The 72,089-nt window shown below is 35.1% G+C and overlaps 2 protein-coding genes across 4 annotated transcripts; both read left to right on the top strand.

Moving 5' to 3' along the window:
- The first annotated feature begins 35,952 nt into the window (after nucleotides 1-35,952).
- Nucleotides 35,953-43,204, top strand: LOC142632302 (uncharacterized). Its single transcript, XM_075806739.1, has 9 exons — nucleotides 35,953-35,982; nucleotides 37,741-37,826; nucleotides 38,490-39,226; nucleotides 39,565-39,663; nucleotides 39,777-39,891; nucleotides 41,189-41,419; nucleotides 41,510-41,634; nucleotides 42,123-42,398; nucleotides 42,942-43,204. The coding sequence occupies exons 3-9, from the start codon at nucleotides 38,584-38,586 to the stop codon at nucleotides 42,980-42,982; spliced, it is 1,530 nt and encodes a 509-aa protein (XP_075662854.1). The 5' UTR covers nucleotides 35,953-35,982; nucleotides 37,741-37,826; nucleotides 38,490-38,583; the 3' UTR covers nucleotides 42,983-43,204.
- A 6,737-nt stretch (nucleotides 43,205-49,941) lies between these two features.
- Nucleotides 49,942-67,211, top strand: LOC142633147 (uncharacterized). Of its 3 annotated transcripts, none has more exons than XM_075807416.1 (9): nucleotides 49,942-50,360; nucleotides 55,278-55,360; nucleotides 60,346-60,821; nucleotides 63,898-64,449; nucleotides 65,054-65,177; nucleotides 65,703-65,963; nucleotides 66,058-66,182; nucleotides 66,722-66,795; nucleotides 66,879-67,211. In XM_075807416.1, the coding sequence occupies exons 1-9, from the start codon at nucleotides 50,334-50,336 to the stop codon at nucleotides 67,029-67,031; spliced, it is 1,875 nt and encodes a 624-aa protein (XP_075663531.1). In that variant the 5' UTR covers nucleotides 49,942-50,333; the 3' UTR covers nucleotides 67,032-67,211. The 3 variants fall into 3 exon arrangements, with proteins under 3 accessions (XP_075663531.1, XP_075663532.1, XP_075663533.1); XM_075807417.1 differs by having other exon boundaries at nucleotides 50,186-50,360; nucleotides 63,907-64,449; XM_075807418.1 differs by lacking the exons at nucleotides 49,942-50,360; nucleotides 55,278-55,360 and adding an exon at nucleotides 60,031-60,152.
- Nucleotides 67,212-72,089: the final 4,878 nt, after the last annotated feature.

Raw genomic sequence — 72,089 nt, 5'->3', positions numbered from 1 at the left:
TTGTTGAGGTTTTTTTTTTGGCTTGTATATTTTGTTTTAGATTCTAGATCTATAAATTTTTTTTATGATCACTAAAATGAGGAAAATGCTAGAGCTACAAGCTTTTTTTATTATTATAAATTACAGATGGGATAAGTGGTTACTGCTAAGTAAAAAAATGATGAGTGGTGGGCCCATATGCAAACCAATAAGAATTTGCTACCAAAATAGTTTGTAAAAATGTTGTAAAAACATTTGTGTGTATAACATTACTCTTAAAAGAATCAATGATATTGTTTAAGGGAAACAAAATGTAATTTTATAGAAAAAAAATTGCTAAAATTAGTACACACACATTTATATAATAATATATTTTTTTTAAAACTCCCCCCCCCCCCCAAGTCTAATGGTGGCTCCAATCCCTTAGTCAAATAACTAATCATTAAGAGTGAGTATTGTGAGAACAGAGAACATACATATAATTTTTGCGAGTGCTCTCTTAAATAGACTATTTTCTCTAGGGACACCATCTACAGTGCCCAATAATTTGGAGCATGGAATACCTGCTTGCAAGATCCTGCAAGTAGGTATTCCATTCTAGTTTCTACAAAGGTATGTGTCTTCATCCTAATCAACACTATATTAAGAATAGACCTCTGTCTTTGCATTCAAATACAAAATTATTCTCTCTTGCTTAAATAGATTTTTTATAATTTTTTTTTTTTTTTTGTAATTATCAAAATAGGAGATACAAATTGAAATAACTGGGTATTTAAATTCATATGTTTCAAGGAGTTAGCTATACCTATTTGATCATAAACCAATTTTTAATTAATTTTGGTCCCTCATTAGTGTGTGCAAGTTACTCTAAGTGAAACTTGAGGTGAAAGCCTAAATCAAAGTGAATCTTTGACTTCGTGGATTAGAGTTCAAGGTTGCCTCACTTAAGAGGACTCTTTGTCGAAATGCAAGCAATAATGAAAGATAAGAAATTAAATTGACTACAATTCGGGACAAAATGAGAATTGGCCCATTTCACCAAAACTTTCCAGCAAAATGTATGGTTTTGAAATCCGGACCGGACCGTACGGTCTGACTCGGTTAACTATGAACCCCTCTTTTTTGTGGTTCTTTTATCCCCAAGAACCTCTCTATGCAAAAGCATGGACTCGTGCGAACCGCGGTTGAACTGCACGGTTGTTAAAACCGTGAATGGTTCTCACGGTTCCTTTTTTTCAGCAAATACCAACTGAAATTAAAGATTTGGCCGGCATGCACTTTGGACTTTTTTCAGATTTGGAATCAAAAGATTTATGAGGGAAAAAGAAAACAAACTGAGAAAAAGAAGATGACAAAGTAAGGGTTGTGCGAAGTTGAAGCAACAAGCTAGCAACCCATCACAGATCGCCAGTCACGGCCTTCATCTTCATCTTTATCTTCATCTTCATCTTCTGCTTCTATTTCTTCTTCTTATTTTTTTTTCTTCTGCTCTTTCTTCTTTCCGTCTCCACTGCTGTGGTTTCCGTTTCTCACCTTCTCTCTGCTGGTGTTTGTGTTGATTCTTTTGATTTCTTTTTTATGTTTCCAAAGCCCTTCACGTGACTTGCATTGGGAAAGAAGAAAAATTTTGATTTTTGAATTAAAGATGGCAAAATATTTCAGCCATTAGATTGATTATTTTGAATTCTTTTTTATGTTTCCAAAGCCCCGTGACTTGCATTGGGAAAGAAGATTACTTTTGATTTTTGAATTAAAGATGGCAAAATGTTTCAGCCATTAGATTTTTGCAGCTGAGCCCGTGATGTAATTATTGATAGATTGATATGTAACAAATAAAATATTATAAGTACTTTTAATTAATATTTATAATTTTTTTTAAAAGAGAAAATCTAATGTTACAAAAAATTTCACAATTTTTTTGTCACAATCATGATGTAACAAAATTTGAATGGTAGAGGAAAAATAGTGAGTCAACAGATACAATTAAGTATATAATAATTATTAAATAATTATTTTAATTTAAAATTACTAATATGTTTGGTAACTGTTTTTTCTCCTTATTTTATGTTTTCAAAAACAATTTTCTATTTTTGAGACTGAAAAACTTGTTTGGCAACTCAAAATGGGCAAAAAACAAAAATTGTTTTCAAAACTCAATTTGTGAAGGAAACTGAAAACATGCAAAAAGCTGTTTTCAGTTTCTAATTTTCAAAAGTTAATGAAAACACACATTTAATTTAATGAATCTATCTTATTTAATGAGTTAACATTAAAGTTCAAATTCTAATAAAACATATTTTAGTATTTTCTATTATTTTCTTAAAAAAACTATCTTTTTAATTTTAACTAACCAAACATGTTTTTGATTTCAAAAATACAAGAAAATTGTTTTTTCTTTATATTTCCAAAAACAAGTTTTTGAAAATAGAAAACAAAAACTGTTACCAAACATACTCTAAGTGTCCTTCTAATTCCTATATTATTACAATATTACTATCACGAGTTTAACTAATCAACATATAAATAAATAAATATTATATCAATGTATGCTTAGGAAATGATATTTCTTATTTTTGTTTCGTGAAAGTTATGATATGAAAAAATAGATTTGAAAGATAGATTTCTATATTTAATTTAATTTTTCTATTTATACTAATTTAATATATTTATTTATATTTAAATAATTATTAAATTAATTATTTCGTCAACACGGTTCGACTCCGGTTCACCCTTGGTACGACCTTAAAAACTTTGAACCTCTCCCTTTTACGATTCAATGAACGGTCCGGGTCTGAAAACCAAAATTCCCCTGTTTTAAACTCGATTTTTAGAAAATTGAGTTATGTGAAATCAAACTAAAAAAAAAAAAAAAAAATACATGGAACTCGAGTTCCATGTAAAATTTCTCATATTACTCAATTTTCATCAAATCGAATTTTTCATTGAAACTCGATTTTCTAAAAATCAAGTTTCAAAATAGGGGCATTTTGCTTGACAGTTTCAAAACAAGGGCATTTTTCTACATCTTTTGGGCAAAAGGGGTAAATTGATTAAAGTGAACTGTTTTGAAGTAGTCTAGATTGAAGTGCATTGATTCGAAGTAAATTGATTCAAAGTAATCATAAGCCATTATTGTAGCATCAAATGATTGAAAGCAAAAATAAGCCTAGATCAAACACATACTAACAACTAAATATTGCATTAATATAAATTGATTAAACATGATCACTAGTTATATTGGGATCACTTCCAAGCATAAATTCTTCATATATCCTAAGAAACTAAGTAAAAATGCTCTTGGAATTGTTCTCAATAATTTATCTCGTGTGTTCGCGGTGTCTTTTCTTGTAAAATGAGTCTTCATTTATACTTGAGGTTGAAGTGGCTACCGGCTACTTCCTATTTTGCTTTGCACATGTCGCTCCCTTGTTGAATCTCAATGCCATTGGTTGAGCAACCAATTGGTCTTGGTAACCTTTTATATCTCCCTCAAGCAACTACTCCCATATTGATTGTGTTGCACGTGTCATTGCCTTGTTTGTGTTCCTGTATCTACTCAAACCGATTTGAAGTAGGTCAAAACAATGCTATTTCTCATCATTCCAAGCAATTTTCTATCTTGCCTCGATTTCCAAAAAATGCAATTTGCCACATAATTCTTTCTTTTTCTACCTTGTCTATCTCTCAGTATGCCATGTGTTCATGCTTTAAATCATTAATTTTCACCCTAACAATTTTAGATTACTAGTAGCTGGTACTATATCACAGTCAATATAGTATGGTATTTGTAAAAATGCTCCTCTCTCATATGCGAGAGGATTTTAACCAATCGGATTCAATCCATAATAAATGTGATTTACCATCAACTATGAGTCTATGACTCTTGTCTCCGTATGCAGGGGCGGCTTGATGTATTTGGTGGCTTAAGGAAAAAATTGATTATTTTATTTTAGGTGCAAAATTTCTACTAATTAATATGAACTATGTAGAATTTTTTCTTTTTTTAGAAATTTTATAGATAGAAAAAGTTTGACAAAATTTTTCATACTTGTTGATGTGGCAGATTGATAGTGGTAAGTAAAAAAACGGTGTTAGTGGTAGACTTAGATGAGAACTAGTAAAAATTTGCAAACTCAACTCTTATTATTATTATTATTTATCTTTTTTTTTAGAAGTGCAACATTCACAATATCTTTTACAACAAATCCTAGGTTTTAAGTTGCTTTTTGTTTTCTATTTGAAAATATCACTATAATTATTTTTTTGTCATCAATAACAATCTACTACTTAACATTAGTTGTAAAAGTGTTGTGAAAAATATTGTGGACGTTGCATTTTTCTCTTATTTTTATTTTTTTTTATCTGGTAAAAAAAATATTATTTTATTTATTGATTATAAATAACCCCTTTTTTTTTTTGGATAGGAAACACACTGAAACTATTATTATAACAACATCACAATACAGATACGTCCTGGACAAAAGCTTGCTGAATACAGCAAGGAACCTCTTCAATCCATATTACATCATTGACAAGGTGTTAAGCTTGTCTTGCTAAAATATGAGCTGGCTTATTGCCAATCCTACTTACATGATTGAAAGTAAGAACACCTATTTCAGCACCTAATGCATGTATGCCTTCCACAATAGCATCAACATAAGTGGGTGACATTGTAAACCGCTTAAGAGCATTAGAAATTGTCAAAGAATCACCTTCCAACACTACACCTTGCAGCCCCAAATGTCGTGCTAGCAGCAAACCAGCTTCATAAGCTTTAGCTTCAATTTCAAGTGACCCCAAAGAAGCTGAAATTCTTCTGCACAAAGCTGCCTTCAATCTGCGTGCACTATCTCTTAGTACAACACCTATACCTGCTTGCTTCATTGATGAAAAAAGAGCCCCATCTACATTGATTTTGAATAAACCCGGTGGAGGAGGCAACCAGACCGAGAGCAAGGGTTGCTGGTGCGCATCAGGTAGGGGATGAACCGGATCTGATGTATCATGATGGCATGAATTTATTGCAGACTAGTACACCTGAAGATAATTTGCTGTCCAAAGAGCAATGGTCGAACCTGGTTTGCCTTCACCACCATAGAGAATTTGATTTCTGTTACACCAAAGAGCCCAAGCCGTAGTTACAAGCTGTGAACATTTATCCTCTGTACCAGCATTAGTCATCATAACAAACCATAGCAAGTCCATGAAGGAATCAAAATGAACATTTGAAGGCAGTAGCTGTAATTTTGAAGCAACCCATGTCTCTTGCGCTTTCGGACAGCCCCAAAAAATGTGACCATTCGTCTCAACTTCATCATGACAGCAAATACACTTGTCTTCTGCTATCACATTTCACTTCCTTAACTTGACTTTGGTTAGTAGAGTGTCTCGACAAGCACGCCAACAAAAATGTCGCACCTTATGAGGAATGGGCAAAAACCAAATCTTCTTCCAAAACTTCCTCATTGAACTACCATCAGAAGTAGTTTCACTAGAAGAACGTACAAGCAAATTAAGTGCTAGTTGATAAGCACTTTTAACAGTGAAAGTTCCAGTTGAGGTTGCAGCCCAAACCATTTTATCCGCTGGAAGGGTAGCACTCAAGGGAATACTCTTAATCAATTCGGCTTCATGAGGCAGAAATAGAGTGTCAAGCACTTCAGTCTTGCTGTTCCAGTGTCAATCAAATCAGCAACATTCATATCAGAACTCAAAAACAACCTTGGTGAAACTACTTTATAAGATGATACCCTAGGCAGCCACTTATCTCTCCAAATCTTGATATTTGCTCCATTACCAACTCTCCATCGCATACCTTCAATGACTAAGCTTTGGGCAGAGATTAAACTCCTCCATGGATAAGAAGGGTTGTGGCCAAGCGAAGCATGAAGAAAATTACTTGTTGGGAAATATTTGGCTTTAAGTACCCTATAAACAAGAGACTCGTTGCCCATTTGAAGATGCCACCCTTACTTTGCGAGCAAAGCCTTATTAAACAATTTCAAATTCCTAAAACCCAATCCACCATTACACTTAGGCTCACACATTTTTTGCCAACTAAGCCATGCAATTTTCTTCTCTTCCTTTCTTTGACCCCACCAAAAATTCCTAATCATTCCCATCATTTCCTCACAAAGTGAATCCGGAAGTTTGAAACAACTCATAGTGTAAGTCGGAATTGCTTGAGCCACGGCTTTTATCAATACTTCTTTTCCCGCCTTGGACAACAATTTTTCTTTCCAACCCGCGAACACTTTCCCCAATTTCTCCTTAATGGCATTGAAAGTAAGTCTCTTATTTTTACCCACCAAAGAAGGTAGGCCAAGATACTTCTCATGTTGCTTTATGATTTGGGCCCCAAACCGATGTTTTATCTCCTCTTGAACTTCCCTTGAAGTGTTACTACTGAAAAACAAAGATGTTTTTGCACGATTTAAACTTTGACTGGAAGCTTTTTCATACACAGCAAGCAATCCTTATAGTTCATCACACTCCTTTAATGTTGCCTTGCAAAAAATCAAGCTATCATCTGCAAAAAACAAATGAGATAATTTTGGACCAGCCCTACAAATTTTCACACCCTCCATTTGACCCCTCTCCACTACTGATTGAATTAAAGCAGACAAACCTTCTGCATACAAGAGGAAGAGGTAAGGTGACAAAGGGTCTCCTTGACAGATTCCCCTAGATGGAGTGATATGCCCTCGCAGAGTCCCATTGATTTTAATTGAATAAGATACAGTAGAAACACATCTCATGATCAAATCCCTAATCTGGACAGCAAAACCCAATTTCTCCATAACTTTTTCAAGCCAAACCCACTCCACCCTATCATAGGCCTTACTCATGTCTAATTTAAGAGTCATTTCCCCAATCTTACCCCCTTTTCTTTGGCTAATATGATGCATAGTTTCAAAAGCCACCAACACATTATTAGTAATCAGTCTCCCATGGACAAAAGCACTCTGTGTATCACTAATAATCGAAGGTAAAAAAAAATTTCAGCCCATTTGCAATAGCTTTTGAAGCAATTTTATAAACAACAATACATAAGCTAATAGGCCGATAATCTGTTATCTTCTTTGGCTCTTTAATTTTTGGAACAAGAGTAATATGAGTGTCATTAAAATTAGGTGGAGAAATACCAAGGTTTAAAAAATCAATTACCGTTTTGGTGACCACCACGCCATAAGTGCCCTAAAAATGTTGAAAAAACAGAGTAGGCATCCCATCAGGACCCGGTGCCTTAAGTGGATACATCTGCTTCAAAGCTGTATGCACTTCACTTCCCACAAAAGGCCGAAGCAGCCATTCATTCATTTCATGAGTCACCTTTGGGGGCCTTTGTTTTTACTTGGGGCCTTAGGCGACTGCCTTTCTTGCTCTAACATTCAGCCGGCATTGTCCGTATGCTAATATGTAACTTATGCAACACAAGAAAGTTTAATATAACTCACTCAAAAAAATAAAGAAAGTTTATTATAAGATAATTTTTCAACTTTTTTTTTAGATAAGTATGAAATTTCATAATTATAGTAGTTATTAATGCACATTTATTATAATTGTGTGTGTTTATAGAATTATAAAGTCTACTGTTTAGAGAAAATATGATGAATCAAGATTTTAATAAGGGGGTTTAAATATAAAATAAAATTTAAATTCAATTTTAAAATATATATTAGAATAATAACATGTAAAATTGTGGGTTCCAGTTAGCTCAATAGGTAAATTTTTTGATAGTTCAATAAGAGATTTATTAGGATTTAATCATCGTCTACACCGAAAACCGATTAGCGTAAAAAAAATGTACAATTCTTATATGGCACAATATTATACATCTAACTCATTTATGACAAACAAAATCCGCCCAACCAAACCCAATTACCACACCTAATACAAAAAACTTTTATTAAAATTTTAGCTTGTTATCAAACCAAAGACAAAGAACAACACACTTTCACAGTTTCACAAAGAACAACTTACAAGGCGAAGCGCTCATCATCATGGCATAATGATTGCATGAAAGAAGAGCTAGCAAACATAAGATAATACAACGAAAGTAAAGCAAGAAAGTGCTTGAAAATGAACAGAGAAATTGATAAACCCATAACGTTGTACTGAATTTTGTTTTGCATTCCTAGAATTTAAGCACACATGGAAGCTGGAAAGTTGAGATGGCACATTATTTTAATAAAAAATATGCTTTATCGTGAGAGACCTTCGATTGCAATGTTTCTTACTATCATCATTGTAGTTGGGAAAATGAATATATTCCATAATTTCATGTCAAGCTCACAATAGTTTAGACCGTGACTATATGGAATTAGGCAGAGATGTATATCGTTTGGGAGTAGCTTATTTAGCTTTTTTATAAAAAAAATTTACTGTAAGCGTACTAAAATATACCCATAATTTTGTACTAAATTTTGTTAAGCACTCTTAGAATTTAAGCACACTTGTAGGCTGGGAGTCAAGATGGAACATTATTTTAATCAGAAATATGCTTTATCATGAGAGAACTGCAATTGCAATGTTTCTTACTATCATCATTGTAGTTGGGAAAATGAACATGTTCCATAATTTTATGTCAAGCTCACAGTAATTTAGACTGACTATATGGAATTAGACAGAGATGCATATCCGTTTAGGAGTAGTTTTTTATTAGCTTTAATGAAAACTTTTTTATGAAAGTGTGCTAAAATATACTTGTACTTAAAAAAAATGAAAAAATAAGAAAAAAAAAATAAGTTTTAAAAATTTGTACTCTCTGGAAGTTTTAAAAAACTGTACTTAAAAGCTAAAAATAATAAAGAGTAGGTTATAAGCTAATCCCAAACACACATTCAATGCCATGTCAAGAACGACTCTAACAAATACTATATTAGATTAGAATAATGTGAAAAAGAAAACTCACTTTGCTCTCTGTTGCTAGTGGATTTGGAGTCAACTCAGTCAAGCTAAACCCAAACCTTAAAATGACCGAAATGCCCCTTAAACTTAAAAAATGACCGATATACTTCCTAAAACTTAAAAATGACCGAAATACCCCTAAAACCTAAAAATGACCAAAATACCCCCTAAAACTAAAAAAAAGACATAAATACCCTCTAAACCTAAAAAATGACCGAAATACCCTCGAAACCAAAAACAATATTACCAAAATATCCCCTAAAACTAAAAAAATACCGAAATACCCTCAAAACCTAAAAATGACTGAAATATCCCTGAAACCTACAAAATGACCCAAAGACATGGTTTTAAAAACCAGACGGGAGGCAAAATTGGATTTGCCTCCAGCTCCTGGTTTTTATCGGTTTTTGGCCGGTTTTGGGCATTTTTACCGGACTAGACTAGTACTCGATTCCCGGTCAGATTGGCTAGTCTAGTCCGGTTTTTAAAACCCCCTCAAGCAACTACTCTCAATGCCATTTGTTGTGCAACCAATTGGTCTTGGTAACCTTTTATAACTTTCTCAAGCAACTACTCCATTATTGATTGTGTTGCATGTGTCATTGCCTTGTCTGTGTGTTCTTGTAATTACTGAAACTACTTTAAAGTTAGTCAAAACAATGTCATTTATCATCATTCCAAGCAATTTTCTATCTTGTCCTGATTTCCAAAAAATGCAATTTGCCACATAATTCTTCTTTTTTTTTACTGTGTGCCTTTGTGCTAAAACCCCCTTCCCTCTCCCTTGTGTGTGTGTGTTTGTTTCTCAAAAAAAAGAATGGGTAATTGTCCCACATTGCTTAAGAGAGTGTGTTATGTGCCATGTGTTAATGCTTTAAATCATTATTTTTCATGCTAACAATATCAGATTACTAGTAGTTGGTACTATATCACAGTCAATATAGTATGGTATTTGTAATAATGCTCTCTCATATGTAAGAGGATTTTAATCCATAGGATTCAATCCATGATAAACGTGATTTACCATCAACTAAGACTCGTCTCCATATATTGATTGGTAACTTATGCAATGCGTAAGAAAGTTTAATATAAGATAATTTTTTCAACTCTTTTTTCTTCTTTTACATAAATATGAAATTTCATAATTATAGTAGTTATTAATAGACATTTATTATAATTATGTGTGTTTATGGAATTAGATAGTCTACCATTTAAAGAAAATATGATGTACCCAGATTCTAATAGGTGGTTTAAATATAAAATAAAATTTAAATTCAATTCTAAAATATATACTAGAATAATAACATGTAAAATTGTGAGAAATAGTTAGCTAAGTAGGTAAAATCTTTGATAGTTTGAAAGTTGAATAAGAGATTTAAGGTTCAATCTTCGCCTATACCAAAAACTGATTGGTGTAAAAAAACAAAAAATAACATATAAAATTTTTATGTGGCACCATATTATACATCTAACTCATTTATGACAAAATTCAAAACCAAACCCAATTACCACACCTAATACACAATAATTTAACTTCACTAATAGTTTCACCACAAGACCATCTCAAGCCAAAGCTAAGAAAATATCACAAAAACACAAGGGCAAGGAAGGAAAAAGCACAACGTTGACATATTACATAGATTTTGGTGCAGACAACGGTTCCATCCAGTACAATGATGTTGCCAAGCTAAATCTCTAAAAGAAAGGAAAGTAAAAGGCAAATATAGTAACGCTAACAACACATACCAAGATTTATTTTTTGGTGCACACAATAGTTCCATCTAGTACAATGATGCTGCAGGTGCTGCCCACCTAAATCTCTAAAAGAAAGGAAAGAAAAAAGCAAATATAATAATGCTGACAACACATACCAAGATTTATTTGTTTGGGCAACATCTAGCTTGTTTGAATTTAACATCAAGATCCCCTCCCAGACAATTATCTTCCTATTTGGTGTTGAACTGCATAGTGAAGATAAATAAACCATTTATACTTCCTTGCGATCACAATTTGCCCAATAATAACTCCAATTATGAAACCACAACCATATCCGATCACGACTACTTTCCAGCCGAATTCAAATAGCAACTTTGAGTCTTGATTTAAAGGAGGGTGCAATGAGTCCTCGAAATTTCCACATTTCTTCAGCAAAGGACTTCCACACAATCCAGGATTACCATTAAAAGACTTGTCCTGAAAGGTATCAAATTGGTTCCCATGCGGTATAGGCCCTATTAGATGATTGTTAGACATTGAAAAATGCAAGGAATGTGAGCTGTGTTAGTTGTGGAGGGATCTCTCCAGACAACTTGTTTTAAGAAAGGTCCAATGCTTCTAGCACTGTCAGCTTCTCCAAGGATGAGGGTATAGAACCAGTGAGTAAGTTGTTGGGAAGGTTGAGCAACTGGATACCTTTCAAATTCCCCACGAGTTCTGGAATTTCTCCTTCAAATTTATTGCTTGAAAGATCCATGGCTATGAAAATATATGAGATTCTCTTGTATGCCATCTCTATGCCTCTGTTTGTGAATGTCATTGAATAAGTGTATTGATCTGTCCATGTATATCCAGGTACATTAAAGCTCGTGTTCGCTTGCATGTACATTTGACGATGCTTACCAATGATTTGCATGGCTTTCCAAATTCGGAAGTACTCAAATGGTAACTTACCAGTGATGTTATTGTAAGTAAAGTCAACGATATGCAAGTTTGGAAATACAAAATTATTTTCGGGTTTGTACCTTGAAGTTGATTATATCGTAATATAAGAACCCCTAATTCTGGAAGAACCCCCAACCAGGAGGGAAAAGAATCATTTATCTGATTGTTTCCGAGAACAAAGAGTTTCCAACAGAGTACAATTCACCAATAGTTTCCGAGAACAAATGAATATGTTCCATAATTTCATGTCAAGCTCACAATAGTTTAGACTGACTATATGGAATTAGGTAGAGATGCATATCCATTTAGGAGTAGTTTATTTAGTTTTAATAAACACTTTTTGCTAAAAGTGTGTTAAAATATACTTGTACCTAAAAAAAAGTAAAAAAAAAATATTAAGTTTTAAAAAATTGTACTTTTTTGAAGTTTTAAAAAACTATACTTAAAAGCTAAAAATACGAAAGAGTAGTTTATAAGCTAATCCCAAACACACACATTCAATGCCATGTCAATAACGACTCTAGCAAATACCATATTAGATTAGAATAATGCGGAAAAGAAAACTCACTTTGCTCTATGTTGCTAGTCGATTTGGAGTCAACTCAGTCAAGTTAATGGTGTAAACATCAAGTAGACTAATGTTAATTCCCTTTTATAATACTTTTTGGTTTTTTGCTACATGTATTATTGTCTTTCCATATTAATGCCACCTAATATAATGCAAAGGATAAAAATTTTAAGAACCGTTCTTTTTAATCATAGTGGGTTTATTTTAGTTTTTTTTTTTTATAAGTATATTAGGTTTCCAATAAAATTCTTACAAATAATTGTATTGAATTTAACTATAGCCAAAAAAAAATTACAATTTATACTTTATTAGTCAATACAATCATGTATATAAATTTAATTAGAATAAAATTCAAATAAATAACTGTATTGAATTTAGCTATACCAAAAAAAAATTACAATTTATACAATCATGTATTTGAATTTAATTATTAAAAAACTTAATATATTAATTCTAAGAAATTGTACTAAGTACTTTTTTCTTAATGCAAGCATGAATGCCATATTTTATTTATAAAAAATAAAATAAAAAAAAAAACTTTAGTGGGTTAAAATTCTTTGAGCACCTGATATTATCCCTCTTTCCATACAGAATATGTCATTCAGCTCCTCACAAAAAAAAAAACGCGGATTGTGGGGCACAAAAATTCTCCTTAATTTTGGATAATAAAAAAAATGTTTGATATATAATAAATTCAATTTTTTTAAAATTATTAAAGTGACAATTTTTTTTTGTTTGGATCAAGTGACACATTGTGATAAGTGTATAATAAAAATGACAATGGCAATATTGTATTAATCATAATATATCATCTCAATATTTTAAAAAAACAAGTATTGTAATAGACCCAATATATAATGGAATTAACTATAACTTAAGAATAATCAGTCAATTGTTTGGTTATATTTTTATTACAAAAGATAATTGTTCTTTATGAATGATTATTATTTAAAAGGAAGAATAACTAATCCTTAAAAATAAAAAATAAAAATAAAAAAAGAGTGTAATTGTATAAAGCTTTCCTTGAATTGCAACAAGGCGAAGCTCTCATCATCATGGCATAATGGTTGCACAAAAGAAGAGCTATCAAACATAAGATTATACAACGAAAGTAGAACAAGAAAGTGCATGAGCATGAATAGAGAAATTGATAAACCCATAATGTTGTATTGAATTTTGTTTTGCACTCTTAGAATTTAATAAGCACACCTGGAGACTGGAAGTCATCAAGATGGAACATTATTTTACTTAAAAATATGCTTTATCGTGAGAGACCCGCCATTGCAATGTTTTCTTACTATCATTATTGTAGTTTTTTTTTTTTTTTGAGTAAATATCATTATTGTAGTTGGAAAAATGAATATGTTCCATTATTTAATGTCAAAAGCCACAATAGTTGAGACCTTGACTATTGCTAATTCGGAGTTAGGCAGAGATGCATATCCGATTCGGAGTCAACTTAGTCAAGTTAATGGTGTAACATCACGAATTACTAATGTTAATTCCCTTTTATAATATTTTTTGGTTTTTGCTACATGTATTATTGCCTTCCCATATTAATGCCACCTAATATAAATGCAAGGATAAAAACTTTAAGAACCATTCTTTTTAATCATATTTAGTTTTAATATATATATATTATAATTGTGGGGGTCAAAAGAAAACACCAAAATGATAATGATGGAAAAAATGACTTGCACAATTAATTTTTAAAAAGATGGGAAAATATTTCACAATAAGAGATCTAAACAACAAATTGAAGGAACGAAAGGATCAAAATAGGCTTTTATATATACAGAAACAATGTTCCCGAGGTACAACGGGTAGGATCAAGGACTAAAAACCCATAGAAATATGAAATATCTCTCTATTTTCACTTTCTCTCTCTTGTTCTTCTCTAAGCCTTTTTTTAAAATTTTCTGAATCCCATTCCCTATTGCACCTCTCCTCCTTTTATAACCATTTTTCCCTTTCCCTCTCTCCCCAATTTGCTTGTTCCCAGTTGGATTTGAGGGATACTTGTCTGATCACCCTGTAGACAACTAAATTCTTAGTTCGAAATAAATCAAACAAGTAAAATAGTTTCACAAATACGAATTTGTATTGATGAATGTATGGTACAATTCTCTGTAATTACAAAAGAGTGATCCTCTTATTCGATCTCCTTGAAAGCTTTGTTAATTGGAATTATGGTAATATAATTTTGATTCGAACATCGAATATACTTCAATTCGGCTGAAGAATGGATTGACGATATTTGAAATGAAATTACAATGAATCTCTGGCTATGAGCTTGTTAGAAATTCTTTGTTCTTTGTATTCTTCGCGTTCTTGATACGTTCTTCGTGTTCTTGGCGTTCTTCGTCTTCGAAGGTTTGTGGTGGAAGTTCTTCAGTGCTTTAAAGGCTTGAATCCGTAGAGCTTCGTTGATTTGTTATTTGTTGAGGTTTCTAGAGGCTTTCGAGTTTGATTCCAATGAACTTTGAGATCTAGGTTGACAGCTTGGATGGTTTTTGCTTCGAATATTCTTCAGTTTTGAAGTTGAAGTTCTTGGAGGCTTCGGGGCTTGATTCCAGCAGAGCTTCTGTACTTCTGAGTGCTTCTGAATCCTCTTCAATGCTACTTATGCTCTAGATGGCCTTTTTTTTATCTCCCCCCAAAATGTCTTAGGAAGGTTTCTATTTATAGGAGTTTGGGGGTGGATGAGCGACACGTGGCAGAATCTGATTGGTGACACATGTCACAGCCCGATTGGTCCGCTTATGTCATCACTTACACATGATGATGCGTTTTATGCCTCTATTTCAATGACACTTGGCAAATTTCTATTGGTTTCTGAATAGTGATAGCAAAACCTAACAACAGTACGTGGCACTTTGTAATTGGTTGTATTTTATGGACTTGGTAATATGATGTGTCAGCTTGTGATAGGTCGAGAATTTTCCCTCTCTACAAATGCACCCGAAAGACTCGTTCATGCACACAGTTTTGGAGTGTGGTGAGTGAATGAGTCTTGAAAAATGGATTTTTATACTTGACTCTTCTAGTGAAATAGTTGAAGGTGGTGGAACTTTTAATAAGATGAAGTAATTTCAAAAGAGTAGAGCCACCCATATAAAAGGCTTTAATGAGACCGAGAAGGGGTCTGCGAGTATTTGAATGTACTTGCGTGACCGAGTTTTCTCAGCAAAGGTTAAGTCGAAGTAATTTCAAAAGAGTGTTTCATGGTACTTAGAGTGGGTTGGTAAAGCTGAAGGTTATTTGCAAGAAGTTAGATGTACTTGCAAGATTGAATCATTTCAACAGAGGTTAAGCTGAAGTAATTTCAGAGGAGTATTTTGGATCGTTGGTGGTGATCAGAAGGTGTAGAAGATGGAGAAGAAGTGAGAATGTTGGCTGGGTACAGCATGCAGAGCTATGGAGCTAGCCTCCCATTTTTAAGAACTTCTGGTGAAGTTATATCTGAAGGATATACTTCGGATCACGGAGAGAACATGTGGGAGAGTGGTTGAATGTGCATGTGTTATTGTATCACTCAGGTTAAGTTGAGGCAATTTCAGAAGTTTATGGATTCTGGGTGTCTGATGTTAGTGGTGAAAAAGATAGAAATGAAAATCAAGTGAATGAGTGAAACATATGAAACCATGGTGTTGGCCCTATATGTTGGGGACTCTCTGGTGTAGATGTTTCTGGGAAGTACACCTTGGGATGTGGGACTGACTGCATGCTGAATGAGGTCCGACAGCAAGTCATTGAATGCGCATGTGTAACTGGACCATGCTAACGGACATTAAGTTGAAGTAATTTCATAAGTATATTTTCTGAAATTCTTCAAGCTGATCTTAAGTTGGAGTAATTCCAGAAAGTGTGTTTTGAGGTACCAGCAACGATGACCTTTGGGCCCCATGCTAGTGAAAACATGGAATGAGGCTTTGGCGACCATTTACCGACACCAAAGGCTGATTTCTGATGAGCTGGTACCTTAGAGGTCATCGTAAGTGTTGGATGGGAGACAATTTTAGGATACTCCAACACCTTTCACCACCTTCACCTAATGCCACTTGTTCGAAAAGCACAAAAAAATGAAAGGTGGAGCTAACTTGTGATCCTGGTTTTAGAAACCAGCCAAGTTGCTGTTTGTTCTGAACCGCTGCTTCTGATGGGAGACCAAGTAGTTGGAGAGAGACTACGGGAGCCCTGATCTTAGGAATAGATGTCTCTGCTGGACTTAGATTTCCTGGCCAACCAAGTCCAAGGAAGCATGGAACGACGATACACACCTTGTTACGAGTAACTTTACGGACAAATGTGGTCGTTAAGTGGGGAAACAAAATTTGTTTGGATCCTAAAACAGTGATGATGTTGTGAGAAGGGTTTCTACTGAACCATGAGGGGGTTGATTTCCAACTGATTATGAAGCAATTTTGGTTGCTAGGTGTTAAGAATGATGAGGCCATAGTAAGAAATGGTTGTGAGAAGGAGGAATTGAAAATTCGAAAGAAGCAAATCTTCATTTCATGATTCAGTGTGTTTTTCTTAATGAGTTTTTTATGAATCTGACCCTTCTATTTATAGCGGAGAGATGAAGAACGATAGTTGTGTAGTTGAGAATGGCGGATGAGACTTTTTGGTGAGAACGGTGGACGAGAACGGTAGGCACCGAATGAGAATGGTAGGTTGGAGACTGGTAGGCACTGAACGGGAATGGTAGGCCGGAGTAGTAACCCAATGCAATTTCAAGTTCAAGACACACTTGTGAGAATTCATCTGTTCTTTGAAAGGGAAGCCTTGATGAAGTCTGGAGGATAATCTTGAGGGAATCCAGACCAAATGGATGGATCTCAAATTTTGATCTTGAGAGCTTAAATTTTGTACACCGCTAGTACTTTGGAGAAGTGGGTCAGATTGGTAATTTCTAAGTCCAAAACAAATACGCAGATTTCAAAATCAGAATCTTTGTGAAAACTTGATAGGACAAGCTTTGCTCGGACATCTTGATTCTCGGTCAAAGTTTACATCAAAGCCAACAGTTGTAGAATCGCACTATTTGAGCAATTTTGGATTCTCAAATGAATAAATAGACCCCAAAATTGGAATGTATGCGAAAAATCGAGCAAGACAGGTCATTCTCGAAAATTTTGACTTTTGGTCAAGATTCATGCAAAAGTCAACTTTCTAGAAATTGGACCGTTGTGCAATTTCCAAGTCTCGGTTGAAGAAACAGATCCCAAAATTGGAAAGTATGTAAAAAACTGAGTGGAACAGGCCCATTTTGAAAATTTTGACTTTTTGGTCAAAGTCAAAAGTCCAATTGGTCAAAGCATTTTCTTTCTTTCTTTCTTTCTTTTTTTTTTTTTACAGGCGGTCCGGATCCGGGTCAAATTTCCAGGTCAGTCCAAGTCAAACCGGTTAATGGAGGATGACATCATTAATGACGTCATCGGGACGCATGTAAGTGCATGAAGATGCTGAGGGCGTGTTGACACGTGGCGCGTGTAGACGCGTGAGAGATTGCCAACGCGTGTGAGCCTGTAGCGGAAGGCAGCCACCGCCGGATCTTTTGGCGGCATGTGGACGATTATTTGACCCTTAAATTTTCAGGTTTTGTAGTCCTAAGGTCGTATAAGACACCTATGGGGTCAGTTTTGTGAAATCGTGAATAGATTTACACAGTTTTGAGGGACTAAGCCGCTGGTCATCGCGAGCTTTTGGCGGCGTGTGGTTGCGCGTGGTTGATCTTTTGGACCTAAAATTTTCAGTTTTTGTAGATTGAAGGTCGATAGCTCTAATTGTGGCATCAGTTTTGTAAAAGTTTTCTCAGATTTGTGCAGATTTGAACGAGAAACCTGCAGGTCATTGAGAATTTGTGGTTGTGCGTGGCAGCGCATGGCTGGGCATCTGGGCCTGGAAGTTTTAGGTTTGGTGGATCGAAGGCCGTAGAAGACTCCTGTGGGTTGATTTTTGTGACACCTTGTTAGAGGTTTGAGAAATTAGAAAGAGGAAACGACAGACATTGTTGGACTTGTTGCCATTTTCTTGTTTGTTGGAAGTCCTTAGAAGATTTCTGTAGGTTGATTTTTGTGACATCTTGTCAGAGGTTTTAGAAATTCGGAAGAGGAGACGGCAAACATGGTTGGACTTGTTGCCATCTTAGTCTTCTCTGTTCTGACAGTGTTTAAAATCTCGAGTTTTCAATGTCGGTAACACAATCAGTTTGAACAGTAAATAATGCTGGAGATACAAATAATTTTACAAACTGCTAATGTGGTGGGTAGTTGTTGGTATATAAACAAAAGTGATATTAATGGTAGGCTTAGATACAAACCAACAAGAGGTTGATCACATCAAAAAAAATGTTGTAAAATAATTTGTGGCGGTAGCATTACTCTTGAACAATATGCAGATTAGAACTTCATCGCAAGTCTAATGCAATAAATTCTTTCTGACAACGTGATCTTCTAGGGGCAGTTAGCACAGTATTCTTTGAGAGTACGGTACTTTGCCTTTCCACAGCTCTCTGATAGTTTCCCAAGACTCCTATATAAAGCCACCCAGGGCATGCACTAAGTTTTGTACAATATGCTTTCAATGGGTAACGTAATATAAGTGTAGAGAAACTATCTTTTTACTTCTTTTTATTTATTTATTTATTTATTATTTAATTGTTATTATTATTTATTTTTATTATTTTATTTTATTTTTTCACTCTTTTTTTTTAATTAATTTTTTTTCTCTACTATTTTTTTTTATAGGTATTATGATGCTCTTTTTCAAGGATTCGAAGATTGGTCAAGAACTAGCCTTGTTCATTTGTAAGGAGAAAGACGACAAAGATGCAAAGGCTACAACTTTGATTGTTCGTCTGCCCATAATTGGAAGATATTCAGATAGATGGGGCCATAACTCTTATCCTCTCAATTTGTCGAAATGGTCACAGGTTGTTCCCTCTGATGGCGGCTCTAACTTGGAGACAATTACCCTTCTTGCTTCGCATCACAAAAATGTTGCCAAATCAAAGCCGTACAACACTTTGGGACGAGAGATAATTGCAAAACGTGCCAATTGGGATTCTTCCTTTAGCACGAATGGAGGGTTTTCCTACTTCTCCCTTTATTGGGATTGGCTAGAAGATGTGCTTGGTCGGTGTAAACACCTCCTTGATGCGGTCCACCTTTACAATGCTGTCTTTGCCTCCCTGTTTACATATGATTATGATGAGAATCTCATGAAGGCGTTGTGTGAGTGTTGGAGTCCGTCGACCAATACCCTCCATACCTCAGTTGGGGAAATTTCTATCACACCATGGGATCTTTCCATTCTTGGCGGACTTCCTTGCATAGGTGCATTTTATGATGAAGTGGTGCCCAATGCGCAAGAGCTAGATGGAACCAATGACCAAGGACGACCCTATCTACCGCACAGCTGTCGTTACCTTTTCATGGCGTATCATCACCTTCAAAACCGGATGAAGAGGCAAGGGAAAGTGAGTGTTCGTGATTGGATTACTTTTTGGTACAGAGGAAACAGCAAGTACCCAGCTCCTAGAAAACCAGCGAGATGAGCAACCATTCCCAAGTGTAGTCAGAATCCCTTTGGCGAGATAAACGAGCATGGACCATGGTCTGATAAAGAACACGGAGTCTTTGTAGATCTTCAAATTGAGGGTGACTTAAAGGAGGAGACTTACTTATCGGCACTTCTTTTCTGTTGGCTGTGCACATTTGTTTTTCCTAGCAAGGATCCAAATAGCATCCGTCCCGGCACCTTCAAGATTGCTAGTTCCATGGCCAATGGTCGTTCATTTGACCTTGCTCCCCTAGTATTGGCTAGCATTTATTGTGGACTTAACACCATTTCTTCCTCTCCTACTCCGAGCAAGTCTGGAGCTAGTTTTGCTATTCATTATGTTTACGCCTGGGTAGGTCATTTTTTCAGAAGCAACCGCATCACCCATGCCAAACTATCCAATCCTTTGATGACTAAATACTCCGGTGTAGGTTATGCTTCTCTGTTCAGTGAATTGTCCGCACGAAAGCATATACGAACTGCCACTGACTTCTTTTGGCACGAGACTGCTTTCAATAAAAGCTATGACCAGACATTCATCGACAATGATCATTTATTCATTCAGAAGTTTGACTACTTTATGAGCCTTCGCTCGGGGTACTTGTCACTTCGATGTGAAGACCAACACATTGTAGAAGCATATAGTCCTCACAGATTCAGTCGGCTCTTTGGATTTCATCAAGACATTCCAAGTGACTTAAAGGAAGAAATTCATACAGGCTCTTTAAAAGATCTATACCAATTCTACCAATCTTTCACTTGCTGCAACACAGATTCCAAGGTACTCATTTTGGCTTTTGCGTCAAACTTTGGAAGCCGAGTCAAACATAGCTACAAACAATGGTGGGAAGGAGTATGTAGAACTGATTTTACCAGAGGAACAAATTTTCTAGCTGAAATTGCCTCTTCCTCTATTAAATCACTGACATCCAACAAACCTCAAAAGGGAAAGAGGGATCTACAAGACTCATACATTCCACAACCCTTGTCAGAGTTTGCACAAAGTCAAAGCATCAAAGGTTCGCTTGCTGTACCAATTAGGGATGCCATTGAAATTTCTTAAAAGGAAGTGTGTGACGACTTCAACCCCAATTGGAAACATTTAGAGAGTCCAATGAAAGGTGTTGATGCGGAGACTTCTAATGATCATGCACATCTTCTTACAAATAGTGAGTCTTCTACCTCAAAGCCATCTACGAAGAGTTCGGATCTCAAGAGGCGTAAGTTTGCTGATGCTGGCACGTTGTCCAAATTTTCGATTGAGACAGAAATGACACCTCTCTCATCCTTGCAACCGATCAACCCTCCAGAAGTTTCTATATTTCAGGCCAAGGTGCATATTTCTTCCGTGCGTAGGAAAGGGGCTTCTATGCTGGGAGATGTTCTTTTAAACAGGCTTTCGAATCTTTCTATAGACAATATCCTCCCACAAGCTGAAGTACATGAAATTTATAGTGAGGTTGAAAGTCTTGGAGTGGACCCTCAATACTTGCGCGAAAATGTTGACAAATATTACGAGGGTGTTGCAGACTATTTGAAGATGAAAGAATCTTTGAACACACGACCAAGTCCTGTTATCTTAATTTGACGTGAGGCTGAAGTTGAATTCCTCCTTGCTGAAGCATTGCATGAGAAAGCATCTTTGAAGACCGAGCTTGATACTGTTATATTAAGGATGGCTAACTTGCAAACCGAGCTTGGCCAATTAGAACAATCATTGTCTCAAATTGAAACTCATCAAGTTGAACAAGACGATGTTGTGCAAGCTTTAGAAGAACAATTTAGAGAAGTCAAATCCGCTCCCGTTCTTGAAGACCAGGATATGGAGGCTTTAGAGAAGATACGATCCTTGCTGGAAGATATTCGTTCTAGTTTGAAAGACTTGAAATGGATGTCATAATCTTTTGTGTTTTAATTCCCTTCATAGGTGTCATCATGCTTTCCCTTGTACTATTTTCCTTTTGTTAATCAATAAAGAACACTTATTCTCTACTTCTTCTTTTTTTTTTTTTTTCATGTTTTGATAATAAAAATATTTTTTTTTTTTTAGTGCGTGACTGAACTTAGCAAAAGATACTAAGTTGCCTACGTACCCTCGAGAGGGATCAAGTCATTACGTAGTTCAATATTTTTTTTATGATTTTTTGTTGTTGTTTCTTTTTACAAAAAGGGAGGGCTCACGTGTGTAATCCTCACCCTACACCCTACGGCATTTCATGGGTACCAATTGCGCAATAGTGGGTATCACCTCTAATCGAACTCGAGACCTTGGCCTCAAGGGCGACATGGGCATCCAACCACTACGCCACACTCGCAAATGGTGACATAGAGTGGGACTAATTTCTCCTTATTTGTACACTTTCAAAGATAATGGGAAGACATCATGTACCCTTGTAGTGCTGCAGTGGGCAGTTTAAACTCTTACTGAGGAGCAGTTCTCGATTTTCAAGCATAGAAGTGTTTAAGGAACTTCCCATTGATGGGGCCGATCCTTACACCCTCCTGATCAATCAACTTGTAAGCTTCATTGGTGTAGACTTCTTGCACAATATAAGGTCCGTCCCATTTTGAGGTGAACTTATTGCTTGTACGATGAGTCGTGATGATAGGTCTTCGAACGACGAGGACTAAGTCACCAACTTGGAATGATCATGGTTTAACTCTTTTATTGAATGCGCTTGACAGACGAGTTTGATAGCACTCAAGGCGTTGTTGGGCCTCGAGCCTTTTCTCATCCAGTGCCTCTAGCTCTTGTAATCTAAGCTTGGCATTTTCCTCTTTAGTTAACCCTTCTTGAACGGCGATTCGTAGTGATAGGATCTGGCGTTCTAAGGAAAGGATAGCTTCCACTCCATAAACGAGAGAATATGAGGTCGCTTGAGTAGGCGTTTGAAATGTTGTTCGATATGCCCATAATGCTTCTCCGATTTTTTCATGCCAGTCTCGCTTAGTTTTGGATACCACTTTCTTTAACAAACTGCCAAGAGTTTTGTTAAAGGCTTCGGCTAATCCATTCACTGGGGCATTGTACATAGAAGAATTGTACTGTTTAAATGCAAATTTCTCGCATAGCTCCATCATCAGCCTATTCTAAAATGGTTTGCCATTATCAGTTATGATATACCGAGGGACACCATACCGATAGATCAAGTGAGTTTGGATAAAATTGATCACCGTTTCTTTCTTCACTTCCCTAAGAGGCACAACTTCTGCCCATTTTGGGAAGTAATCAGTTGCAGCCAAGATGTACAAATGGCCACCGGATGATTTTGGTAATGGTCCCATTGCGTCAAGCCCCCATGCATCAAAATGCCAAGAAGCTACAGTTGGGTGCAAAGGTTTTGGTGGCTGATGGATGAAGTTTGCATGATATTGACAAGCTTCGCACTTCTTAGCATACTCCATCAAATCTTGCACCATTGTCGGCCAATAGTAACCTATTCGCTTGATCCTGTAGTGTAACTTAGGACCTGATTGGTGTGCACCGCATATTCCAGAATGAGCCTCCTCTAAGGCTTGTTTAGCCTCTTCCTCTCCTAAGCAACGGAGAAACAAACCATCAAATGAACGGCGGAAGAGAGTTTCTTTATAGTAAATGAATCGAGCAGCCCTTCGTCGAACTTCAGTCTTGTGGTGTACATCATCCGGGAGTCTTCCATGTTGAAGGTACTCAATGATCGCTTGTCGCCAATCTTCCTTTTCGACAAGGCACATAGAAATGATGTTGGCTTGCTCTTCTTCTTCTTCTTCTTCTTCTTCTTCTTCTTCAACCACGAGAGGTACCACCCACTTTTGGGATATAGCAGCTTTGGCTGTCTCTTCTTAGGATAATGCTAAGGCGGTAGCCAAATTAGCTAAAGCATCAGCCTATCTATTCTCCTTCCTTGGTATATGCTCCAATGTAATTGCCTCAAAATTTGCGAGCAACTTCTTCGCATATTTGCAATAAGGGACAAGGTTTTCTTTCTTGACATCATACTACTCCAAGATTTGGTTGATAATTAATTTGGAATCCCCAAAGATCTCGAGTTGCAATATGCCGATCCCAATGGCCATTTGTAGACCAATGATCAATGCTTGATATTCGGCTACATTGTTAGAGCAAAGTTCACTTAATGAGAATGAGTATAGAAGTATTTTTCGTTGTGGAGAAACAAACACTACACCTGACCCTGCTCCTTCTTGACGTGTAGTCCCATCAAAAAACATCATCCATGGTGGCATTACTTCAATGTAAAACACGTCTTCGTCCGGGAAATCATCAGAGAACTCCCAATCAGATGAAACTGGGTGATCAGCTAAGAAATCTACCAATACTTGTCCTTTGATAGCTTTTTGCGGAACATATGCAAGATCGTATTGTTGCAACAAGACTGCCCATCGATCTATACGACCCGAAACCACTGGCCTGGAGAGGACATATTTAATCGGGTCCGCCTTTACTATCAAACGGACCGTATGCGCTTGCATGTAGTGCTCCATTTTGTCTATGGCAAAGAAAAGAGTGAGGCACATCTTTTCAATAGAAGAATAATTTAATTCAGCTCCATTGAGAGTTCGGCTTAGATAATAAAGGGCTCTTTCTTTCCCCTCTTTATTTTCTTATGCCATAAAAGCACCTAGAGACCTTTCTTTTGCCGCGATGTATAACACCAAAGGCTTTCCTGGGATAGGAGCACCTAAAACTGGAGGATTAAGCAAGTATCTTTTGATGCACGCAAAAGCATTTCTACAAGCCTCATCCAATTCAAAGTGTGCAATCCTTCTTCATCAATCTATTGAAAGGTTGACATCGACCTGCCAAGTTTGAGATAAATCGTCGTATGTAAGCTAGTTTTCCTTGCAAGCCTCTAAGTTCTTGCAGGTTCTTGGGCTCTGGCATTTTCTAGATAGCTTCAAGTTTGGACTGGTCAATTTCAATGCCGCGGTGCCTTACAATGAAACCAAGAAATTTCCCAGATGTTACGCTGATAGCGCATTTGCGAGGGTTCATTTTAAGTTGATACTTTCTTAAGCAGTTGAACACGGATCGCAAATCTACCAAATGGTCTTCCCTTCTTCTTTTTTTTGACCACCAGATCATCGACATAACACTCCACGTACTTATGAAGTACATTATCAAAGATCTTTTGCATGGCCCGTTGATAAGTAGCACCAGCATTCTTTAATCCAAAAGGCATTATTTTGTAACAGTAAATGTCTTTAGGGGTACGAAAAGCTGTAAACTCTTCATCCTTAGGATTCATTCGAATTTGGTTATAACCTGAAGAACCATCCATGAAAGATAAGGCTTCATGACCAGTAGTGGCGTCAACCATGACCTCAGTGATGGGTAACAGAAAATCATCCTTGGGACATGCATTGTTCAGATCACGGAAGTCAACGCACACCCGAATTTGTCCATTCTTGTGGTGTGATAATGGCACATAACGGAGGAGTGGAGGGTTATTGGAAGGCATTGAAATTTCCGCTCTCATTGGATTACTAATAGATTCACTAGGCTGATCATTCCCATATCCTGGATCTTCCTTTGGGGAAAGAATATCCTTCCTAGTGATGAATTTAACATGCTCCTTTTCACCCTGCTTGCTTTTCATGGACGGGATTTCAACTGGGAGAACTTCATTAGGAATGTCATCTTCTAGATAAAACTTCGCGTCAGCAAAGTGAGCTTCAATCTCAGAAAAAGGCTTCAAGTCGGCATCGACTTTCTTTATTCCACTTTGAAGATACTTGAAACATTGGTGCAAAGTTGACAGCACTATTCCATTCCCATGGATCCACGGACGTCCTAACAACATGTTGTAGGTTGTCTTGGCATCAATGACATGGAACAAAACGTTGCTTGTCAATTCTCCAATAATTAATTCCAAGTGTATCATGCCGATTGCACGTTGTCCTCCTTGGTTAAGACCTTGTATAACCAAGCGACTGTGCGATAATTCCTCCATAGCAAGACCAAGCCGTCTCATTGTCATTTTCGGTAGTATATTAATAGCTGAACCTCCATCAATGAGAATGCACAATCTTTTGTTCACGAGCATAACCAAAGACATAAAGTGGACGATTGTGAGGCTTAAAGCCTAACAATAGATCCTCGTCAGTGAAAGTTAAATCTGGAGAGCACGCGCAACATTCCTGTGTTTGTTGAAGTGTATTGGTATAAGGGGTGTAAATCTTTGGCTCTTCAAGAGCTTGGGTGATCCCTTCTTTTGGTGAGGTGGAGGATTGCGATGGATCAACTTCATCAACCTGAGATTTGAGTTGCTCTAAAGATGACAAAGTCTCATTTGAACTACCATGGTCAACACCCTTTTTTTTGTCATTAACTTCGAAACAAGAGACAGTGTGAACAGTCTCCGCTGACTTGTTTTGAAAGAATTTTATGGGGAAGAATTCTTCCAATGTGACGAGACTTCGAAATTTTTGGGCTTGTGCCGAATCATCATACATTCTTGTTCTCAATCTTTCTTGCCTTTTATCATTCTTTCTTTTTGACTGAGGTTGAATTTGGTTTTGTGCTCTTCTGGACTCTTGGGCAATCAAATGAAGAGGGAATGCTCGTCTCTTCTTCCATCTCCTGCGAGTAACCATCTTTCAACCCTCTTCCTCATTCACTGTTGACTTTTTATCAGCATTTGAGTTATAATCAGATGCTTTTTGTGAGAGCTGAACTTGAACAGGTTCCAAAGAACCAAATCGGATGAGCGTGGTATTTGGCCCCTGCTTAGTAGTTGGAGACATGCAACTAGGTAACCCGCAAGCAATTGTTGCAAGGTTTGACTGAGCACCATCACTAACATCAAAGTCGATTTTCCTTTCCTTGGCTAGCTTCATGATGAGTTCTTTAAGAACAAAGCATTTTTGGATCGAATGACTTATAAGGCAATGATACTTACAATAGTTCGGGTCATCAACTTTTCCTATCTCTTCCGGTCGTTTGCATTCTGGCAATTCAATTAATTTCAACTTGAGCAGTTGTTCTAGCATTTCAGGCATATCGGCGTCTAGGAAAGGATACACCTTTTGTTCCCATTCCTTGAGTGATGAGCGACGCGTCTCGCGTCGTTGGCCTCCCTCAGTCCTCTTCTCATTAGCCTTCACATTTCCTGTTGAAATTTTGACTGGAGCAGGGTTGATATTCATGGAGTCTTTGACATTACTTTTCATATTCCTGTCATTTTTCTTTATTTCCCGTCTTTCTTTCCTTTCTTCAAGTACGGGAGATTTCGCATTTCCATGGCTAGAGATACTCAATTCCATATCATGCGCACGAGTTGCCAATTCTTCGAATGTTCGGGGCTTTATCCCTTGCAGGATGTACAGAAGTCCCCAATGCATGTCTTGGATGCACATTTCTACCGCAGATATTTCAGACAGTCTATCCTTACAGTCTAGACTCAAAGAACGCCACCGATCGATATAGTTAACAACGGGCTCGTCTTTCTACTGCTTAGTATTGGTAAGCTCCATCATGCTTACCGTGGGCGTGTGTTGTAGAACCGGTTAATGAACTCCCTTTCTAGCTGTACCCAACTATCGATTGACTTGGGTTCTAAGTTTGTATACCAATCAAAGGCATTCCCTTTTAGTGAACGAACAAACTGCTTTACAAAGAGGCCTCCTTGAGTCCCTACGTTCTCACAGGTTTCTACAAAGTGAGCAACGTGTTGCTTAGGGTTTCCTTTGCCATCAAATTGCAAGAACTTGGGGGGTTGATACCCATTTGGCATTCTCATATTGTCAATGCGCTTCGTATAGGGCTTTGAATATATTGTGCTCGTTTGGTATTCGTTATAATGTCTTGCAATTGTTAGACAGATATCGAGGCCATTAAGGTGGAATGTCCTTGTTGAGAAGGGCCTTCACCCCCTTTTTTCTTATCATCCCTAGCATTTACTCTGTTCAAGGTAAAGCCGGGTGGGTGCTCAAGGTCAAGGTTTGATTCACCCGAATCTTGTACCTCCAGTTTGTTCATCAGGGTTGCAATTTGGACATCCTTATCTTCAAGTGCTTTTATAAGAAAGGTGACCCTTTGTTCCATTTCAGCCATCTTTTCTTCCATGGTAGAGGTGTTGGTCATCATCACTGGCATGACCTCTAGATATGATGGAGAAAATGATGAGACAGGATGAGTCAAAGGTATTTTATTCCTTAAGTTTCTCATCACGGGTGAAGAGTTGATAGAAAAGGTCTTTGTTGGGGATGATTCATTATTGATCTCAAAATCTTTTGAGACAGATGAATCCTTAGTGGTAGCTTTCCTATTTGCAAGAAAGTCCAGAGAGATGGTATTATGAAGCTTGCTTTCTTTGGTTGGTTGGGGTTACAGTTGATCAAGAGCTTTGGATCGACTACCAGTGATTGGGCCGACATAATCATCCGCAACGGAAGCATCAATCACTGATTTTTGAGCATTCTTGTTAGAGGCCATTGAAGTTGGTAGCTAATCGAATTTCTTTTCTTTTGAAGGAGAAAGAGATGAGAGGCAGAGAGGTCCCACTGGGCGTGCCAGCATTTGTAGACGACTAAATTCTTAATTTGAAATAAATCAAACAAGTAAAATAGTTTCACAAATACAAATTTGTATTGATGAATGTATGGTACAATTCTCTGTAATTACAAAAGAGTGATCCTCTTATTCGATCTCCTTGAAAGATTTGTTAATTGGAATTGTGGTAATATAATTTTGATTCGAACACCGAATATACTTCAATTTGGCTGAAGAATGGATCAACAATATTTGAAACGAAATTACAATGAATCTCTGGCTACGAGCTTGTTAGAAATTCTTTGTTCTTTGTATTCTTCGCGTTCTTGATACGTTCTTCGTGTGGATCGACAATATTTGAAACGAAATTACAATGAATCTCTGGCTACGAGCTTGTTAGAAATTCTTTGTTCTTTGTATTCTTCGCGTTCTTGATACGTTCTTCGTGTTCTTGGCATTCTTCGTCTTCGAAGGTTTGTGGTGGAAGTTCTTCGGTGCGTTAGAGGCTTGAATCCGTAGAGCTTCATTGATTTGTGGTTTGTTGAGGTTTCTGGAGGCTTTCGAGCTTGATTCCAGTGAATTTTGAGATCTAGGTTGACAGCTTGGATGGTTTTTGCCTCCAATATTCTTCGGTTTTAAAGTTGAAGTTCTTGAAGGCTTCGGGGCTTGATTCCTACAGAGCTTCTGTACTTCTGAGTGCTTTTGAATCCTCTTCAATGCTGCTTATGCTCTAGATGTCCCTTTTTTATCTCCCCCCAAAATGTCTTAGGAAGGCTTCTATTTATAGGAGTTTGGGGGTGGATGAGCGACACGTGACAGAGTCTGATTGGTGACACATGTCACAGCCCGATTAGTTCGCTTATGTCATCGCTTACACATGATGATGCGTTTTATGCCTCTATTTCAATGACACTTGGCAAATTTCTATTGGTTTCTGAATAGTGATAGCAAAACCTAACAGCAGTACGTGGCGCTTTGTAATTAGTTGTATTTTATGAACTTGGTAGTATGATGTGTCAGCTTGTGATAGGTCGGGAATTTTCCCTCTCTACACACCCCTCTGTTATGCCACTCTTTGATCATGAAATAGGACTTTTGGGGGTGTTTCTACTGTTTAGGCCAATCAATCAGCATTTAATGTGGCAGAGATTAGGTTTAGAATCTCATTAATGCAAAGGTGACTGCTTCAGTGGTCCTTATCCCCTCCTTGCACTTCTCGGGGTGAGTTTGATGGAAGGCGGCATCTTGGTTCAAAGGGGAATTAGTCATATTTGTGGTTCTTTTATCATTCATCATAGGGAAGGTTCAGCACATCACCTCGGCAACGGACCTCAATATCCATATCTTTGGGCTGGGCCTATCTTTCTAAAATGATCTTATTGGGCTTTGGGTTCTCAGTCTGAGCTCACACTCATCCCCCCACAATAACAAATAACTGTATTGAATTTAACTACACCTAATTTTTTATTTTTTTTTTACAATTTATACTTTATTAGTCAATACAATCATGTATTTAGATATAATTAGAAACTTTTTTTTTAGAAACAAACTAACTGTTAAACACACACACACACACCTAATTATATACTCTCTCACCAAGCTCAATTAGGCCCATTCAATTGTTTGGTTATGTTTTTATTACACAAGATAATTATTCTTTATGAATGATTATTCTTTAAAATGAAGAATAACTAATCCTTAGAAAAAGGAGTGTAATTGTTATTCCTTAATTTATACAAATTTAAGTTCCAGAAAAAAAGCTCCTATTCGAATTATAATTTTTTTTTGTAACTCATTTATTCTCTCTATAGTCTTTCTTGGCCTTGTTCTTAATTGATGAAATTTCTTGTCTTAATTTTTTTGTTGTTCCTTCCACTTCCAATACCACAACAAAGAGACCCTAAATTTTATTTTATTTTTGGCTGTCAAGAGAAACCCAATTCTAGATCAATAGTTTCATTTTACATTAATTATTTATTTCTATTAATTATCATTTTAAACTAATACAAAAAGGATAAAATGCCCAACTCAATCTATTGCGAACATAAGTTTAGAGCCAGTTTGTTTGTTTTTTTTAGTTTGATATTCTCAAATACAAAAACTCAAGTTTGTTTTTCGTTTATATCTATTTTGCTGTCCTTGTTGTGAAATTTTAAAATACTCGCAAGTGTATGAACTGTACCGAAGTATAGTTTGACAAGAACGAGGTCGAACCCACAGTGACTTGTATGAATGTAGGAAAATTAATCAAATCTTAACCGAATTAATCCTAATCTAGTTTAATAAAAATTGGTTGTTTTGAAATTAAATAAACTAAGCAAATGATAAAATTAAGCAAATAGTTAAACTAAGCAAAAGATATAAAGCAATAAAAAGATGTAAACAATCAAGGGAAAAGAATTAAGGTTTTGGAATCCATCTTATTAATTCATATCAGCATATATTTATGATCATTGATTTTTTCCAACCACTGCATGATAATCTAGAAATCAATCTTGCTATGATGGAAAATATTCTCATTAAAATCCATATTTTAAAATCAAAAGCATGTTCTTCTTCGCTTCTTAAGTATAAAATCAAATCATCAATTGTATCCGTAGCCAAACAAATCGCAAGATATATCCAATTCTAAAAAACAAATCATAAATTGTATCCATTGACAGATAAATCACAAGCGATATCCAATTTTATAATCAAGAATTAATAAACCAAGCATTCAACTAATCAAAATAAATCTTAAATCATGAGAAAAATATGATTGAATTCATATCTAGAATCTCATTTTAGTCAATTGATATGAAACAAGAACAATTTAAATCATTAAAGAACAACTATTGTGGAAAAAATCAAATTATATAAATATTACTGATAATCCTTAACAAGGTTTCATCCTCAACCTTAATTATAAATTTAGCTATTCATAGTAATTGAAAGAATACACAAAAACAAAATACTAAACATTCAGCTAAATAAATAAAATAGAGAAAGAAATAGCAACAGTGGTAAAGAAAAGCCATATAAGAAACTACGTGCCGCTGCCTGCACCCCAGCCTAGCCCTCGCTGTCTCCCTTTTTTCTATAGTTTGCTCATATTTATATCTCACACAACGACCGAACTATAGCGCTTAAAAGAATAAAGCCGCCTGACACATTCTTAGTACAAGTCGGACAAGGACTTTATTATTAGTTGTAGGCCACACGCTACGCTTCAAGTTGTGCCCAGCCGAAACCAAAGACTAGCCCAAGAGTGTTTGTGTTTCAATAAGAAATAGAGAGGCCCACCAACAATTAATAAATGTTCATTTAAACCTCAAGCCCATGTATCTCTTCCACGTGAATAAGCTCCCTATCAATTATTTCTTTTCTTTGCTCCTTCACGTATCTCCATGTCCTTCTTTTCATGTTGGCTTTGAATCAATAGGCCTGAACCTCCTTTCTTTAATTTTCTTTCTTCTTGCTTAGCTCGTGTTGCTTTTCTTTTCTTTCCTTCATGCCCTCCTGGTCCTTCAGGTTGGGTTAGCAACTGACTTACCCCCACTTAGCATGCAAAGCCCTTGTTACCTATAACACAAAGATATTATATAATCAGTTACAAAATAACATAAAAGTAAGGCTAAATATGTAAATATGTGAGTACTTTATTATATATATTTCATGCACATTAGTCCTTACAAATTGAAAATTAATTCAAAACATAATCCAATCTGTGTAAACATAAAATTTTGTAAAAATGGTGTTTTGGAAATTTTGACTAAATATGATATCATTCCACCACCTTATTCATGTGTTATCACCAAATGGATGAATAAGAGTTATTATTCCATTTTAGCTTCTTTTATTACTAGTAATATTTATTCTTATTATACTCTAATCATCATTATAGTGTACCAAACATGGCTGAACTTTTTACTGTAATCAACTAACTATTTTTTAGGGAGTTGAGCAAATTTTAGTTAAATGACTATTTTTTCATTAATATTTTTTTTTTTAATTTTCCAATATAATGTCAAGGCTGAGAGGAAATTCAATTAGAATTTAAATTAGAGTTTAATTTTGTGCTATGTGTCTCATCTAAACTTTTTAATTTTTGTTTCAAGTGAGTTAATTTAGTGCAGATTATGAGTCTAATATAAATGAACTATGAGAAACCCAATCATATACCCAAAATTCGAAGAAGAGAGAGTTTGAAAGATTATACTTCCAATGCCATTTGTTTGTCTAGCTAAAAATAATTCAAATTTATCAACTTTATATATATATGTTGTGTGTGTGTGTTTTATTGTATCGGTGCATATTGCATTTATTGTTACTATATTGTTGTTGAGTCACATCAGTAGTTATGTCATTATTTTCTTTCCATTAATAAACAAAATTATTTTTTTCTATTAATCTTTTAACGATTATACAATTTTCACTTCTACTTCCATAACACCCTTGGCTCCCTTTCTCCATTGTTTTTAATTTCCCATGTAAGCTCTTTAATGCCTCAGGCTCTCTCTCTCTCTCTCTCTCTCTCTCTATCTCTCCTCCTTTCTTGTCTCTTCCTCTTCTCATTGAACCCAAACATTTCATACATATTTAGTTGCCACCACCCCTATAAAATCAAAAAGATGATATATGAACTGTTAGACGTCCTTTGTCTCTCTTAACCAGAAGATGAATGATTTTAAATTTATCTCATGCCATAAAAAGAGCTAATTTCAGAGAAGCTAGCCTATATTCTTGAGAGGGGATATCATTCTACTTCTTAAAACCATATGGTATGTCAAGCTTATTTTATATATTGAAAAGTATTGTGTGTGTGTGTGTGTGTTTATTTATTTATTTAAATTATGTCTCTTTTACAATGAATTGTTGCCAAGCAAAACCGTTTGCTCTCTGTTTTGATGCTAAAGGTAATTCAATATTTGCATTTTGTTGATACACATTTTCACGACACATTCTTTACAAACCCGATTCAACCATGACCGACTTTCTTATGGGCTCCATTTATGAATTATATTTTATTTTATTATTTTAAGCATGGCTCAAGCCCATGCGACATATTGGGGGAAATTGAGAAAGTGTGGCTTGGAGGGTATGGGTTGGTTCCTTTTGGACCTCTTGGATAAAACTAGCCCATGCGTGCAACCAAGTGGGCAAGGGACACTGATAGCACCTCTGGCTCATAAAGGAGGTCTTGTACCCGAAATTTCCATCCCAAAAGAGTTTTCATGCTCTAGTTGACTGTGACCCAACTTTTCTGCTCTATTTTTTTGCCTAAAACATATAGCTGACCCTAGTGGCTAGCCTTGTCTACTGCAACAACCAAATGTAGACTCCAAGGGCCCGCCATGTCGAGGAAACATCAGTTCATGAATTTAGGTCACTCCATTTCCCAAATTATGCAAAAAGCAAGCCAACCCTCTTACTCAATTAGAGAAAATCTAACCATAACCTCTTTGATTGAGACCTTGGGGTTCAAAGTCTCTTCTATTGACCAAAAACCAATTACTTAGAGTACCCCAAACTCGATAAAAGGCCTCAATCAGATTCAAAATGAACCAAATATGTTTTCCCCATAGAGCTAAAACTTGAGACCAAAAGCCCATTCAACCAGCCAACACTCTCACAATTCTGAAGCTTAAGGGTGAAAATATGGTTACAGGGGAACATTCCCTCTCTTCCTCACAACTTCTCTCAGTTTCCTCTTCTCGCTAACTGTAGGTCAAAATTTTGAACTTGTGTACTTTTTTGCATTTTCTTGTATTTCAATTATGACATTTTGATTTCTCTCTTGTTAAAGCATCATTAGCCTTTTGTTCATTATACATTTGGAATTTTTGGATTGACTCTCCCCAAATAATCACTTTTAAAGAACCCAATGGGAGACTTGGGTCATTCTCGCATTTTTTGCCCTTGTCGCAAAAACATCCTTGACACATTTCTATATATGTTTCCACGTGTTTGAAAAAATGACTATAAGAAGGATTTAAAAAAACAAAGATGGTCATGTTCATGTAGAAGAACAAATAGCAAGAACAAATGTTAAAGATTATTGTTATGTTAGTAAACTTCATTCATAAATGTGTTTTCAACACTTAGAAAAATTCCTAAGGTGTGTTTGTGAGAGACCACACCCCTCGACCATTTTGAATTGATTGGTATGGGCCAAATCCATGTGAATGATTTTGCTCTTAGATATAATCTAAGATAAAGTACATGACTTTGTTTCCTAGTTACAATCTAAAGATTGAAAATTACATGAATAAGTATTCGATCTTCTAATCATTGATCTAAGCTCGGAGGCTATATTATAAAATGGGAAAGTGTTAGGCACCGACCTTGCATGGTGAAACTGGTCTTCTAGACTATAGTGACATACATTCATGTTACATCGTCCAATCATTCAACATATTGTCAATCTAGAACATATAGGTGATTTGTACCGAGTAGCTGATTGGTTCAAAAATTTTCAGTCATTTCGACCTAAACTGAATTGAATCAACAATGTTGGTGTTAAGAACTCTTTGAGCACCTAATATTTTATGGGATGTGTATAATTTCCCATTGCATACAAAATATGTCATTTGGCTACTCACAAAAAGCATGTAGATTGTGGAGCACACATATTATCCTTAATTTTTTTAAAAAAAAAATATATGCATAATAAATTTCACATTTAAAAAAAATTATTGAGGTGACATTTAAAAAAAAATTATATAAGATAACAAGTTGTGATAAGTGTATGATTAAAGTAATGAGAGTGATATTGTATTCATCATAATATAACAAGTTATTATTAGTGTATGATAAAAGTAACGAAGGTGATATTGTGTTAATCATAATCTATCATATATATATATATATATATATTTAAGAAGTCTAATTGCATTGATTAAAGTTAAAATTTTTATTGTAATAAACTAACTTATTTTTATTCCCTCAAAAAAAAAAAAACTAACTTATTTTTAGCGAGTTGAGCAAATTCAGGTGAAATGGACATTGTTTATTAGCTTCTTGTTATTTTTCTCAATGCAGTGGCTATGGGACCTATTAATAGATTCCTTTTTGAATGGTTGCACTTCACGCTCCTTGACAAAAGGCTTTATTAAAAAAAAGGGTGTGAAATTGGTCTTCTTTCTTTTTTTTTTGGTTGTTCATACTTTGTAAGCAGTAACATTGTCGACAAAAATAAAACATCATAATTATAATTATAGAATCTGAAGCTTTTCTTCTTTCAACAAGCCTCGAGCCACTTAACTTAAACATGTAAGTTTCAAATAATTCAATTAGTAAAAATTTTGATGATTGTAGAAGAGATTTGAGATTTAATATTTGTATATACTAAAAATTAATTAGTATCTTAATTTAATAATAAAAAGTTATTATTAGAATCGGACCTTAAATAAAATAAAAAAACTATTTTGTCACAAAATTTTTGCAATAATATATAATAGTTGAGGTAGCGAATTGTAAATGGCTGACAATAAAGTAACATAAGATATGGATGTAAATAAAAACTAATGACAACTAGTAACTGAGAAGACATAAAATTTGTTGAAAAAATATTGTGTTTGACATTTCTCTTCTTCCCTGGGTCTTGTAGTCTCTACCAGTCAAACTCCAACTCCCAGATACTGAGATACTTGACGACCACGCAATAAGGAACTAAAGCAAGAATACTGTTACATTGTTAAATCACTGCCCAAAATGCAAGCTCCAAGAAAGACCCACCTGGTAAAAACCCTAACTTTTATTCTTCTCTTTCATCAGCAATCATTCACCATTCTTGGCATTTAGTGCTTTCTTCTTTGTCTGCTTCAAGGTATTTATTTTTTTTTTTTCTTTCTTCTTCTTATTTATTTTTGAGCGTCACTTTGTGCTGTGTTTTTTTTTTTCTTTTATTGGGTACTGGTCCAACCACTTATTTTGATTATTTATTGCAACTTTTCCATCAACAAATATATATATATATATATATATATATGGTTTTCTCTTCTTTTTGGGTGTAACTTTTCTAGGTTCAAGTGGAAATGGGTGAAAATTGATTGATAATTTCTTTCTTATTTAATTATTTTTGCCCATCAAATTTCTTGTTTATGGGATTTTTTGTATGTGTGCGTGTGAGAGAGAGTATTTCCTATTTACTAATATTCTATTCTCTGTTTACTAAGCTGATGAACACACGCCATTTGCTGTGCTAGAGTCTTAAGTTTGGGTTGAAAATCTTTCTAATTTGACTATACATTTTGCTCTTCGGTGCTTGGTTTTGAAAACTTAAAATAAAAGAGTGTTAAAGAAAAGGAAAAATGCTGCAAGCTAGTGTAGCTTTCTTTTGTTTTGAGAGTTTATAAGCATTTTTTTTTTCTTTCACACTCAACAAGATCCAAAAAAAGTTTTTGCCAAGTAACAATTTGAAGATTTCGATATAATGCCTATGAAAGTCACTATTTTAGCGTTAGATGCTAACCCATTTCTATTTACAAGTAAAATGATAATCAGGAGAGGAGGGATTCGAATCTGGATGTGAAACACCGGGAGGTGTTAGTTCATTATTAATTCAATTTGGATAGTTAAACATATTGACAATCGTTATGTGGAATTTGTTTTCCTTTTGCATGTTCCAATGGAAGAAAACAAACCCAAGTTTTAATTTATGTTTTAGAAGTGACATAGGTTTGTTCTAGTCATTCATGATATGTCTTTTGCTTGTCTTTACCGGATGACATGATCTTATTAATTTCTTAACAGTACTTGTATATAGAAACCCTTTGAAGATATACTGCCCATGTCCCATCCAAATATGATTCTATTGTGAATTTGCCATGGTTGCTGCTGTAGGCTGTAGGCTGTAGCTATAAGGTTCTGTCTTGCAACATTCATAGGAAACATCTATTGCCTTACATTTTACCACACTACTGCACTTCATATCTTCATGATTAATTATCTGAAGAGAGTTCAACTGGATGAACACTAGGGCAGAGTGAGCTATACGCAGAATGGTGCCAAAGGGTTCTGTTTAGCATTGATATTTAGAGAGAGAGTATTTGAGACTAATGTTACAAAATATGTTGAGGTCATTTTAATGAGCCAGCTTGAATTGTCATAGTTAATTTGTTGCTTGATCTTCATTTGTCCTTGATCACTTTAGGACAACATTAGTACTAAAAGCTTTATAGCTTGAATTTTGTTTCCACCATTTTTTGTGATAAGTAATAAGGTCTTTTTTAATGAAGAGGAACTTCCTCATTTCCACATGGTGTGTACATAAGTTAGCCTAATGAATTACAAAAATTAGTGATTAGAATCAAAATGAGAGAATCAATAAAATCTACAATAAAATGAATATCCCTAGGACCTGAAACACGGGACCATTCAAACAATGAACTAGTGAAATACATCTTCGGTTGAACCCTATAGAGTCTTACATCACCATGAGCAGATGGCTAGACCAAATTTAATGTATTATGTTTGTCAAAATGATTTGAATTGGATGCTACCAGCTGATACACGCTAAATTAATTCTAATATCTATAGAGTTATAACCAAATTTATAGTCTTAATGCAATCTTTTCATTTGCAGGGTGAACCTTGTGATATATGTGGACATGTAGGTTATGCAGAAACTCTCGTTACTTGCTCTCACTGCAAATTAGCCCATGAACATATGTATGATTAATTCTTTCCTCTCACCCACTCCAATTCCTTGCGTGTGTCTGTGTGCACATGTGCACACTTGTGCAAGCATGAACGTGTGTATGTGTTGTTATTGTATTCTTTGTTCAGATCCTTGTTTCCTTTCTAAGGATGGACCTACCTTATTTGCTCACATGGTTTGAATGAGTTGTGGTTTCTATCTAAATTCTTGAACTTTCCATTTTGTCTGTATCTATATCTTTCACTATCAAAGATTGTGTTGAAAGGTTCCTGGACGTGGTAGTTTATATCCTTTACCTTTTGTTCTTGTTCTTGCACTTACATTATATTATCAGCTCCATTTTTTCTTTGTTTACGTTCTTTTTTTTTTATGAATAAGATTTCATTCAAAAAACCAAGAACAACACTACCAGATTACAAGCAGCAAGCTGCAGACACTAGCTACATCCACCCTCTAACACAGAAGCTAGTACTCAATCAATTCAAAACCAAGCAGCATTGCTGCCAAAACATTAGAAACCAGAAAGAAATGATTAGAACTTACAACCTCTAATGGAAACTTACTAAACAATGATCTAATTAACATCTTTGCTTCCTAAACTTTTTGGTTTTTGTATTGCATAATTGATGTTGATACTTGCTCTGAAAAATGACGGTATAGAACTCTTTCTTCAGCTACTGCACGCGAGTTCTGCTCCACATTGTTCCAGAAATTTGGTTTTGTGATGCCTGTCTGTCAAGCAAAGACATAGTTTCTCCAATAGTTACCATGAAGAAACACTTTCCTGAGGCTTTAAACTCAAAGAAATCCAGGATATCCAACTGTGACTTTCTGCAATCTGTGAGTCATAGCAGGATTCCTAAGAATTCAAGGAAAACAGGTCCTCTTAAAAAGCAGTTGCGTATTGGAACTTCCAGAGTGAAGTTTATTCCTCCTGAAGAAGCTGTTAAAATGTTGTCTGGAGCCCGATTGAAGGAATCATATTTACCAAGTAACTTGGGCTCTAGTTATGCCCATTCAGATACCATGGCAACAACATCCAAGTATAAAATTTTATCTCTGAAATTTTCTGGGCAGAATGTGAATGAGCTTCGGGGATCTAGCCCTGCTGGACACTCCAAGCCTCCTGTAGAGGGCGTTGTAGACACCAATTCAGTCACTCAGGAACAAAAGTCAGGAGCCCAAATGGTAGAATTGTATTCACCAAGTGATTTGGGCTCTAGTTCTGCTCAATCAGATAGCATGGCAACAATATCCAAGTTTAAAACTTCATCTCTGAAAATTTCTGGGCAGAATGTGAATGAGCATCAGAGTTCTAGACCTACTGGACACTCCAAGCCTCCTGTATGTGGCAGTGTAGACATCAATTCAGTCTCTCAGGAACAAAAGTCTCAAACATCTGAACATAAAGGTAGAGTGTCCAGTAGGTCTCAAACATCTGGCATATGCATATGATTTGATCCTGCTGTAAAATATAAATTCTTTTTTCCCAGGGCATATTGCCTATATTTCAATTTCAATTATAAGTCTAACAAGGGACAGTAGTTGTTATTTAATAAAGCAGAAGGTATTTATGACTTTCCTTTGTGTCAACTGCACCCAGCTGAGCCGCCCAACTAATTACTGTTAACATTTGACTCACATGGAATATGTGCCAGATTCATGCTCCTTTATGACATATATGTGCTGAAAGTGTAGATGTATCTACCTCATGGAAACAATTTGGGTGCTTATCAATTTTTCTTTCAGATAAAACAGCTCCTGCTGCATATAAGAATGGACCCATGTGTGAGCAGTTTTCCCTGGTCTGCAAGGAAGAGCCATTTCATGCTCTACCCATATGTACAGGCAAGGAAAATTCTTCGGCCTTTTCTGAATTTTACATGTTTGTACAAACCTATTAATAATATTATACTTTGCCTATTTGGTTTCATATACTAATTGAAAAATGCATATGTTAGGAGGTATCTTCCATGGCACTGCTAAACCTGAGGAAGCTGAGAGTGATCTTCTGAATTTTTTGCCCAAAATTGAGAAATTTCTTCCAAATTATCCTGCTTTAGATGCTACCTGGTGGTGAGTGATGTTTTCTTTCATGATGTCTCAAACTCATCTGTTTATTGAGAAATGCATTTGGGTTTAAAAAAACAAGATTCAAAACAACGAAATGTGTAATGGTAGTTACCAACTATATAAGTGGGGAATTCCATACTGGCTAATGATTAAATTTTCAATGTAAAAGAAAAGTGCATGTGTATCTACTCTACACGTTCTGAGTACCAACTTGTGTGCTGAACTAATACTGTTTTGAGGAATCCATGACAATTTTCGAACTCCCCCATCAACCAATGTTTTCTCCTTTCTCCTTTATCTTGTTAATGTCCTCATAAATCATCTGTCTTTCAATCTTTCTTATCTTACCAATGTATTATAAAAGAGCTTGAGTGAGCAAAGTGGCCCAACACACCCATTGCTGGACAATGGGGCTTTGTGTTTTATTATTATTTCAATATTTTACTAAATACTCTAATATTACCTATCATATATATATATATATATATATATATATATATATATATATATATATATATATATATATATATATTACTCTAGGCGATTGTTTCTTTCAACCCTGGTATAATCTTACAATATGTTGCTATTTTTACTTGAGTTTTCTTTTGTTTCATATTTCTACCATAGTAAATTGCCTAGAGCCTTGTAGCTCAAATGACACCTCCTAGTGTTTCCATTGGAGACGTTCAGGTTTAAATCCCACCCTTCAATGTAACTATCAAATTATCCAAATAAAAAACCCGACCATAATAAACTACCAATAGTGCCAAAAGTTTAAGCTATTAGGAGAAGGCAAATTTAATCACTTAACCATTATTTTAACACTCCCTCTCATGTGGGGGCCCATACTGCTCCTCAAATAGAGGGCCTAACACGTGGAATTTTAATTTTAATTTTTTTTTAAATGTGAGCTAGAGTGGAGATTGGGTTTGAACTCAGAATTACTTATTCTAATACCATTATAAGCTAACACTAATCCTAAAAGCTTAAGTTGTCAGGAAATAGGGAATATAATCATTTAACCATTATTAACAATCCATACTTGGGAAAAAACACTCGCAAATTATTTATGGCATGTAGGTAATTCAACATAAGTGCTATTTCTTCTTAAAGTTCACAAAATTCTTTTAAATTGTATGCTTCTAACAATCTAATACATACATACATACATACATACATACATATATATATATATATATATTGTGGCACTTAAATTCCCTATATCTCAACTAGAACATATTAAAGTCATACATATCTAAGTGACATTGCTTTTCTAATGATTTTGATTCTCCTTTGCTAGTGGAAGCTTTGAGATCCTTGACATGGTTTCTCGTAGTGAATTCTATGATGGATTTCTGGCTTATCTTCCGGTCACTGTACATCCTAAAGTGTTCGAGATTTCAAAACGCATGCCTGGAGTGCTCCTTTGTACATTTCTTCCTTGTTGCAATATTTGGGTGGATGTCTTTCAAAATGTCTGCCCTACTGTTAATGATATTGCACTATACTTTTTCCCTGGAAAATTTGAGAGGTATGTTTATGAATTCAATGCGCAGGCCTTAATCTGCAACATTTTTATAGATGATAGTATGTTAATATAGAAAGACTGCTTCTATTGTAGGTCTAAAGAGCAGTACTTTAACCTATTGGAGCTTGTTGAGATGCAAGATCTGGTACTAAGGAGTTCTGTGAATGATGTGGAACTATTAATTTTTTCTTCTAAAAGACTTCATCTGGATTCTTGTGGTGAGTCTTGTGTGAATTCTGATATAAATTGTTATTATATACTGGTAGAACTTCATTGTTCAAAATATTAGATTATTAATAAGTTTAAGCTATAAGATGTATGCTTGTAAATGATATGGTTGAAACAGTGAGGCAGAAGGATTAAGCTGTGGCAGTTTCAAGATTTTTATAAAGAGTAAAAAAGGAAAAATAATGTAATCTTTAGCATACAAGTTCCTCAAATAATATTTCCTCTAGTTTATTTTGATAATGAAATAATAGAGATAGAATGCTGAAACATTTGTGATTGCACCACTTAGAAAGCCTGAGGAGGTAGAAATTATAAAATGTCAAAAACCTAGTGACTTAAAGAAAGTCAACCCAAGTTTTGTGATAATGATTTAAAATATAACATCAAAGTGATAAAATTATTGTATGAATGAGTTGCAGTACTTATAACAGCTTTTATTGGTGATGAAAGAAACTAATGTTCATGATTGTTAATTTAGTATTGGAAGTGAGATCTTTTCTATGGGGCATCTTCCGCCCTTTGGAAGGCAATCTAGCAATTCCCGCCCTTCCTTTCCATGACATGATTTTCCCAGCATTTGGACAAAGTTCTGATGTTGAGATGAAGCTGGTTAAACGGAAGTTTTCTGAGGTTAAAATGGAACCGTTTGATGGCCCTGATGTTCTCCCTGGGTTTTGTAAGCATGCTGCTGGTGATACTGCTCGTGACATGATGTTGAGTAACTCATCAAATTCAGTTGATGCGTCAATTAAAGGTCAACAGACATTTTTTTTTTTTTTGAGTGCTAAAAAATTTCTATTATTGCTGGATCTGGGTTTCCATCTCTGGAACCAGTGTTGTTTCTAACATATTATTTGCTCACTAATAATGAAATACTGAATGTTGTAATAAAGAAACAGAATAAAATAAAACTCGGATCAATATAACATGCATGTAGTCTTGGGTAGAATAGAATTCTTTCAGCTGCATGCATATGCCATCTTATATCAGGTTCTGGATATACCATTTAATGTGTCTTAGGAGGATTCATGATTTTGGCTGTATGGAGGAAAATATATTGTTATGGGTATGTGACACGGTTCTGGCCCTCAACAGTCAACAGTAGCTCTAGTTATTCACTAGTCAATACCATCACTGCAGATGGTCCATAGGCATATTTAACATTTGATCTATGTTTCTACTACACATGGTCTAACCTGCCAATGTATTCTTTTCCACATCTATTTGCTGAATTTTGTGGAATTTATGTACACTGGTAATATAATGAACTCACATTTATTTGTAATTGTAATTTCAGGTCCCTATCCACCCAGTGCATGCTCGCTAAGGATGCATTAGCTGTTTACTTACCAATCACCAAAGGCTTAACACTGCTGCAACTCAACTTGTATAGTTAAAATATAGGAGACAATGCCAGGTACTATGAAATCTGCCACAAGGATACTACACTATCAGGAAAGAGGAGGCAATCTGATTTTTATGTGATAATTTTTGCGCTTATATGAAGAGATGTAAATACAAATTTGACATCAGAAATTGTTCTTAACTGACAACCCAAGAAGGGGGGTCTTTCCATTTCTCCTTTCATATTTGCATGTGTTTTGAATATTGTTTTTTAAGTGCAAAATATTCTATTATCACTATGAAGTAATATTACGTGGTTTTGAACCCTAAACCACTTTGCCTAGAGCTGAAGGGAAGGTCCCAGGACCCTTACCTATCTGAAATTTAGATCTCATATTTTTGCTTGTTTCAAAGATAGGATCATAGAATAGTAAAAAAATAGTAGAGATATTACTCAAGAACATGATTTTTCAGGCAATCAACTTTAAATTCTTGTGCTCCAAGCAACTAATTCCCTTAAAAATTATTGCACAATTAGGTCTATAATCAGAAAGTTGAGTGAGTGAAAGATACACATATCACAATTTTTTCCCTTTTTTAAATTAAGAGACAAGATATTGCCTAAAGCTAATTATTTCTTCCTCTCTTCTTTCCTATTTATCAGTAATAACGGATTACAGATATCATGTTTAGCAATTCCGAGAACAAGTTATTCATGAAAACCAGAAAGAGCTAGAGCTACTAGAAGATGTGGGCAGGTATTATATCTTCATTTTATTCCAGTGACCCCCCTTCTTTGCTCTCCCCTTTTGCCTCCCTTCCTAAACACAAAATTAAATGATAGGGAATAAAATAGGGACCATTGTTAACCATGAAATCTCTTTGGCAGTTGAGGCAAGTGAATTTTTGTTTTGTTTGTCTTAGCTTAAAATTCCCAGCTTATTTTCTCCAATTATATATACATTTTGTTTAAGTTTCAGTTTTGGTAGTTACAGTTATAGTTTTACGTAGCTTAGTTTTTAAAACAAAATAAGTCAATGAAAACAAGACCATCCAAACTCACTTTTAGGCAGAAAATGATTCTACGTGAAATGTTTTAATTGTCCAGTTAATGTTTTTCCTATTCTGACCGGCTTCTTTTATCATTATATTTTTCCTGCTGTGCAAGGCCTTCTTTTAAAATCACCAATAATTTTTATTTTATTTTGAACTTTCATTAGTAGCTTTTAATCCACAAACCAAAATATGTACAAAAAGATGAAAACTTGGAAACTTCTAAAATTTTAATAGTTCATAAAAGTTTGTATTGAAAGGGAACATGTACCTAATAATACCTGTGAGGCTGCGACCTTGAAAAAACACAAAGTTTAGTGAGACGATTTACTTCATAATTAACTTTTCCCAATTCTTTGAAATGGCAAATTATGATTGCATATCACTCACAACTTATTATGTCAACATTTTGTGAAAAAATAGTTAAAAAGATAAGATAAAAAAGAGAGAAAAAAAAATTCCTACGTATGTAACAAAACAAGCAAAGAACTTTTCAACTATTAAGCAACGACTTAGTTAGGCCATTGATGCAAGCAAATCTAAAAGGTATTAGGCCCAAGCTATTACCTAAACATTATGACAAATTGATCCAATCTTACACAAGTATAAGATTTTAACATGGTTATAGTCAAACTTTTATTGTTTCACGAATAAAATGGCTGCTATGGGTCCGTTTGGATAGAACTTATTGCTGAAAACTGAAAACACTGTAGCGAAATAATTTTTAAATGTGTAAATAGTACTGCGGGACCCATTTTTAATAAAAAATTGCTAAAAAAGTACATACACAGTAAACGCACAGTGCGCGCACTGCGCGCTTGTCTCCGCAGCAGCAAAAAAAAAAAAAAAAATGGAAAGTAGCAAAACGCGGACGCAGCTACTTTCAGCTGAATCCAAACACATTCTATAACTGCATGGCTTAGCTGCCTTGGCTATCAATATGAAGTTGGTTGAGATTTTATACGTTAGTATTCCCTGCATGGCTGCAACTAGCTTACCCAAAAGTGGTCCCGCATTACAATTGCAATATAAGCCCCAACTTAAAAGCTGCATTTGTATTATTTGCTCGTCTCTCTGAGGAAGCCGCCAATTTCTTGGAAATTTTGAACCATCTCTGCTGCGTGTAGTTCTAGATTGCGAGTGATTTTGATTCTACTGGCTGACATTTACTTGGAACAAATCTGAGTGCATTTTTTGAGTTCTTGATAACATTGACCATGGGCCTAGATTAGTATTATCAAAGAGTTTTCCATCTAGCATTGCACAGGGCGAGTTGGTGGTAATTGGGGAGAAACGGGTGTGTTGGGTTCAAGTTGCTGGGAGGCGGGAGCTAGTAATTGGGTTGAGTTTAATCCAGTTTTATCATCCATGGCCATGGATCGTCCGCATGAGTTATCAGATAAATGAGTTTAAATTTAAACTGATTAATCTTGATATGAGTTGTTAAGATCAGTAATAGAGTATTTAAAATGAGTGGTTGATTATTTTTAAGAACTACTCATTTATAGTAGGTTTATCCCGATTGGTATTTAAAATTTAATTACTCCTATAGTTACTCTCTTAAACAGGCCATAGGCTCTTTCAATTTTTTCAAACACAATCTCTCTCTAAGAACACCCTAAAATCTGGAACGTGGAATAATGGAAGAGACTTTTAAACAAGTCAATGAGTCATCTCTCTAGGAATATTATCAACAGTACCCTGGAATTTGAAGTGTGGACTAGTGGAAGAGACTTTAGTAGCCTCTCCCATGACAAGAAGTACAAAGATCATAAGGAGAAGTTTGTACTTTGTAGAGCAAGCAATGAGAAAGATTTGACAAGTGGATGATTCGTTCTATACCAAGATAAGGTACGTGCCCATATGACCCTCCTAATTTATTATATTCTACATATATTATGTAAGTATTTCTAATCATTAAAAAAAAAAAAAAGGAGTTTTCCATGTCTATCCCTCCAAAAATCCCAAACATATGGAAGCAATCATGGATATAATTATATAAACTTTTTTGTTTTTGGATTTCCTCATTTAATATCTTGGAAGTTTTTCACCTCTCTTCAGACCATAGAATTTACTTCTATGCTACACTTTTTCGTTTTTTCCATCCATGGGCGTACGAGCAATAAGTGCTCCAATTTTCTTCTTTCTTTCTTACACATGATGAAGATAAATATATGATCCCTAATAATTTTATCCTAAAACTTCAATGTTGTCCGAAAATGCTAAACTTATTGCCGGTTTCACTACCCAAAAAAAAATTATAAATTAATGTGACAATAAACATGAGTGATACCACATCATTAACATAATAAATATATTTTGTATTATCAAAAGAAAAAACAATGGGTTAATCCTACATTGAAAAATGAGTGTGAGTTAAAGAGATTTAAAGTTCGTGTTGTGTATCCAAGAGTTTAGATTGTTTTGAATATACACCACTGTTAGTTTCTTTAAGATATTCTTCTATCTCCTTATGTGTGTTAAAATACTTAATATTCTAAAAAAATAATAAATATTTTTTAATTATTTATATATACATACACATGATAATACTTCAACATATGGTGTCCACTCCCATGATGATTATTTTTTTATTGGTTTTTTGTGTAGGCGATGTTTGAATCCCACATTTCTTATTTAGCAATAAAAGACTATATCAATTGAGTTAATTATAACCCACTCTTAATTATTTTTATTGTATTTTTAAAAATTAAAACATCTATTTATAATACCTATAATAAATTTTGTAATATCTCCACGATTACTCATCTATACTACTATTTAAGGAGTTTCTCCTGTTTGGATTGAATTTTTTTTGTTCTAAAATACACTTACATCCCTATATTTAAGTAAAGACAAAACTAAATGACAATCCAGTAAAAATACAACCCTAAGTCCTACTAAAACATTGCCTTAAAAATATGGTTAATTTCTTGTTGATTTTAAAATTCTTCATCCACTTATAAATTAGATTCTCAAAATAAAAATTATATATATAAAATAAAAAAAACACAACATGTTAGAAGTTATTATTACCATATAATAAATTTTGTAATATCCCTAACATTGCTTGTAATTTATTAATATATGTCATATTGCTATATGAACTCAACATGTTGCAAGTTACAACCTACAATAAATTTTGTAATATCCCTAACATTACTCATAACTTTTAATGTATATGATTAGATTCCCTTCGCGCGAGGGATTATTTATATTCCTACCATATGATTTGTAGATGCTTTAGCATATTATTGACAAAACTTGAGTCCCTTCTTCTCCCATAAATGTTTTTTTTTTATTTTTGTTGAGAATGATCTTCTCCGGTAAATATACCAAAAGATAATAATTATCATAAAAGTTTTAATTATTAAAAAATAGTGAACTTAATCATTTAACCATTATTCTAATAAAATAAATTTTATAACGCGTGTATAAACGATATATAAACTCTGAATATAGCATATTTGGAGATCCATCAGCAGTATAAGTATATCAAGTTAACCAAAAAAAAAATTCTCAAAAAAAAAAAAAAGTATAACATCAAACCGTATCATCTTAAAAAATTGAAGAAAAAAAAAAAGAAAAAAAATTTCAAAGCACCTAACCTTAGATGTCATTAAAGAGCTGGACAGCCCTTTATATTTATGATTTATGAATTTATTTATATACATTTACTGCTCTTTTAATTGTGTTGGTTTTGTTCAATTTAATATTTTTGAGAAAAATGATAAACACATGAATTGTGAAGATTAAAGGGTAAACAAACGAAACGACACGAACATATCGGGGTGAATGTGAAAAGCCGGGATGGATGTTATATTGTCATTGACCACAGCATGCGCGTGAACTGTTAAAAACCTCATTTTCATGACCCAATGTTTGTTTCTATCGACAAAAACCAAAACAAAAATAAACAAAACACTATGTTTGTGTTAGGACAAAAAAAAAATAAATAAATAAATAAATATATTCACATGTGTGAGCATGTGAGTCAAATTGCCCACCAAAGTGTGACTTGAGAGGGCTGGATCTTATTTTACATGGCCCAAATAAGCAAACTTGCAAGGCCCATTATAAAAGGAAATAACACAGTACAATTTTTGGTGGTCCACATAACTGAAGGCTTTTGTAAAAGTGAGCATGTGAGTCAGTTATCCACTAAGTCAGAATACAATAGCAGTTACCAAAATATGAGGAGGGAGCAGTAACTGTTTTTGTCTACTATAAATAAAGATTAAGGATATTATTAGAAGACAACAACAAAATATCTGACAAACTAGATTCACATACCCGGTCAACAGAAGGATAACTTCATGTTTGTAAGTGCGTTTGCCTCACATGAATTATCTAAGGATAATTTTTGTTATTTAACTTAGGAGTTTGTGTGATTTGAATCTTTCTTATTTGTATGAACTTGAATTGTGAAATAAAATATCTACATATTGTGATTACATTGCTTGTTCCCTTGTTTTTCTTAGTTGAATATTTTGTACTTTTGAAGTCCTATTAATTTAGGCAGTGGCAGAGCCCATCATTTTGGTGTGAAGTTTTGTCTTCCAAGTACTTATTTTTCAAGATAGTTTGTATTCTCACAAACAGTTTGTTATTTTGTGTATGCTAAAATTTAGTTACACTATTACCATATATATATCTTTCTCACTGCAAGTTTAGTTTAACTTGTTGACCCCAAGAACGTGTGAAGGTGCTTATTTTCACGAGTTCATGTTAGTTATTGTTTTGTTCTCCCAAAGAAAAATGTTAGTGTTTTGTTTGGTAATAGTATATTTTTTTAATTAAATTTAAACATTTTGTTATATTGATCAATAAACCACAAATAGAATATTAAAAATCTTGTAGTTCAATTGATTGACACCTATTCAAATTCCAAAAAAATTCAATTATTGAATAATATAATTTTTTTCAAAAAAATTAAATTCAATTGGAAAAATTAACGTAAAAAATTATATATATATATATATATATATATATATTTAAAATAAATAAGCTCAGCCAAATATGGCATTATACATTATTTTAAGTTAGTATATGCTCTCTAGTTTTTTTTTTTGGGACAATACTAGCTATAATTAATTAGATGGAGTGCATTGGGTTTCAAATTATATTCCAACAAATGATTTTATAATTTTTATTGACCAATAATGCATAAAAAATGTTATTTTTATTCAATAATAAGTTAATTTAATGCATTTATATGTTTGAATATAATCTAAAAAACTAGAATTGTACTTAATATTTATTTAAGTGAATCTTCGGAATCACAAGTTTTATAAAACCATCTTTATTGAGTCGCCACCCATCTTAAGTCAAAAAACAAAAATTATAGGTCATAATAAAATGAAAAAAAAAATCATAACAAACCCACCACAACTCAAAATGCACCCAAAAAAAAAAAATCATACTTCATAATAAAAAGAAAAAGAAAAAAAACATAACAAAACCGTTGCAACTCAAAACACAAAAAAATGGTGTAAAAATGTGAAATTTTGTGGTGTCTTTAACCTTTTTGATTACATTAACTCTACGGTAAAAAAAAAGTGATAAATTCATGTAAAAATAAATGAATAGAAATTCATGTAAAAACAAATGAATAAGGTAGATTGTGGACTAATCACAGAGTTCAACAAATTGTGACAAAAATAGTGGGTAAAAAGACTTGGTCCAAGAAGTTATTTATTTTCATTAAAAAAAATGATTTATGTTATTTGGCTTAAGGCTGCGTTTGTTTCACATGATTTCAATTTACGGAAACTGTTTTACACCCTTCTGCGTGTGTTTGGGCACCCACGGAAAAAACGGTCAACGGAAAATCAGCAACCCGTTGACCGTAAAATAACCCAGCCAAAGCGTAAAAGCGTTTCCGTTTTGATTTTACCTTCAACCATTTTCCGGACACCACACCCAGAAGAGAGAGACTGAGACAGAGCTCAAGCACACGCCACCTGAGGCTCATCCTCGCCGGTCAGATCGCCGTCCTCGTCCCCTCCACGCGACGGTGAGTGCTCTGTTCGTCAAACCCACCACTCCAACGAACCCATTTCTCAAAACCCACCACACCCATCCCTGAAACCCAGAAAACCCATTCCTCAAACCCACTCCGACGAACCCACCATTCCAAAAAGGGCTCAGTTTGCAAAAGAAACGGGAATAGAAAGAAAGAAGTTTCAAACAAGAAGGAGAAGAAGAAGATTTTGAGTTTCACTGCTACCCCACCGCAAAAATCTTTTCTTTCTCTTTCAAGAGAGAAAAGAAAGGGACCAAACGACAAACAATGCGACCAAATGTTACACAGAGACAGGTATTTTTTGCTTTTGTCCCCACATTCGGACTCTTAAATTCTTTATTCTTCTTTCTCTTTCATATTCTTACTCTTTTTCCAATTCAATTCCTAATTATTTATGCTACATTAAATTGTGTGATGTTTTCTTTTTAATCATTAAATTTTAATGCTCACTTTTAAAGAAATGGTCAATGCATTGGTTTTGTTTTTTTTGGTTATTACTATTTTTTAAAATATTAAATTTGTTGGGATTTATTTATTTATTTATATTTTTGTGACTTTTGTTGTGAATTGTTAATTGGGTGAAGTGGGTTTTGCTTCTTTGATTTGTTTATTTATTAAAAAAATGTTGCAATTTTATGGTCTAATGGGGTTTTGCTTCTTTGATTTATTTATTTATTAAGAAAATGCTGCAACTTTATGGGCTGATGGGGTTTTGCTATTCTGGAAATTTATTTATATTTCAATGGCTGTATTCCTTTGATGTGGGCTAATAAGATAAATGCATTTAGACTTGAATTTGGATTTGAATTTTAAAGTGATGGATTCGAAATGTTTTAATTCCAAGTCTATAAATATTGAAGTATGTCTGATGGATTTAGAAGTTATTTCAAATTCAAGGGACTTAAACCTTGGTGGATTTGCCAAATCCAAATCATTTACCCTTTTTTAAACTATCCAAACAAGTCAGTTGGATTGTAATCACCCAAATCCAAACCCATGTGCCAAAATTCTGTCATCCAAACAGATCAATAGAATCTGGGTTTGGTTTACAGGAAGACCCATTATATTTTCTTTAACAATGCCAAAAAAGAGAGGTGTTATCTATGCACACCAGAAACATTGCAAAAATGTTATTATTTTTAATGATGCAATTAAATCATTAATTAAATCATGTAATATTTTTTAATGATGCAAAAATGTAATTATTTTCCCTTGAATTTTTACCTTTTAGAAAAAAAATTCTTGCTTCATTTATGTATTTGCTTTTTTCTGTTTCAGCTCTCATCTTGAACTTTTTTTTTGTTGAGAAAAAATTATTTGGGTTTTCCTGTATATATTTATTGCCCCCTTTTTTTGTTTTATATATGAGTATGGTTTTTGCATTTTGGATCAACTTTCTTTTAGCTCCTGGACACTCTCTCCTCCACAACTTGTCCTGCAATTTACTACTTATAGTTTAATTTCTCTTTATTAGTAAATACAAATGCAATGGCTAAATCAATAAAAGTCTTTAGTTTTGTGTGTGTGTTTAATTTGAGTAAGGATGAAAGACTGTTAATTCAAGTATTGCTACCGGAAACTTGCTCGGTTTTCCTCAAATTTTGGATTTGAAGTTTGTTGAGGAACTAAACTAAAATAATATAATTGAAGCAGTTTGACAATTTAGGTTTTGGGACTAAGGTTTGGTTGTTGTTGAAAAAACGGTTGTAAGAAAATGAGAATTTGAGGAGATTAAAGTAGTTCTACAAATGTTGATGAACTAACCTAATACTCTTTATTTTTTTTTGAAAAGAAAAAAGGGGAAAAAAAATCATTTGCAAATTTTTTGGCATTGAGCCCTTGTTTGACATAGTAATCGCAAGATTGTTTACAAAACTTTATAGAAAACTCCAGCTTGTTACTTGCAATGTAAGCAAATGAAAATTGCAACCTTTCTTTCTCCTCCTCTTCTTTTTAATATAATTTTTTTAATTTATTTTTGTGTATTGATATATTAAATTGTATTGAGTTAGGGGATAAATAATGTTGGTGAGACCACCACATGATCATCAAAAGTTCACCATAAAACACCACCACCATCAAAGACACCACCTGAACTAATTAAGTTTGGTTTCCAAATTAATGCCACAAAATGAAGAGGCGGATATTAATCCATACCAATAAACTATGCAGACGACAATCTCTACCCTCCATGAAGAATCCCACACAAAATTTTAATACCACCCAGAAACAAGCATGTCCCAATTTGATCAATTTCAACTAAATTCAACAAAATTACACAACTTCAATGATTTTTTTTAGTGGTTTGGGGATTTATTGGCCTGCTTTGGTGATGTGGTGGGTTCTTGGTGGTGAAACAATGTCATGGAGGACTTATTGGGAATGTATTGGTTATGGGTTGTTGATTGGGTAGAGTGGAACTTGGATTTCAACAATGTGGCATAGGAGCCTATGATTTTAGCTTAGCCATTTGTGTGTATGTTGATGGGGTGAGTTGTTGTTGAGTGGGAGCTGGCTTTTGAAGTTGTTGGTGACTACATTGCATGACAGAGGTTGGGATTTTGAGGGGTTAATGTTTCGGCCAAGGTGATGGGTGGGGGAATCGGATTAATTGGGTAGTGGTCGAATCTGTATGGCTGACAATTTGGGTGGGAATTGGATGGTGAATTATAAGTATTTTACATGTAATTAAGCCAAGAGCCTTGTTACTCAACATGCACCTCTTAGTGTTTCCAATGGGGATGTATAGGGTTCAAATCTCTCCTCTCCAATTGTAACTATCAAATTATGCAAAAAAGATATTGATCTTTTTTTGAATTATCCCAAAAAAAATTGAGCTTGAATTTACCTTTCAATTTAAATTTGAGAATAATTTAACAGAGGAAATTCTAAATTGTTCTTGACTGGGTGTAGATATTCTGTTCACTCCATGTAATTAGTTTTTAAAATATTGTGATTCATTTTTTTTTTTGCTTTTTAATCTATATTTCCTTTTAAACTAATTTGAGTACACAATGTTGTCAAAATTTAAAAATTGTATTGACTTTGGTAGGATCCCACGTGCTACTCACTTAATATAAGTATGAATTACCTAAATCATATAAGTGTAAAAAAGGGGATTGTCACACTTCTTGTGATTGGTCCCTTTATATATGAAAATTTATTATTTTATGTTGTTTGGAGGCATTCAATTCCAATGTATTCCATTGGGGAACAACATTTAAGAAGAGTTCTTCATGTAAAGAAAATATACATGGTTCTATGATTTCACCTATAGAGGAGATTGGTGGGAATAAAAAATGGAAAGGGGGTAGGGAGTTGGTCCCTGCAGCTTGTTCATCATACTTGTGGGCTTGGTGTTTGGAAGACAATTAGAGCAAGATGGAACTGTTTCTGCAGATTTGTTGGTTATGGAGTTGGTGATGGTAGACTGATAAGATAGCGTCTCCCATGATACCTTTTTTTTTTATAAGTAAGAATGATATATATACGAACGGCTACTCTATACGAGAAAAACATAGAGTAGACCCAAGAAATACAAGAATAAAAACAGACAGAAAACAAAAAGAAACCCAGACAACAAAAATAAAATTACGAAGGAGCAAGAGAGCTAAGAAAAGCAGGGAGGGAACCACTAGTCGTGAGTCCCCATGCCCGAGACCAATCAAAAAGAGTCCCACTCAAAGACGCCAGTATCTGATCACCGGAGCTATTCAAGTCCTCAAAAGTCCTCCGATTCCATTCCTTCCAAATGCGCCATAGGATGCATAGCGGAACTAAGTTCCAAATCTGAGACGAATGCTTTCCCAACCAATTCCACCAGCCAAATAGCAAATCTAGGATCGATCTAGCTTCTTTACCTCCTGAGCTCTTTTAAATAAGTGCTAATAAGGATGCTACAATTTCAGATTGTGTGGCGATACTTATAGGGGAATTCACTGGAATCCTATTATTGTGAGGTCAGCCCAAGATTGGGATATGGATTGTTTGAATTTTTTTTTGAACCTTTTACTTCATCTGGATGCAAGTGGGTATGGAGGGGTCCTCCATACCCACTCCGTCTCCAAAACACCTTGTCCTCTTCTCCAAAACACCTTGTCCTCCAGGAGGACAAGGTGTTTTGGAGACGGAGCAATACTGGGTGTTTTAGTGTTCAATGAGAAGTTTAGGTGAGCTGCTTACCAGATTTCCCTTGGAAGGCGAAAGGGAGGACAAGGTGTTTTGGAGACGGAGCAATACTGGGTGTTTTAGTGTTCAATGAGGAGTTTAGGTGAGCTGCTAACCAGATTTCCCTTGGAAGGCGAAAGGGAGGGTGAAGACTCCTAGAAGGTTTCTTTTTTGGTGTAAACTCAGCTTGGGAGAGAATTCTTATTATTGATAATCTTATTAGAAGAGGTATGGTGTTGGCTAATTGGTGTATTTTGTGTAAGAATATAAAAGAAATGCGGATAAGTTGCTTTTGCATTGTCCATTTTCTGTGGAAATTTTTTTTATTTCTAGCTTTTGGAGTGAAGTGGGTGATGCCAAACAGCCAAAAATGTTGAAAAGTTTGTTACGACTTTGGCACTGAAATTCCAATACTTTTAGAAATTATGGAATGTTGATCCTTCTTTTTTAATGTGGCAAGTTTAGAGATAGAGGAATAGGAGGATGTTTGAAGAACATGATATCTATAGAGACATTCAAATTTCAGTTTGTATTGTCCTTATCCTATTGGACGTCATTGGATGCGAGTATACCAACTAGATGCTGAATTTTTCTGACTCATCGTATTGGTAATTGTTTGTAAGGAACTTTGGGTATACATTCTGTGCACTCCATCTGTATCCCATGATTTTTCTTTCTTCCTTTTATGAAATTTTTATTACCTATCAAGAAACTTATGATATCAAAAAATTCTCATGCTCTAACAATTTGAATAGAAATGGTCCTGCTTCTGCAGTTTGTATATATCCATATGATAATGCCTTTTTTAGGATAGTGTAGGAGTGTGAATGTTAAAATATTGCAGACAATTGAATTTGTCACCAGCACCGTGCCTCTGTGTATATGCTGAGTGATTGCTGGCCAGACTAGAGCAAGTAAATTGTATCAATTAAATTCCAGATATTGACTAGAAAATTTTGATTGAACTTAATTAAATTTCGTTTATTCTGTCTCTGATTGGTTCTTCTATTGGGAATTCACTTGTGATACTTTTCCACCTTGCAGGTTGAATCTTGTGAGATATGTGGTGGTGATCAGTATAGAGAAAAGATAGTTCTATGCAATAATTGCTATACTCGTCAACACATGTATGATAATACTCTTACCCCCTAACACCTTTGTACGCCTGTGCAATTCATTTCACTTTTTTCTTTTTTTTTTTTTTCCATTTATTTCCTGGATAGTGTCTTCTAAATATGAGTATTATGAAAAATGAGATTAATAATGTTTATTTCCATAATTTTTGTTAAAATATAAATAAGAAAATAAAAAATGTAGGAGAGAATGCGGAAGCAAGAGAAAGAAATAGGGAAAATTTGGTACACTAAATGGAAATCATGATAGGAATGGTAATCTTTATTATTAGAAATGAAAGATGTTGTAATGGAATAACTAAAACTATTCATATGTTTAGTTTTAATATTCTAATAAAACTCTAGATTTGTATTAATGAAATATCTTACTTATTCAATTATATTTTCTAAAAATAATATTTTATAAATTGGAGGGAAAAATTATATCTTGATGATTTTATTCTTATAATTTTTATGTGCATATGGAAAATTTGATTTTTGGAAATATATTAATTATAAAAGTTATTGCACTTACTAAGAAATAGTTATTAAAGTCCTTCTAGAGAGGAATAGCTATTCCTCAAATTAAGGAAGAGCTATTGAGCTATTCCTAAGGAAAAACTATTAATTATAATAAAGATGCAATCAAATAATCTTATAGCTATTGCAAGACCTATTACAACATACCAAACATGCCCTTAATGTGGTTTGGCTTGATGGCTTATGTCCACAGTGGAAAGTTCTTAGCGGCTACAGCTTGCTATTCTAAATGGTGCAACAATTAACACTAAGTAGGGTATTTATAGGAGCTAACTCTACAGTAACCCTATTGACATAGAACAACCAAAACAAAATGAAACTATAGGAAAATAAAGAGATATGGCCTAGGAGTCAGCACTTAGGCCTAGCTTGGATTCAGCACCTAGGCTTAGCTTGGATTCAGCACCTAGGCCTAGCTTGGATTCAGCACCAAGCAAGAAAACCATTAGGGTGAAATTGGAGTCAGCACTAGACCAAAGACACACCTAAAGGCCATTTTTTTTTTCATTTATCAAAATATCAACCAACTCAAAGGATTACAATAATTTGTTTATAAAGGATTGCCAAACCCTAGTTCTATTTGGCGTAGGAAACTTGATGCAAGAGTATAACCAGAAACTGTCTCAATATCTTATTTTGGATTTTCATTGGATAATTTTAGATTTTAATGTTTTATTTATTTAGTTTGAGTTATGATGAGGATGAAATTTCATATCCTTAGATTACTTTGAGGGTGATTTTGACTAGATTTGAGGAAGTTTCAGGTTTAAGAATAAATTTGGGGAAATCAGAGTTGATACTAGTTGGAGAGGTAAATACTATGGATGTGTTGGTGGAGCTGTTGGGTTGTAGGCATTCTTCACTTCCTTCGAAATATTTGGGACTTCTTTTGAATGCTAAATTCAAGGAGTTGTCAATTTGGAATCCTATATTAGAGAAGATGGAGTGAAGACTAGTAGGATGGAAGAGTCTTTATTTATTTAAAGGGGGGTAAGGTAACTCTTATTAAAAGTACCCTCTCCTCTTCACCTACTTATTTCCTTTCAATTCTTCCTATACCTAGGAAGGTTACTAATCGCATGGAGAAATTACAGAGAGATTTTCTTTATTGGTATTAGTGATGACTCTACATTACACATGGTAAAATGGGCTAAGGTTTGTCAGCCAATACAAGTTGGAGGGCTAGGCATAAGACGTTTGAGAAGTTTTAACTCTGCTTTGTTGGGCAAGTGGTTGTGGAGGTATGGTTTAGAGACAGATGCATTATGGCGAAATATGGGAATGTTTGGGGTGGTTGATGTACGAAAAAGGTGACAAGTGTGTATGGTGTTAGCCTCTGGAGGTTTATTACAAGTGGCTGGTTGAACTTCTCTAAACTCCTACAGTATGATGTGGGTGATGGTACTAGAGTGAAATTTTAGAAGCATGTGTGATGTGGGGATTGTTCTCTTAAAGAGGTTTTTCCAGAACTTTACTGTCTTAGTAGGGCAAGGGACTCTTTAGTGAGGACATGTGTTGGTTTGGTGGGAGGATTCCTTGGAATTTTCATTTTCGTCATCCACCCCAGGATTGGGAGGAGGGAATTTTTTATTGGTTTATGGACAGTATTTACTCTTCGAAAGTGCGGGGGGTTGGCCTTAATAAGTTTCGTTGGAAGCCAACAAGGAGTAGACGTTTTGAGGTTAGCAGTTTTTATCTTTCTTTCTTTAGGTAAGATTCTTACAACTGCTAACATTTGCAAAAGGCGCATTATTGTTCTTGATTGGTATTACATGTGTAAGAGGCGTGAGGAGTTGGTGGATCATCTTCTGCTTTATTGCCCCCATAGCTTTTGAGATGTGGTCTGGTGTTGTGTTTGTTTGGACTTCATTGGGATATTCCACAGAAGGTAATTGAGTTGTTTGAGTCTTGGCAAGGTAAATTCGGGCAACATCGCAATATAGACTTTTGGAGACTTGTGCCGCATTGCTTGATGTGGTATATTTGGAGTGAAAGAAATGTTAGATGCTTTGAAGGATGCAAGCGGTCCTTGCTTGAGATTAAGTGTCCGTTTGGATATCGCTGAAAACTGAAAACACTGTAGCAAAATAATTTTTAAATGTGTGAATAGTTCCGTGGAACCCATTTTTAATGAAAAAGTTGCTGAAAAAAAAGTTTGTGAGTCCCGTGAACAATGCACAGAATCCACTGAAAGTGCTGAAATGCGCTTTTCCAAAAGAGAGAGAGAAAAAAAAAAAAAAAAAAAAAAAAAAAAAAAAACCCAAAAAACGCAGATGTTGGATACTAAGTCCTTTTTCTTACACTCTCCTTGTTTGGAGTGTGGCTCTGTCGCATTGTTCTTGTTTTTCTTGATTATTGTAATTTTGGTTCTTGATTTTTGTCTCCATAGTACATCCCCAATGTACTCAGGTTGACTATTTTTCTCTTAATAAATTTTTTTGTTACCTATCAAAAAAAGAGAAAAAAAGATTAGTTTAATATTTGATTAGCATTGGATTAGTATTTGAGACTGTTTAGGATTTGTATTAGGAGAGTTTATCTTTATCATTGTGATTCTGGAAGCTATATATAACCTTGCGTCCAAATTAAAATACTAATAGCCCAATAAACTACTAGGACCTAAAACATAAAAATACAATTGACTTGCAAACATAAAGGAAGCCGAGGTTGTCCTACATCAAAACCTTAATTACCTTATTACAAAAATAACCTTGCTTCCAAATTAAAATACTAATAGCCCAATAAACTACTAGGACCTAAAACATAAAAATACAATTGACTTGCAAACATAAATAATACTAATAAAAATCTTCTTTTATCTCCCCCATTAGCTATTCTAACATGGACCTACAATATACTTTGGCCATGGCATCTATAACATACTCATAATATCTTTAACTTTTCTCTTTAAACACGAGGGAGAATTTTGATTATGGCTTGAGTTTGGAACATAAGCTTGTGAATATGCCTTGGAGATGACCATGAATGACTGGATCAGATGTAGAATGGCCAAGCACAATGTGAAACACATCATGCAAAACGTTGGCAATGTCATTGACTACTATGGCTAGAAGATGGCTAAATTGGTGGCCTAAGGAACATTGGTAGAGGACAAAATTGTGGTGAAATTGTGGTGAAGCATGTGTGTGCAAGTTTGAGGATATTACATATATTGAACCTAAAAGGAATAAGCGGTGGGCCAATTTGTGTATCTTGGGAGCCTTAATTGGGAAAACGGACCCCAAAGATGGAATCTATGCAAAAACAGTGGGAAAGTGCCCTGCCCAGAGGGAAACAGTGGCCAATCTATGCCAGTCAATGCTAGTCAATGGCATCCAGAGGCAGAGGTATGACATGACATAGTGTTGACATGGTGATGATGTGGACTAAGGCTGACGTATCTAGCTAAGTAGGTGACATATGGGATGCTCTTGGGCTGAAGTGGCTGATTTGATATATTGGGTGTGTGGCGTGTGCAGCATATGAGTAGCTTCTGGTGTTGCACGTAATGGTGGCCAGAAGTTGGGAGGCATGTGGCAGTGCATTCAAGCAGTCATTTGACATATCTCTCAAAAATATGTTGATTGGTATGCTTGGTGGCCAAAAAGGAAGATCTGAAGGCTGAGTTTCGAGGGAAACTACTTTGAACTGTGCTGGGATGGTGGCCGATGAAGACTGATCCAAATGATGGTTGGTAGTGCTAAGCTCAGTGATGGTTAGTGGTGACTAAGTTGAGCGATGGTTGGCTGTGGGCTTCTTAAACCCTAGTGAGGCCCCTAAAAAGTGGCTTTATTCCCAGATTAAAACAAATGAGAGAAAATGAAGTGATGTAGAATGTAGAGATAGAGCGAAAGAGAGTGGATGCAAGAGAGGAATTGATGTGGTTCGGCTTAACAGCCTATGTCCACAGTAGAAAACCTTAGCTGCTATATCTTGATATTCAGATTTGTGTAATATAGTGAACCCTAAGTAGGGTATATAGAGGAGCTGACTCTAGGCTAACTGTGCACTAACATGGGTCTACAATATACTTATGCCACAACATCTTTAACACACCCACAATATAACAAGTTTTAAGTATACACGATTACTCTTGTTCTGTAAGCAAGGAGACTTAATTGAGGTGGTCTTCTCTTCCCATATAGGCCTGATATGCCGGTTCTTTCATGATACAATGGACCTCCAGCTCTTGAACAATGAGAATCTTTTTATCTTTTACTCTCAAAATTGTATAATGCCACCTGGAAAGAATAGATTTGATCGTCAGGTTTATTCTCTCTCTCTTTTTTTTTTTTTTTATACCTTGCTAGTTTTAAAAAAATGGTATCTCTGAGTTCTGTCTTGACTACGCCAGAATTATGATGCCTTTACATTTTCTTTTTTTAATTGATCAAATACAATGCAAAGAATACTATTCTGGTTCTTTTTCTGAACATGCTGCCATTTTTCTCCATTTTCAGTTATTGCATGCAGGTTTATCACCCAAAGGTTCCAAGGGATTGGGTTTGTGAATCGTGTCTGTCAGGAGACACGGTTTTGCCCGAAGCTGGTGTGAAGGAAGACAAAAAGAGATCCATGCATACAGAAGGTCCCAGTTCAGGGTGGCAGGCTAATTCTAAAAGGCAAAAGCCTATTCCAACTGGCAAAGTGAAGTACATGCCAACTGCCGAAGTCATTAAGCTATCTTCAGCCCCCCAAAAAGTCTCTCCTTTGCAAATGAAATTTGGGCCAAGATCTGGTCCTTCATGTTTCACAGCATCGTCACTGAGTAATCCAGTTGGATTTAGAACTGCCACTCCAAAGTCATCGAATTTCAGGGTGCAAGCAAATCCTAGACTTGGACCTTCAGGACTTATGATGAAGCCTCCTAGGTTCAGCATGCAACTCAATTCAACAATCAATAAACAGGCACCTCAAGTATCAAAGACAGTAAAAGGTGATAACTTTTTTTCCTGGGTACTCAAGTTCTACCGCAGTTATTGCAAGGTTAATAATTATATATTGTATATTATTTGAGAAAATTGTTAGACTGCATTAATGAGCTCTGGCATGATTACAAAAATTCCCTTATTAACATGCTAATATAAAAACAATATAAATTGACTCTTAACACCTCCCCTCAAGCTGGAACATACAAATCAAACATGTCTAGCTTGAAAGACAATGCTGAAACAAGCCATGAGCTAACGATTTTGTGAGGATATCACCCAATTGATCATCTGAACGAAGAAAGGGGGTGGCAGTTTTTTTCTTCATCAATAAATTCCAAATGAAGTAACTGTCAATCTCAGTATTTTGGTGTGAGAAAGTTAGAATTCCTGATGCGTGAAAGTTGCTCTTGTAAAGAGTACTTTGTCTAGTCTTCGCAATCTATCTCATGTCACTGTTCTCAGTTCTTTTGAATTTCAAATTCTTAGAATGGTAGTTTTTTCTATATTCCAATTTTCTAATGATTAATAAATCACTTTTCTGAATTCCCCTAACCAACCACAGTCTATTTAACCACCACCTCCTTTACTTCTGCCACCTCCAATACAGCCAATACCACCAACTCCACCCCGTCAACCATTTTTTTTTTCTCCCACCTCATTCATCTAACCCATTACCCATCCTCTTCCCACAACCACCACCTTTTTGTTGGCCAAACCAGCTTTAGTCCCTACATCCATCCCGAAGCCCTTTCCCTATCCATTCTATGACCTGATACAACTAAACTTTCTTGGCCCAATATCATTAACCAGCCTCAACATGTCCCTTATACCAACCAGAAAAGTTCCCAGCCTAATGCTTATTCAAACCAAAACCCTGAACCACCACAGCCCACTAAACCTCAACACATTCCAGAGAATGTGGTTACTGGTGGGGATCAAGTATGCGGGAGAAGGTGGCTGCCAGTGGTGGAGGGTTGAGAGAGAACACTGGAATACGGAAAAATCAAGTATAGAAACAGTTTAATGGGTGTGGGAAGTCAGGAAAGATTTGTGGAGAGAAGGGCAGTTTCCAAAACTTAATGGGAATTTTACTCAGAAGGAGAGATGTGTGCGATCTGATTTTATGAGACAAAAGTCAAATTTACCCATTTATTTTAATGTTAAACGGACCCAAGTCCATTTTAACTTAGAAAATCAATAGGCCCTAAAGGTGGACGCGGGGTTAGTTAGGCTGAAAACTCTAAAGCCCCACACATTATGGGTTGCTAAAAAATAACAATCTCGCTAGTGGGCTCATTAGAGATGAATAAGGAAGGATCTACTGCTGGGCTAAGGACAGGTGACTCGATGTAGGAATGGTGGACTTGAGTTTGGCTAAGTACAGATGACCCAAAGGAAAATGCCACTGAAATTGAGACATGGTAGCACCCAAAGCAGGAGGTGAAGGAGAAAGAGCCATCATGATCTAGATAGTACAGTCCATTTTCATGGCCTGAACAAATCATCTTCTTGGTCTTATGGTCCTGAAAGACAAGAAGTGGGATCATAGGTTATAGAACACTGTAACACCTTAGTCAAACAGAGAGCAATTTAAAAGGAAAATCAGAATTATAAAGATTAGATGGTAAATATAATGACTTAGTAGGATGAAGTCATGAAGAACACTTTTCCCAAGAACAAGCCAAGAAGAACCATCAACTAAAACGATATAGTGTTTAACAAGAGTCAAATTAGAAAAAGAGGACGATATGACTGATGGGGATGAATTGGCCATACATGCAACATTTTTTGAATCTATTAATGTAGCAAAGGAAGAAGAGGGAGTTACAATGCATAATTGTTGAATGAGCTTGCTAAGTTGAGTAGTGACTGCATCACGAGAACTAGAACTAGTAGTTGCATGCCCAAATGGAGTAGAAGCAAGCTGTGGTTGGGTTATACCATCAATGATCTGATGCACATAATTTGACTTGCCATATTTCACCCAACAATAACGCTTAGTATGATTAGCACCATCACAATGATCACACTTCCTATCACCGCATCCAGTATAATGACTGCAACCATGAAAGCCCAGGCCTCCACTACCACCACAATACCACAGCCTCCATTGCTTGTAAAGCAGAATAGTCTAAATGGAGTGACAATGGAGCCATTCACAATGGAGTTCTATCCCAAGGAGGAGCTCAAGAATTCAGAATAAGCATTAGCAGTTGTATGTTAGGTCTCACTAGCAAGGATTTGATCTTCAAACCCACATTGATCAAAGTTGAAACCAGATAACAAAGAACCAATCATAAATTCCTAACAATGTTGTGTTTATTTCTCTCAAAATCAGTAGTAGCCAGCACTATAGTAATTGATGCCATAAATTATTAGGATCACTATAACTCTCAAACAACAATGACAATGATTTCATGAGTATCCCATAACAATAGAATCCTCACTCATCCTATCCTCATAAGTAGGATCTTTCTTATCACAAGGGTTATCCATCAACTATTTCAACATTCGATTCCCCCACAGAATGATTTTTCACGTGTGCCCAAGCCAGGTAATTTATCTCATTCAACTTTTTAGAAGTAATTTAATTAAGTAGGGATGTTTCTCTCAACCATGACAACTGATTTTTCTTCAGGCATTATATCTTGGTATAAAAGGATGTGGCATAAACCGCTTAGTCTTATGTACTGGTCTAATTTGAATCAAGTTGGAAAGTTGATCCTTTTGAATCTGGTCACTTATTTTGAGTATCAATTAATCATAATTTAAACTGTGAGGTATGAATAGTGATGTTCAGAGTGATGTGAATTGGGATTGGGTGAATATATATATATATATATATATATATATATATATATATTTATTTATTTATTTATTTATTTAAAGGCAAATTACCATGCAAACCTAAGTAGAAGTCTTGTAAGCACCTTTGACAACAGGCTATGCCAAAAAATTGGTGGTACAAGCTACTCTTATATGATTATATACAAATTTGATGCTCTTGCCTAATTTTTCTGTGCTATTAAATGTGTTTTTGTCTTTGGGTGCAATTGAATGATGGAATGATCTCCATGTCAGGAAATGAAGCTCTTCTAGCTTACAAAAAGGAGCTTGTTATTGAGGAAGTGGATGCCCTGATTCATGACACAAAGATACAGAAGAATGTGAAAGTGGATGCCCTGATTCCTGATAAAAAGATACAGAAGAACACAGTCATGACAGGAAATGAAGCTCTTCTAGCTTCCAAAATGGGGCTTGTTATTGAGAAAGTGGATGCCCTGATTCCTGACAAAAAGATACAGAAGAACATGGTCATGTCAGGAAATGAAGCTCTTCTAGCTTCCAAAAAGGAGCTTGTTATTGAGAAAGTGGATGCCCTGACTCCTAACACAAAGATACAGAAGAATGAGAAAGTGGATGCCCTGATTCCTGACACAAAGATACAAAAGAACATGGTCATGTCAGGAAATGAAACTCTTCTAGCTTCCAAAAAGGAGCTTGTTATTGAGAAAGTGGATGCTCCGATTCCTTACTCAAAGATACCAAAGAACGAGAAAGTGGATGCCCTGATTCCTGACACACAGATACAGAAGAACATGAGGCAATCCACATGGAGGCCTATACCAAAAGGTTAGGGATGCCCTGATTCCATTCCATGTAATTACTTTTTAAAAATTAATCACAAAGGTTTTGGGGGGGCTAACAATATTATCATACATGTGTTGATGACAATGATGAGTATAGCAATTAGTGCATATAGCTATCTTTTTTCAGATACAGAAGAACACAAGGCAGTCCACATGGAAGGATTAAAATGACGACACCAAAAGGTTTGGGACTAAAATGACATATTTGAAACATTAGGGACCATCTTAAGACATAGGCAAATGTTAGAATCAAAATGGTAATTAGCCCAAAAGAAAAATAGAAGTGAGGTAGGGGACTTTTTTATTATAGATTTATATAAGCTACTACAACTTTTCAATTAGAACAAAGCTGCTTCAATCTTATTGGGGTGTGCTTATTAAATTCAGGAAATTTAGGCGTTAAACACATGCCATATGGATATAATATCATTTTGTGAACCAAAATATAAAATTGATATGCTAACATTTTGAAATAAAACAAAGTAAGTCATAATATCAATTTGTGTTACCGTTGGGAGTGTATTTGGCAGTATAACTATTTAGTAACCTGGTTGCTTTATCTAATTGCTGTTCCTGTATTTATGTAGGTGGTAAATTCCAAGCTTTCTTTAAACGTGAGAACTCTGATGCTGAAGAAAGTGAATTGCTGAATAGTCTACCTAAATTCAAGCTATATCGTGATTATCTCCCTGCTCTACATGCAACCTGGAGGTGGGTAGCCAGTCTCTTCATGGTGTGCATGGAACCTATTCTTTCATGATGTTTGGAGTCATTCATTCATTGAAAGAATGGACAGAAATAAAACGTTTCTGTCAATTTGTTGAATAGATTGTTTCATAGGATTCGTAAGGCATATATTTCCTATATTTTGTCTATTAGATTGTTTCTTAATATGTGCAGGGCTTATACCTTATGATATTATAGCATTCTAGAGTTTTCAAAAAGTTTTCATTGCCTTCATTCTTTGGGGGAGGCATTCATGTTACTGCTACCTGGAGGTGGATCTTCATGGTTTTGCATAGAACCTCTTATTCCATGATGTTCGGAGTCACTCATGAATGAATGGAAGTAAAATTTTTCCGTCATTTTGTTGAACAGATTATTTCTGGATTCATAGAGCAGATATTTCCTGTATTTTGTCTATTAGATTGTTTCTTATTATGTTCAGGGCATATATACATGCGAGATTATAGTGTTCTACAGTTTCACAAAGTTTTCATTGCCTTCTTTCTTCAGGGGAAGCATTCTTGTTGCTGCCAAACCTGGTGACATTTATCATGGGTTGCTGGCTCAAATTGGTGACATTTATCATGGGTTACGGGCTCAACCTCCACGGACTGTTAGTGGCAGGGCATATGAGTTATCGCTAAGATTGCCTCTAACCCTTCGAGTTATGCTGCTTCCTCGATCCCAAATTTGGGCAGATGTTTTCCAGAATGATTATCCTGATCTGAATGACATTGCACTATATTTTTCTCCTGATGATAAAATTGAGAGGTTCGTTTTGACATCTGATTTTTATGAGACAATCTCTGCCTCTGCTTCTTTTTATATATTTATCTTTAAGGGCATCTGTCGGTTATACTTGTAGATCCAAAGAGAGCATTTCCTGCCTGTCTGAGCTGATGGAGGACGAAAATGTAATTTTGAGAATCTGCATTGAGGGTGTGGATTTGTTGATATTTACAGCAAAACAGCTGCATGTGGACTCACAGAGTGAGTTATCTGGCTTTTTATCTGACTCACAGATGTTATTTACTTTTTATATGACATGAGTGCTTTTCCACCCTTATAATAGAAATTAATGGTCTAGAAAATATGGAACTCTTGTAAAGTTAGTGTAACTTGAACCCCATCTCGTCTCTTGTAAAGTTACACAATTAGATATTTAGGTTTTCTAAGATCATTTTTCTTCCATTGAGTGGCACTTTCTTTTTATGAATTATAGTTTTTTACTATTTGGAAATTTTTGGATTTCAATATATAGTATAGAAAATTGGAGGGGGAAAAAAACAAAAACAAAAAAACTAGGACTCTAGTTGTTCCTCTAAATGATATTAAATAATGCGGGCCTAGGAATTAGTGAAAATTATATAAGGGTGCCACTGTAAGTTTGAAATTTCAATTTAGAAATGATTTCCAAGATTTTATTAAAAATTTAAAATATATATATTCAACTATAAGCATTGTAAATATTTGTGTTTAGTTCCATTGTACATGATTTTCATTGTGACGACATCAAGTTGTGTTTATAGATGTTATTGCGCGGCTCGAAGCAGGATACGTCTTATGGGGAATCTTTCTTCCTGTAAAACATAATCAGACTCAGGTATAAAATATGGTACTAATCACATTGAAGCTGGTTTTTCACTACTTAATTTTGTATTATTCATTTATTTGTGCTTCCTACAGGAACCAGCTCGTGTTGGGTCATCAATTGGAGTGGCATCTACAAGCGTCATCGATAAATACCGTTATTTCCTTGGGGACATTAAAGCTGGCTCTGAACCTTTTTCATTACGAACTAAAACTAGTCCAACTGTATATACACTAAGTCAAAGTTAAGAGAGTAGTGGCTCAGTTGCATAATCTTAGTATATTTGTACAGTTCTTTTTTTTTCTTTTTCTTTTTTGAGGAAATATTTGTACAGTTTTTAAATTATCAGATCAGTGTAGCACATATTGTTTTTATCATGGAATACTTCATTAGTCCACAAACTGAAATGGCAATTTTTTAACATCACATTTTTTTTTTCTTGCTCTTGTGGTGCCTTTGATTAGCGATTGGCTATGCTTCCACAATGTCTAGTACACAATTTGTAGGTTTTGAGAGTATAATGGTTATTTTGGAGGTTTTAATGTTACTTTGGCCATGTCAAACAATTTGAGGGTATTTTTGTCATTTTATAGGCTTTAGGGTTATTTTTGTCATTTCAAAGGTTTGGCGATATTTTGGGTACATTTTGAAGAGGTTCTAAGGGTTATTTTGGACATTTCAGACATATTTTGTTCATTTGAGATGTTTTAGAGATATTATAATCATGTTAGAGTTTGGGAGGTATTTTGGTTATTTTGAGAGTATTTTATTCATTTTAGATGTTTCGAGACTATTTTGGTCTTTTTATTAGTTTTTATGGGATATTTTGGTCATTTTTTAATTTTCATAATTATTTAGGACTTTTTTGGGGGAGGGGGGGGGGTATTTGGTCATTTAGGACGATGCAATCATATTTTGGTCATCTTGAATGTTTTGGGGGTATTTGTGTTATTTTCGGGTATTCAAGAGTATTTTGCTCATTGTGAACATTTTTGTACTTTTTTATCGTTTTAGATTTTTTTTTTTTTTTTTTTTTTGGGAGGGGTCATTTTGGAGCTTTCGAGGGTGGTTGTTTTAGATGTTCAAGGTATTTTCTATTTTGGTAAGTTTGAAGGGAATTTGGTCATTTTAGAATTCTCGGGATATTTTGGTCTCAAAGAATGTTTTTGGGGTCAATAATTTTGGATATTTTAGAGGTATTTTGGTCATATGTGAAGTTTCAAAAGCATTTTATGTGCGTTTAGAGTTTGGGGGGATTTGGATCATCATTTTAGAAGTTTAAAGGATATTTTGGTCAATTTAAAGATTTATATTGTTTTGTAATTATGTATATAATAATAGTTGTGTGTGTGTGGCAGGGGAGGGAGGATATTTTGGTCAATTTAAAGATTTATACTGTTTTGTAATTATGTATATAATAATGTTTCTACTCCTGCTTGACATTTTGACAGAATGTCAAGCAGGTACTACGCCTTTAATGGCATGGATGATATCAATTCCAAGCACACTTTCCTAAATTCATTCCCAGAACCACTAGGTGATGAGACTCTTCGCATGATGAATCTTCAAAAAATCACCTTGTAGTAAGCCTCTTTAGGAGAAATTTATCAGCATGTCATCATTGCTTTGGAAAAACTCTGCAATCAAAGAAAGTTTCTTTCAGAGATTGATAAAATCCACAGCAAACTTAAAAACAATTGTAAAAGGAAACATTTGCAGATCAAGTGTTATGACAAAACTTGTGCTTGTCCAACCAAGAGAAGAGATCATTACAAGAAGTATTCTTGGAAGAAGAAACATTCTCATCCAAAGAAGAAGTTTTTCAGAAAAAAGAAATAGAAGTTTCTCAGAAGAAAGCAGTTCAAAGGCAAAACTTCAAAAGTTTGTTTTTTATGTAGAAAGCCCAGTCATTTTGCAAAAAATTGTCCAAAAAGAGAAAAAGCAGCAAAGCTTTTGGAGCAAGCCCAAATTCATGCAAATGATACACCATTTTCAGATATTGAATCACTCTTTTCCCTGGATGACGATTATTCTCCCCAAGCCTTGGCAGTCATGGCTTATTCTACTTCAGAAGATGAGTCAGATTCAAGCAACACTGATAATTCAGACCCTGAAATCCAAACCATATACACATCTTAGCCTCTTATAGCCCCAATCACTGGCCCCACACCAATAGCTCAAGTTCACATCCTCCTTGATACCTATTCCAGACTCATCCCAGTGATAGCTTTGTTTGATACAGGAGCAGCAGCAACAATTCTCCATCCCAAGATTTTACCAGAAGATTTTTGGCTACCCCATCATCAGATGTTCAGAGCAGCCAATGGAGAAACATTTTTGATCACCCAGAAAAGTAAGCCCATTCACATTAGAATATTTCCAACCCTTACCATTAAACACCAAGTCCTTGGATCCCCCCTCACAGGCAGAGACTTTCTCATAGGATTTGACCTCCTTCACCAGATACCCAGCCTCAGATGGTCCTCAAAAGGCCTCTTGCATAAACAACACCTTCTTACATGGACCTAAGTACCACATTTGTTCTCAATAAATCCTTTTGACTCCTTGAAATTTCAGATCATCAATGAATGTTGTGCAACCACTCACTCAGAATTCCTCCTTAAAAATCCAAATCCTCTGTGGAAAAACCCAGCCTTTTTCATAACCCTTCCCTTCAAAAAGAATGAAGATGTTAACCCCACAAAAGCTAGTCATCTGAGTATGAATCCAGAACATTTGACCATAGCTAAGCAAAAGTTATCCACTCTTCTTTCAGAAAACCTCATTGAACTCACAACTTCTCCATGGGCGTGTGAAACCTTCTATGTTAACAAGTATGCAGAACAAGTTCGAGGAAAGCTTAGATTGGTAATTAATTACCAAGATCTTAATCATTTCCTAGCTGATGATAAGTTCCCTTTGCCAAACAAAAGTGCCCTTTTCCAACATCTTTCTAATGCAAAAGTGTTTTCAAAGTTTGATCTCAATGCAGGATTCTGGCAGTTAAGAATCCATCCAGAAGAAAGATATAAGACAACCTTTTGCATCCCAGACCATCATTATCAATGGACTGTATTGCCTTTTGGCCTAAAAAATGCACCATCTCAATTCCAAAAAGCAATGATAACATTGTTCCAACTACTGTTGTTAAATGCATTGATCTATGTAGATGATATCCTCCTATTCTCAAAAGATGCAGAATCCCATGAAAAATTGCTTGCTGAGTTCTACAATTTAATAAAAGCTCAAGGGATAATGCTTTCAGAAAAGAAAATGGTCATAGGAGTATCTTCTATTGACTTCTTGGGTGTAAACATTTCAGATGGAAAGTACACTTTGCAGCCTCATATAGCAGTCTCTCTTAGTGAATTTCCAGATACGCTCACTAGCACCAAACAGATCCAACAGTTTCTTGGAATTGTTAACTACATGTCAGATTTCATCCCAAAAATTTCCAGACACAGAGATTGTTTGTCCAAGTTGTTGAAAAAATCTCCTCTAGAATGGAATCCAGTTCATACAGAAGCAGTCAGACAATTGAAAAAATTAGCAGTAAAACTTCCCCCTTTGCAGATTCCAGGAACAGGAAAAAGAATTCTACGAACAGATGCAAGTGATGAGTATTGGGCAGCAGCTCTCTTTGAAGAAATTGATGGCAAAAGAAACATTTGTGGATATAAAAGTGGTGCATTCAAGCCTTCAAAACTCCATTATCATTCCACTTTCAAAGAAATCCTAGTAGTCAAACATGGCATTGAAAAGTTCCAGTTTCACCTCCTTGGTCACAATTTTCTTGTAGAAATGGACGTGTCTTCTTTTCCAAGAATGCTCCAGTTCAAAAGAAAAATGCTCCCCCATCCCCAGTTACTCAGATGGTCAAATTTGTTTTCACAATGGTCCTTCCAAGTCAAACACATCAAAGATACAGAAAAACTTATCACTGATTACCTTTCTAGAAAGCCTCTAGTCCTTCACACCACAGTAATTCCTCCACTCTTATGTGTATTCCCAATAACAGATGCATCCTCATCCTTAGGCCCTTCTACTTCAGCCTCTAATGATATCATGAATATGATAGAAGCCCTTCCACCAAAAATAAAAGACCAAATAAAAACCCTGCCCCTCCAAGCCAGATCCAAAAGAATCATTCGAGTCCTTCATGATTACATCAAAAAACACCAAAGTCATTTCCTTGCCCTTTTCCCAGAAATTGAGCAACCATGGAAAACTTCATTTGCATTTTGGATATCAAATTGGACTGTTGTACATTACCTATACATGTAGTACTTACTCAATGAGTACTACTTGTGCCTCCATTTTAAACCACAATTCTACTCATACATTTTTCCTCAAGAGAATAAGTATTTTCACAAATTCTAGCAAGAAATTTTGAAAAATGATGCTCATGATGGTCAATAGTTCAAGTATCACAAAGTAGATCACTCCCATTTTGGTCACAAAATTACCTCTGCGTGTCTAGTAGCTAAGCTAAACTCCAAAAATAATGTTCAAGCAGAAGGAATTTTCAACCCTCCAGATGTACATTGGATAACAAATACTGATGGTAACTCTTCACAGACACATGGACATATCTTGGATATCTTGTCACTATTCACTCACAATGGCAGAATCTCTCAATCAGGGAATCTTCCCAGACATAGTACCAGCCGATCCAGATGTTTGCAGACAGCAATGGCCCCATGAAGACCATTGGGAAATGCCTAATCCTTTTGACTTCGATGATTTCTATTACCATAACCATGACCCAGATGCAGATATTGATGAAGAATGGTTTTAAGGAAGAGATGATTAAAGAAAGATATGTACAAAAGATATATGCAAAAAAAAAAGTTATGGGACCCACTTTTCTTTTGGTGTTTTCCCTTTCCTTCTTACCGTCACAACTTTCCAACGTCCTTTGCTCAGTTCCATTATGCTCATTGTCAGTAATAAATCCTGAAGAGAATATTTTCTGCACACTCAGAAGACAACTGACACTGAACCCTCACAAATTTTAGACAACTGTAAAGAAGAAAGTCAGCATTCACATCTCTTGACTGTAAAATATTTTGTCTTTTTGTAAATTATTTGCCTATAAATAGGCCTTTTGTTTCCTTAGTTCAGCAAGAGTTGAAAGAGTGGAGAGACTTAGAAAAAATTTCAGAATTAGAGTTAGCCAGTTTGTGTAATATTTCACAGTTTATGCCTTCCAGTCCTGTAAAAAACTTGTTCAATATAATAATATCCCTCAATTTGTTGTATCTTGTTCTATGTTCTATTCCATATTTTGCTGTTATTTTCTATAG

Source organism: Castanea sativa, chromosome 4, assembly GCF_040712315.1.
Source record: "Castanea sativa cultivar Marrone di Chiusa Pesio chromosome 4, ASM4071231v1".
NCBI classification, from domain to species: Eukaryota; Viridiplantae; Streptophyta; class Magnoliopsida; order Fagales; family Fagaceae; genus Castanea; species Castanea sativa.
This window is presented reverse-complemented; position numbering and strand designations above follow the sequence as displayed.

What these genes read in the sequence shown, in the direction of transcription:
- LOC142633147 (XM_075807416.1), top strand. Translation starts at nt 50,334, where the DNA reads ATGCGACCAAATGTTACACAGAGACAG. An exon ending in GCTCTACATGCAACCTGGAG is followed by an intron (nt 65,178 to 65,702) that starts GTGGGTAGCCAG and finishes TTCTTTCTTCAG; the next exon opens with GGGAAGCATTCTTGTTGCTG. An exon ending in TAAAACATAATCAGACTCAG is followed by an intron (nt 66,796 to 66,878) that starts GTATAAAATATG and finishes TGCTTCCTACAG; the next exon opens with GAACCAGCTCGTGTTGGGTC.
- LOC142632302 (XM_075806739.1), top strand. Translation starts at nt 38,584, where the DNA reads ATGAAGAAACACTTTCCTGAGGCTTTAAACTCAAAGAAATCCAGGATA. An exon ending in TCAAACATCTGAACATAAAG is followed by an intron (nt 39,227 to 39,564) that starts GTAGAGTGTCCA and finishes TTTTTCTTTCAG; the next exon opens with ATAAAACAGCTCCTGCTGCA. An exon ending in ACTTCATCTGGATTCTTGTG is followed by an intron (nt 41,635 to 42,122) that starts GTGAGTCTTGTG and finishes TTGTTAATTTAG; the next exon opens with TATTGGAAGTGAGATCTTTT.